This window comes from Sus scrofa, chromosome 8 (genome assembly GCF_054392235.1).
Source record: "Sus scrofa isolate SSC_HxYL_T2T_F1_AM1 chromosome 8, Sscrofa_HxYL_maternal_Yorkshire_Landrace_v2.0, whole genome shotgun sequence".
NCBI classification, from domain to species: Eukaryota; Metazoa; Chordata; class Mammalia; order Artiodactyla; family Suidae; genus Sus; species Sus scrofa.
Window position 1 is genome coordinate 40600684 of NC_139390.1, and position 62744 is coordinate 40663427.

The following is a 62744-nucleotide window of genomic DNA, read 5'->3' on the forward strand; positions in this document are numbered from 1 at the left end:
AATTATATATACAACTGAATCACTCTGCTGTACACCTGAAACATTATAAATCAGCTATACTTTAATTAGGAAAAAAAGGTGAAAAAAACGAGCTATTATAAACTGGAAGGAAAAAAAAAGAAATAGGACATGTCAGAGCCCCCTTTACCACCTGGGTGGAGGAGAAAGCAGTGCTGTATGACCCACAGGAGAGAGAGGATTCTACTCCCCACTCCCCACTCAGAGCTCTGCTTTAGCATCCAAGGTGGTAGAGGTTGGTCTAGTGACCAGGATTATGCTCCTAGTGCTTCCACACTGAGACAAAAATACTAAAGGCAAAGAAAAAAGGCAGCTTGCCCACAATCATCTAGGTGGTGCTGATGGTGATGAGAAGGAGGGGGAGGATGGTTTTACCCACTCCTGCTACTTGTATACGCCTGTACTCTCCCTACCCTTCACCCCAATCCTATGAAGCACAGGTAATTCTCTTCCTCTGATGGTTGAGGAAAATGAAGACGAGAAGCATTGGTTAATTTCTTCTCGTGGTTGAAAGGAGATTTGAACCCCTATGTACTGAATTCCAGTCGTCATGCCTCCCATTTGGACACATCCCTGTTGGATATTGTTCTTTTCTTCCCCCCATTTATTAAAATAAATGAGATGGCTAAGCCTGTCTGACTGACTGGCCAGCACCCATCCCTTCTGCCATGGAATTGTGGATTACGTGATCCCAGAGTTCCCAGTCAGTGGAGAAGCATTTTTTTTTTTTAGACGCTTTTGTTTTTGTCTCCAATGGTCATGGCAGTTACCCCGGGCTGACATAATGCAGCTCTCATTGGTTTAATTGTCAGGGAGCCTTAAAATTACCCTCTGCTCCTCTCCAAGGCCGTGTTTCATGGCCTTCAAATTGAAGACGGGGCTGCTCTTAACTCCTACTCACGTCTTTCCAGCACTGGCTGCACCATTCCTGGCTGGGGAAGGCTATGTTTTAAAACATACTTTTGCCTTCTGTCTCTGTCTTGTCCTGTCTGATCAGGCCAAGCTGTGGCCACAGTTGTGTATAATTAGTTCACTTCACTCGCTGTCTCTTGTGTTTATGGTTCCCTGCCCAATCCCAAGTGACAAATGGCCATCCAAAGCCATGGGTTTGACCCCAGATGACCCCGTATTTGATGGCCTTCATCGCACTGCACGGGTCAGCACTCAGAGACTCCCGTAGCTCTTGCTCAGCTGGTAATTGATTTCCATGTGACTTCATGGGCCAGTTGGCAGAACTGGGCCATTGGGCAGCTTGACAGCACAGGCGGGAGGCGGCTTAGGGCAGCCCCCATTTGAGAGCAGGTCACCAGAATATTCACTTCAAAGGAACCTTTACTGAAGGGACCTTGCATCACCCACCCAAGACCAGGAAGGAAAAATGTTTACTAAGTTTTCAAATCCCAAGGTTCCCAGTCTTCTCCTGAAAGCAGAAAGTCAATGAGCAATTCCCAAGTAACAGAACAGGAGCTTCCCAGTTCTCTTTTCAACCTTTTATTTGGCTTCTGTGCTCTCTGGTGCCAATCAACTGTCAACAAATGAGGAAGAGTGTCTAGGTCACACTTCTGTTTTCCATCTGTTTATTTATGCATCATTAATACCTTCACTTTAAGAGTTGTTAATGTATCAGGACAATGTTTGTTCAAGTTCAGTAAAGTGCAGTGAAGAGGGAAGAGTCCTAGATAAGAAGTTGGAGGGCCTGGATCTTAAATCCAACTCTGCTTCTCACTGGATGTGTGCCTCTGCCATCACTTCACCTCTGGCTTCAGTTTTTTCATTTGTGAAAGAAGGAGAAGGAGAAAGAGGAGGATAAAATAAAATAGAATGACAGGAGTTCCCGTCATGGCTCAGGGGTTAACAAATCCGACTAGGAACCATGAGGTTGCGGGTTCGATCCCTAGCCTCACTCGGTGGGTTAAGGATCTGGCATTGCCTTGAGCTGTGGTGTAGGTCACAGATGCGATTCGGATCCTGCAATTCTGTGGCTCTGGTGTAGGCCAGCAGCTACAGCTCCGATTAGACCCCTAGCCTGGGAATCTCTACATGCCATGGGTGCGGCCCTAGAAAAGACAGAAAGGCCAAAACAAAACAAAAAAAGGAACAAGAGATGAAGGGGATGGAAGGAAAGGAGGGAGGGAACTAGGAAGGAAGAAAAAGGAGAGAGAAAGCAGTTGTACCAAATAAATGATTTCAAAATTCCTCTCCAGCTTCCTGCTTTGTGTATTTCAAGGCTATGTAATTGGGTGAATAAACATTTTAAATTGTTATATCCTCTTGGTGAATTTAGTCCTTTATCATTATGAAGTGGCTTTATCACTGGAAATATTCTTTGCCCTAAAATCCACTACTAATTTAATGATTTCAGCTTTCTTTTGTTGTTTTTTTCCTTTTTTGTCTGCACCCACAACATATGGAAGTTCCCAGGCCAGGAATCAAACCCTTACTGCTGCAGTGACAAAGCCAGATTCTTTTTTTTTTTTTTTTTTTTTTTTTTTGTCTTTTTGTTGTTGTTGTTGTTGTTGTTGTTGCTATTTCTTGGGCCGCTCCCGCGGCATATGGAGGTTCCCAGGCTAGGGGTTGAATCGGAGCTGTAGCCACCAGCCTACGCCAGAGCCACAGCAACGCAGGATCCGAGCCGCGTCTGCAACCTACACCACAGCTCACGGCAATGCCGGATCGTTAACCCACTGAGCAAGGGCAGGGACCGAACCCGCAACCTCATGGTTCCTAGTCGGATTCGTTAACCACTGCGCCACGATGGGAACTCCAAAGCCAGATTCTTAAGTCACTGTGCCACAAGTGAATGCCAACTCCAGTTTTCTTTTGATATGTGTTAACATGGTATACATTTTTCTATTTTTTTTAATATTTTTCACCTATTCATGCTGCATATTTAAAGTACTTTTTTTTTTTTTTTTTTTTTTTGTCTTTTTGCCATTTCTTGGGCCACTCCCATGGCATATGGAGGTTCCAAGGCTAGGGGTCTAATCAGAGCTGTAGCCACTGGCCTATTCCAGAGCCACAGCAATGCAGGATCCGAGCCGCATCGGCAACCTATACCACAGCTCAGGGCAACACCGGATCCTTAACCCACTGAGCAATGCCAGGGTTCGAACCTGCAACCTCATGGTTCCTAGTCTGATTCATTAACCACTGAGCCACAACAGGAACTCCTAAAGTACATTTTTTGTAGGCGGTATATAGTTGGGTCTTTTTCCCCCTTGGCCTTCTAGTTGGGGCACTTAAACCATTTACATTTCATGTGATTATTGATATGGTTGGATTTAAATCAGCCATCCTATCTGCCCTTTGTTTCATTTTTGCTCCCGTTTTTAACTTTTTTTGGATTGATTCCATTTCATCTTTTCAGCTATAACTCTTTTTTGTGCTATTGTAATTGTTGTATTAGAGGCTATACTTACATCATCAATTTATCATCGTCTACCTTCAAGGAATATTATTCCACTTCACGTATGGTATAAAAACCTTACAATAGTAGACTTTTTTTTTTTTTTTTGCCTTTTACTAGCTGCTTCCCATGGCCTATGGAGGTTCCCAGGCTAGGGGTCTAATCCAAGCTGTAGTCACCAGCCTATGCCACAGCCACAGCAATGCCAGATTCGAGCAGTATCTGCAACCTACACCACAGCTCACAGTAATGCCAGATCCTTAACCCACTATGCAAGGCCAGGGATCGAACCCGCAACCTCATGGTTCCTAGTCGGATTCATTAACCACTGTACCACAAGGGGAACTCTGGCAATAGTATACTTTCATTTCTCCCTTCCTAACCTTTATACTCTTATTGTTATTCATGATGCTTTTACTTATGTTATAACCCCAAGTTACATTGTTATTTTTTAAGCCATCATTTTTTAAAGAGATTTAAATAAGAAAAAAAAAATCTCTCTATATTTACCTATGTAGTTACCATTACCAATTCTCTTCATTCTTTTGTGCATATCCTTTTTCTACCTGGTACCATTTTCCTTCTGCCGAAAGGACTTCCTTTAGCATTTCTTGTAGTGTCCCGTGTGCCACTTGTAAATGCCTTTTCTTTTGTACTTCTCAGAAATGCTATCTGCTATCATTCTTACATATTTGCCTTAGTACATAAAGTCTCTTTTTTCTCTGGCTTTTAAAATTTTTTTTTCTTTAACACTCATTTTGAATAATTTTATTATGATGTTATTTCATCTAGTTTTCTTCATGTTCTTGTGTTTGAGGTTAACTGGGCTTAGATCTGTGGGCTGATAGTTTTCATCAAATTTGGGAAATTTTCTGCATTATTTTTTCAAATATCTTTTCTCTTTCCCCTCTCTCTTTCGAGGGACTCCAATTACATATATATCAGGCTGCTTGAGTTTTCCAAAAGACCATTAATGCTTATTTCATTTTTAAAAATTATTTTATCTTTCAGTGTTTCATTGTATATAGTTTCTATTATGACTTCAGGTTCACAAATGTTTTCTTCTGCAACATCTAATCTGCTGTTAATCCCCCCTTAACTTAATCTTTTTTTAATTTTTATTTTTTGCTGTGCCCATGGCATACAGCAGTTCTGGGGCCAGGGATCAAACCCATGCCATGCCAGCAACCCAACCCACAGCTGTGATAATGCCAGATCCTTAACCAACTGAGACACCAGAGAACTCCTGTATTTTTATCTGGCATTGTACTTTTCATCTCTAAATGTTCTATTTGGGTCTTTTGTGCCATCCATGTCTTTACTTAACTTTCGAACATATGTTCTAATTATAATTACTATCTTAATATACTTGATTGTTTATTCTAACATCTTTGTCAGTTCTGGGTCAGTTGCAATTGACTGATTTCTTTCTCCCCATTATGGGTAGTATGTTTCTGCTTTTTGGCATGGCTAATAATTTTTGTTTGTTTGGCAGTCATTGCAAATGTTATATTGTTGGGTGCTGAATATTTTTACACTCCTATAAATGGCTTGAGCCTTTTTTCTGGAGCACAGTAAGTCAAAAGGAAAAAGTTTGACCTTTGGGGATCTTGCTTTAAAAGTTGTTAACTAGGGGCGAGGGTGTTCATTCTAGAATTAACTGTTTCCCACTGTGAAGACAAGACTCTTCTGTGTTCTAAAGAACTCACAAAGCTCAAAAGTAAGAAAACAACCCAATTTTAAAAAGAGAAAAACCTTGAACCATTGAACGGACACTTTATATATTTGGCAAAAAGACAGATAAGTGTGCCCAAATTCATTAGTTATTAGGGAAAAAGCAAATTAAAATCCAACGAGATGCCATTACACGCCTATTAAAATGGCTAAAATTTTTTTCAAGCTGATGATATCAAGTGTTGGTGAGGATGAGGCAGAATAGAGACTCTCTTGCACTGCTGGCAGGGATATAAAATGGTACAACCACTTTGCAAAACAGTTTGGCAGCCTCCTAAAATTTTAACCAAACATCTACCAAATGATCCAGCCAGTCCATTCCTAAGTTATTACTCAACAGAAATGAAGGACAGCATATGTTCCACAAAGTGAATGTTCACAGCAGTTTCACTTCTAACAGTCCCAAAAGGGAAACCACTCAATGCCCATCAACAAGTGAATAAACAACCTGTGGTTAGCTGTGCAATGAAATACTACTCAGCAATAAAAAGGGTGTACTCTACAACTTAAATGGATTTCAAAAGAGTTATGCTGAGTGATAGAAACCAGACAAAATAAGAGTCCACACTGTATGATTTCATTTATATCATATTCAAGAATATGCAAACAGCTCTACTGTAGAAGAAAAGAGGTCTATGTTTCCTTGAGAGCCTGAAGGTAGGAGTGATCTGGAGGAGAAAGGAGAAAAGGGAAGGAATTGCAAAGGAGCACAAGGAAACTTTCAGTGGGAGGTGATGGATATGTTCTTTATCTTGAGTGTAATGATGACTTTATGGGTGTATACCTACCTGGAAGTTACCAAATTGTATACTTTAAATATGTGGAGTTTACCCTATTTCAATTATATTCCAATAAAGCTGTCCAAAACACAAGAGCTAACTTAAAGTAGGCACCCACAGGCCAATTTTAGGACAATCTGTGCATGAAAAGAAAGAATAATGGCAATGGATAGAATAAGAAAAAAAGAAATCCATGGGTCCACAGTGACACCAAAAAAGAAAGAGAGAGAAAATGAGAAGTAGGAGGAAACAGACATGATAGGACTCTACTTTACAAAAGAATGCCAGCCAACGAATGTGGAGGGAATAATAAAATGAGAAAATCATATTTATCAACTCCCAGTTTAATAATGGATTCAGGTAAGGATGAACAATAGATGACAAAATATTGGGTATAGGTAGCTCTATAAATATTGGCCTTCTCATCAAGATACAAATAAAGTATACTTGACATATGCTGTTTTTAAAAGCAGAGAAGCAGAAGTTCCCATCATGGCTCAGTGGAAACAAATCTGACTAGTATCCATGAGGATGCTGTCTTCATTCATTCACTCACTCCTTAATTCATTTCAAAGGGTGTTATCCAGCTCTCACCATATACCAGTCACCCTGTTAACGTTCTGATGAGCAAATAAGGACCATGTCCTTTCTCTCTTGGTACCTACAGTCTAATTCAGCCATGAATCAAGTAATCATATTCATGAATCGATAGTGACAAACAAATGTTTGAGAGCAATTAAAACAGAGCTGTCCTTGCCTGACACGTCCCTGGGACCTGACTGATTCCGTATATCCAGATGACTTCCAGCTGTCAACATTCGTATCTCCTCCCCTGACGCCCCAGCAGTCTTTATCCCAAGATTTTCAGGGTTTGTTGGATGCACACCTATTATTAGGATTAACTGGTGGGGTCGGGGTCATTATGTCCCACATAATGATTTTTCCAGCTCCCTGCAATTGATCTCTATGTGCCCAAGGTTCATAGCTTTCTCCTTTTTAAATCACTTTACTAGAAATCTTCCTAAGGTAATGTGTACATCTCTGCTTTTATTTTATTTTATTTTATCTTATTTTATGTTATTTTATCTTATCTTATCTTATTTTATTTTATTTTATTGTCTTTTTAGGGCCACATCCATGGCATATGGAAGTTCCCAAGCTAGGGGTCAAATAAGAGCTATAGCCACTGGCCTATGCCACAGCCACAGCAATGTGGGATCTGGGGTGTGTCTGTGACCTACAGCACAGCTCATGGCAATGCCAGATCCTGGCCCACTAAGCAAAGCCAGGGATCAAACCCGCATCCTCATGAATACGAGTCAGATTCTTTTCCACGGAGCCACAACATGAACTCCCCGGATTTGTAGTTAATTCCATTTTAACTGGATGGCCCTGCGTTCAAGCTAGTTATTGGCTGCCTTCTAAGAGCCATGAGGGCGGAAAGCTGGCCTGTTCTGGTCATTGACTTAAGTCACAACCCCTAGAACATAGTCTGGCACACTATATGCCTTCAATAAACATTTGCAGAACTAACAACTTAGCATGGCTATCTCTATCGGGCTATAAATTTGTGAGGGCAAAGACAACATTTGACAAGTTCCCATCGTGGCTCAGTGGAAATGAATCTGACCAGCATCCATGAGGATGCAGATTCGATCCCAGGCCTCGCTCAGTGGGTTAAAGACCCCGCACTGCCATGAGCTGCCGTGAAGTTTGCAGATGCGGCTCAGATCCCACGGTGCTATGGCTGTGGTATAGGCCAGAGGCTACAGCTCCGATTCGACCCCTAGCCTGGGAACCTCCATATGTCACAAGAGTGGTCCAAAAAAAAAAAAAAGGACAGGAATTCCCATCATGGCTCAGTGCTTAATGAATCCAACTAGGAACCATGAAGTTGCAGGTTCGATCCCTGGCCTTGCATAGTGGGTTAAGGATCCAGCGTTTCCATGGCTGTGGTGTAGGCTGGCAGCTACAACTCCAATTAGACCCCTAGCCTGGAAACCTCCATATGCTACAGATGCAGCCCTAGAAAAAGACAAAAAAAAAAAAAGAAAGAAAGAAAGAAAGAAAAGAAAAGAAAAGAAAGGGACAATACATAAATAAAGATAACAAATAAATAAATAAGACAAGCTTTGAAATCCCTCCAGTGACAAGCACAGAGCCCTTCACATAGAAGGAGCTCAATAAACAATTATAAAAAGGAACAAACGAATGAATGACAAAAGGTGAATCCGAGCCATACTTTCTTACCAAACTGGGTGAAGACCGCCCACACCCCAAGGAGAGGCAGCTCAGAGAAGGGGGCCGTGGAAAGGGCTGTTGAGAGAAGGCACTGGCAGCAGTGTGGACAGAAGGCCCAGCTGGTAGGGGTCTGCCTACAGGCAGAGGAGTAGACCCCTGAGGGCCCTACCTGCTGGGGTCCCTTCCTCTCTGCCGCCCCTAGTGCTGGGTGCCTTCTGACTCTGCCAGGAAAGTGCCACCCACGAACTCCCATCTCCCCTCCAGAGAATGTCCATGGTCAGTGTTTCCTACTCGGCGGCCAAGTTGACTGAGTCCTTGGCCAACGGGCTCCCCGAGGAGGGCTCTGTGGAGTCCGGCAAGCAGTGGGGGTCACCTTCACTTAGCCTGTGAGCGGAAATGGTCCAGAAGAAAAAGACCACCATCCAGAAAGTCATCAACAGCCCCAGGATTCTCCATGGAGCTTTGGATCTCAAAGTGGGGGTTTCAGTAAAGCGCCAACCAAACTAAAAAAAAAATTAAACAAATAAAATAAAGCAGAGGACTCCAAGCTCACCTTTCTGCTAATAAGCTTATAATTTAAGGGAGTATTACGCTCTGAAATGGGGCCTTGTCTGAGAGAATCACAGAATTGCACTGTTTATATGCCCTGTAATTTGTTTTGGACGCAGTGTAGCCTGCCACTGCATTCCAAATCTCATTAGAGCAAATGCTGCCAGAACAAGAAACTTCTGTCTACAATCAGAGATACAGACAAAGGCTCACTCATTTAAGATACACTGGCAACAACTAAAGGCTAGTATGGTGAAAGCTCTTTTTACCTAGAGTTTATAGACTCAGCCAAGCTCTTAAGTTCAGAGCTTCCAACCAAAAGAAAAGAAAACCCACCTGCACCCCTGTGGGAGAGCCCTGACAGACCAAGAAAAACTATAGTTGGATTCAGGCTGCATCGGAGTTGATCACGAAGCCATCCAAAGAGAGCAGTGGTTACCATCCCATCAGATCATTGAAAAGGAAAAAAAAAAAAGAAGCCTTATCTCCTTGCTACCCAAAGGAAGTCTTAAACCAGCAGTAAGACCTGAGAATTTTTAGCAATGAGTATCTTTGTGACTTTGGATTAAACAATGGTTTCTTTGATATAATACCAATTAGCACAAGCTACAAAAGGAAATGTTGATTATCTCATCATCAAATTTATGCTTCGAAGGACAGTATCAAGACAGTGAAAAGATAGCCTCCAAAATGAGAGAAAATACTTGCAAATCATATCTGATAAAGATCTAATATCTGGAATATATAAAGATCACTTAAATTCAACAAGAAAAGGATAATCAATTTTTTAAATGTGCAAAGCATTTAAATAGACATTTCCCTAAAAAAGACATACAAAGGACCAACTAAGCGTGTGAAAATATACGCAACATCAGTAGTCACTAGGGAAATGCAAATCAAAGTCACAATAAAATGCCATTTTATACCCACTGGGATGGCTGTAATGAAAAAGAAAATCAGACGGTAACAAAAGCTAAAAAGGATGTGGAGAAAGTCAAATGCTCATACGTTGCTGGTGGGGATGGAAAATGGTGCAGCTACTTTATATACTAGTTTGGGAATTCCTCAGAAAGGTAAATACAGAGTTACCACAGGGCCCAGCAATTCCACTTCTGGGTATGTATATCCACCAGAATTGAAAAAATACACACACACACAAACTTGTCCACAAAGATTCACATCAGCATTATTCAAAATAGCCAGAAAGTGGAAACAATCCATTTGTCCACTCGTTGGATAAACAAAATATGGAATGCCCATGCAATGGAATCAGTCATCAAAAAGAATGAAGTACTCCGAGTACCTTTATGGCGCAGCAGGTTAAGGATCTGGTGTTGTGACTGCAGTGGCCTGGGTCGCTGCTGTAGCATGGGTTCAATCCCTGGCCTGGGAACCTCCACATGCCACATGCACGGCCAGGAAAAAAAAAAAAAAAAAAAATGAAGTACTGATACACAATAACAGTGCAAGAACCTTGAAAACATTATGTTAGTGAAAGGAGCCTAACACAAAAGGAAGCATGTTGGACTATTCAATTTGTATGAAATGCCCAAGACAGGCAAATCCATAGACAGAAAGTAGCTTAGGAGTTCCTGTCATGGCTCAGCAGTTAACAAACCTGATTAGCATCCATGAGGACATGGGTTCGATCCCTGGCTTGGCTGAGTAGGTTAAGGATCGGGCGTAGCGGTGAGCTGTGGTATAGGTCACAGATGCAGCTCGGATCATGTGTTGCTGTGGCTCTGGTGTAGGCTGGCAGCTACAGCTCTGATTCGACCTCCAGCCTGGGAACCTCTGTATGACTCAGGTGCAGCCCTAAAGAAACAAAAAAGACAAAAAAGAAAAGAAAAGAGGAGTTCCCGTCGTGGCGCAGTGGTTAACGAATCCGACTAGGAACCATGAGGTTGCGGGTTCGATCCCTGCCCTTGCTCAGTGGGTTAACGATCCGGCGTTGCCGTGAGCTGTGGTGTAGGTTGCAGACACGGCTCGGATCCTGCGTTGCTGTGGCTCTGGTGTAGGCCGGTGGCTACAGCTCCGATTCAACCCCTAGCCTGGGAACCTCCATATGCCGCGGGAGCGGCCCAAGAAATAGCAACAACAACAACAACAACAAAAAAAGACAAAAGACAAAAAAAAAAAAAAAAAAAGGAAAGAAAGAAAGAAAAGAAAGAAGAGAAAAGAAAAGGAAAGAAAAGAAAAATAAAGTAGTTTAGAGTGGCTGCCAATGGGTACAAGGTCTCTTTTTGGAGTGATTCTGGAATTAGATGGTGGTGATAGTTGCATATCTTGTGGATATACTGAAAATCACTGATTGCTACCCCCTTTTTTTTTTCTTTTTTTAGGGCCGCACCTGCAGCATATGGAAGTTTCCAGGCTAGAGGTCGAATCAGAGCTACAACTGCAGGCCTATGCCACAGCCACAATTATGGATCCAAGCTAGATCTGAGCCACATCTGCAACCTATGCCACAGCTTGTGGCAACACCAGATCCTTAACCCACTCAGGGAGGCCAGGGATTAAACCTGCATCCTCACAGAAACTATGTCAGGTTCTTAACCCACAGACCCACAGTGGGAACTCCTGAATGCTACACTTTAAATGTTGAATTACATTATTTTATGTAATTATCCCAGTGATCCTAAAAGATAGGAATTCATTCGGCAAATAGTTACGAAGCACCTGTCAACTACATACTTGACTCAGATGTGAAATTGCAGTCCAGGCGTTTTAGTCAGTTCAGGCTGCTATAATGGAATACTATAGACCAATGGTATTATAAATAGCAAATTGGAGTTCCCATTGCAGCTCAGCAGTAATGAACCTAACTAGTATCCAAGAGGAAGTGGGTTTGATCCCTGCCCTTGCTCAGTGGGTTAAGGATCCAGTGTTGCCATGAGCTGTGGTGTAGATTGCAGATGCAGCTCTGATCCCTCGTTGCTATGGCTATGGTGTAGACCAGCAGGTACAGCTTCAATTTTACCCCTAGCCTGAGAACCTCCATATGCCACAGGTTCAGCCCTAAAAAAAAAAAAAAAAAAAAAAAAAAAAAAAAGCATAAAATAACAATTTCTCACAATTTTGGAGGCTGAGAAGTCCAAGACCAAGGCACGCGTGTTTGGTGGTTGGTGAATGCCCACTTCCTGCTCCCTAGACACAGACAGCAGTCTCCTTGCTGTGCCCTCATGTGGTGGAAGGGGCGAGGGGGCTCTGTGGAGCTAAACCCTTCATGAGGGGTCCACCCTCCCAAAGGTCCCACCTCCTAATACCCTCACGTTCAGGATTAAGATTTCAAGTAGGGATTTTTGAGGGACGCAAACATTCAGTCCACAGCCCCGGGGAAGTTAAGAGACCTGCCCACACTCACAGAGCATGTGAGCAGACAAGCCCAGGGTGACTCTGGAATCTTGGCTCTGTCTGTCACCTTCTGTGGGCTCCCTTCAGAAGGATACAACCTAAGAGGAGGAGGGTTTTTTTATTTGTTTTTTCAACTGCAGAATAGGGTTTTTTTGTTTTGTTTTGTTTTGTTTTTGCTTTTTTAGGGCAGCACTCGCAGCATGTAGAAGTTCGCAGGCTAGGGGTCAAATCGGAACTGTAGCTGCCAGCCTACACCACAGCCACTCAGGATCCGAGCCATGTCTGCAACCTACACCGCAGCTCACGGCAACTGCGGATCCTTAACCCACTGAGCGAGGCCAAGGATCAAACCCTCAACCTGATGATTCCTAGTCGATTCGTTTCCACTGCGCCAGGATAGGAACTCCCTGAATAGTTTTGTTAAATTACCAAGGCTCAATTGCAAAACTGTTGTTAAATAGCAAACGAGATTATCATACAGAAAGAGCTATACAACTAGACTAAGTATATAAAGTGCTTAAGTTTCCAGAATATCACATGCGGGTCACTGTAGTTTCCACACCCCCAACTGGGTACAGGTGTGTGCAGGGAGGCGGCCTGGGGATGCCCAGCAAGGATATTTGGGGTGACCCTGTGCACCCGTGCACAGCCCTAGAGGAGGTGGGTACACAGGGGGAGGGCCAGCTGGGTGTTTGCTGTGATCACACTCCAGCTTTCAGCGCATGTAACCCCTCCAGGGACACAAAGCTGAGCCTGCAGGCTTCTCCGTGAGCCTGGCAGATGTCTGTGTTCTAGAAGTTCTGCCGTTCATGAATAGGATGGCAGCAGCTCCCATGGTCAGTGCTGGCCTCAGCTGCCAGGATGCACGGAGCTTGTTACTCAGTCTGCTCCCCCCTCAGCCTCCAAAGCAGAGCCTCGAATCCTCACCTAAGCGCCTCCCTCCGCACCCACCCCCTACCCCGGTTGGTCTGCGTCTTTTCTTGGAGACTTATGCTTTAAGGCTGCTGAATGCAGAAGCAAAAATTTAAACCGAACTCAAAATGACTGAGAACAAGTTGCTTCAATTAGCCATTGTCTCAGGTCCCCACAGAACCCCCACCCTCAACGCCAGATCCCCTCAAACGGCCAGCCGGCCAGCCAGCCATTCTCCCTGCCCGTTTCCAAAAGCCTGAAACACAAAGCCCCTCCTGGGCTCTAGTTCTTGCCATTATTCAAACACAAGCGATGTTTAAATAAGCACTGGTCGCCTATATTCAGATTTCAAAGTGGGCTTCACCCCATCCAGATGTTCTTGCTTATGTGACTGTCTTCTTTCAGAGAAACACTGCGGAGAAGCCAGCCTCTGGGGCACTTTTCTGTAACGCACCACTCGGCTGTTCTCTCTCCCAACCCCCCCCCGCCCCCAAAAGACTGTTTTTGATGTAAAACACTAGTTCATTTCAGAACTGTGGCTTTTCTCCTTGCTAACCTTTCTGCTCACGCACCCTGCCCAGCCAGAAGGCTCTGTCCTAATGGAATTGCTGGAACCACTTACTCTCCATTAAGATGCTAACCTGTTTGAGAGGGAAGGGGAGAGAGAGATAACCGAATGAGTAAATGGACTCAGCGAGAATGAGAGATTGCGAAGATGTCAGTGTGTGTGCGTGTGTGTGTGTGTGCGTGCGCACGCTGGGGAGAGTGGTAAGCAGAGAGGAGGCGGGAAGATTAGAATCGTATTTTGGGTGCATTTCACAAAACAAGGAACCACCAGTCTAGCTGCTTGATTAAATCATAGTCACATTCGGTCTAATTTAATCCTGACATTAAGAGTTTTGGGCAGGGAGTTCCCGTCGTGGTGCAGTGGAAACGAATCCAACTAGGGACCACGAGGTTAGTGGTTCGATCCCTGGCCTCACTCAGTGGGTTAAGGATCCAGCATTGCTGTGAGCTGCGGTGTAGTTTGAAGATGCTGCTTGGATTTGGCGTTGCTGTGGCTGTGGTGTGGGTCAGCAGCAACAGCTCCGATTAGACCCCTAGCCTGGGAACCTCCATATGTTGCTGGTGCATCCCTAAAAGGACAAGAGACTGAAAAAAAAAAAATGAGGAGCGGGAGTTCCCACTGTGGTGCAGTGGTAATGAACCCTACTAGCATCCATGAGTATGATGTTCAAATCCTGTCCTCGCTCAGTGGGTTAAGGGTCTGGCATTGCCATGACCTGTGGTGTAGGCTGCAGGCACAGTTTGGACCCTGCAGCTCTGCTTCGACCCCTATCCTGGGAACTTCCATATGCGGCAGATGCAGCCATAAAAAGAAAAAAAAATAGCTATGAGTTGGCACCAGGATTGGAAGCGGATGTGACATGGATCTATGTATGAATCTCTCTTTTTTTTTAAGTGTGTTATTATGATTAGATCAACTTGGGCTTTTACAGAAATGAAAATTTTCAAGTAAACACTAATCAACTTACTACCTTAAGGTAGTGACTCTTTTGATGTCCTTTGTCCTTTTCACACAGTGCTGAGAGAGCTGGATGCTCTCTCTGGTCTGATTCTAGAACACAGTCAGGCCTGGGACAGGAGATGGCGGGGGAGTTGTCAGATGGAAAACTCACTGAGTCAAACCACCTGGGCTCGTAGCCTGGCTTCATCCCAGACCAGGCTTTACCATTGGGCCAAATCACATCCCTTCTGTGGGTACAAGCTTTCTCTTCTCTAAAGGGAGTATAACACGCCTGATTTGAGGGGAGGATTAGTGGTAACATAAAAGACATGGTTATTTTTATAATCTGCAATTTCCCCTGGTTCCTGTTTAATTGAGGCATACAGATCCTGTGCTTTCTTTCCTTGTGTCACCTGGCCATGCTGTTCAATGCACGTTTGTATGTTTGAGTAGAATTCTTGCATCATAGATCCCCCAGAGCTAAAATTAATTTTCTTTTTAAAGTCATAGAAGGGGAGTTCCTGTCGTGGCGCAGTGGTTAACGAATCTGACTAGGAACCATGAGGTTGCGGGTTCAGTCCCTGCCTTTGCTCAGTGGGTTAACGATCCGGCATTGCCGTGAGCTGTGGTGTAGGTTGCAGACGCGGTTCGGATCCCGAGTTGCTGTGGCTCTGGCGTAGGCTGGTGGCTACAGCTCCGATTGGATCCCTGGCCTGGGAACCTCCATATGCCGCGGGAGCGGCCCAAGAAATAGCAAAAAAGACAAAAAATAAAAAAAAATAAAAATAAAGTCATAGAAGGCACAGTCATTGCTCTGACAGGGAGCAGCTGCATAAAAGAATAATGGAGGCAACAATGACATTGATGTTTCTTCTTTTGTGTGTGTGTGTGCCACACACTTAGCATATGGAAGTTCCCGGGCTAGGGATCGAATTGGAGCTGTAGCTGCCAGCCTACACCACAGCCACAGCAATGTGGATCCAAGCCACATCTGCAACATACACCACAGCTCACGGCAACGCCAGATCCTTAACACATGGAATGGGTCCAAGGGTCAAACCCAAAATCTCATGGGTACGAGTTGGGTTAATGACTGCTGAGCCACATTAGGAACTCCAACAATGACATTTCTTAATGCTTTGAACTAAGCAATCTTGTCACCTTAGAACAGAATTTCCCAACTACTGACACTATGGCCAGATCCTCCCTTGTCGTGGGAGAAGGATGTGGGGCTATACTCCTGGCCTCGCCCTGCTAGATGCCAGCAGCTACCACTCCACCCACTCTACTTGCGATGTGACCCAAAATATCTCCAGATGTTGCCAGATATCTGCTATGGGGTAAAATCCCCACTCCACCCCTATCGCCCCCATTGAGAACCATGAGCTTAGAGTGTTTAATATTCACAACAAGCAGGTGAGGCTGGTGTCCCCATCCTAGAAGTGAAGAGGCTGAGCATCCAAGCAGCTAAGTGGGGGAACCAGACCTCCCTGGGCCCACCCTACCTACAAGGCTGAAGAAGAGAAGCTTGGACCATCTCCAGGCTTATCTGTAGAAGCCGGGGTAGGGGGACAAGCAAGATGTGCATTCAGGAAAGGGGACAAGGGCTTCCAATGTCACTGCCTTCCCATATCCACCATGGAGGCAGACTTTTCCTGCCCAGCCTGGGGCAGCCGTGAAGCAGGAGGAACCGTGATAAGAGAGCACTTCAAGGAGAGAGTCAGTGGAGTTCCTGTCATGGCGTAGTGGTTAACAAATCTGACTAGGAACCATGAGGTTGCGGGTTCGATCCCTGGTCTTGCTCAGTGGGTTAAGGATCCAGCATTGCCGTGAGCTGTGGTATAGGTCACAGACGCGGCTTGGATCCAGTGTTGCTGTGGCTCTGGTGTAGACAGGCAGCTACAGCTCCAATTCAAACCCTAGCCTGGGAACCTCCATATGCCACGGTAAGTGACCCTAGAAAAAGGCAAAAAATAAAACAAAAAACAAAAAAAAAAAGGAGGGAGTTAGTGACTGAGTTGACTGCTGCTCATTAACTGATGTCAGGAACTTGAGCTCAGAGATCTGGCCAGTGAAGAGGTGCTGGGTGACCCTGAAAAGTCAGTCAGGTTTCTAACTATTTATATTAATATACTATGAAGACCATGCTTATGCTACTATTTTTTTTTAGATTAAAAAAATGCATAGGAAGGCCCAGTTTATCCCCATTAAAAAGCATTTCTAGTCCTAATTATGGCATAAAATAAAGCAGCCCCTGGAGTTTCTGTTGTGGCCTCAGGGGGTTAAGGACCCTGGGTAGTCATCTCTGCGAGGATGCAGGTTCGATCCCTGGCCTCACTCAATGGATTAAGGATCTCGTGTTGCCACCAGCTGCCATGTAGTTCCCAGATGCGGGTTGGATCCGGTGCTGCCATGACTGTGGCGTAGGCTCAGCTGCAACTCTGATTCAACCCCTGGCCCGGGAACTTCCATCTGCCACAGAAGTGACCATAATAATAATAATAATAATAATGTGACCATAATAATAATAATAAATATAATAATAACCATAATAAAATAGTAATAATAAAAAAGCAACAAAGCAGCATCTTATGACAAATGTTTTGCCAAAGAGGATGGTGGATTCTGGGCCCTCTTCTTTCGGAACAAGTTTGAGATCCTGGGAACAGTGACTTGGAGACAGATATTTGCCTGAGGGAACAACTGGTCTCTGCTTCCCACTCAAAAAGGAGCACAGCCACCACTCTCAAGGCGCCAGACCCAAACCAGGATGTGAAGGCCTAACATAAACCAGTGGCCCTGCGACAGCTGCCAGTACGGAGGGTTCAAAGGCACAACTGCCCTGGAAAAATCCAAGTGTGAGACGGCCGAGGCCCACTTTGCATCATTGAAAGGGGTGAACTGTGTCCTCGAGCCAGTTGCAAAACACACCATAAAGGTAAAAATGTTCGTTTTTACCTTATTAAATTGTGAGGTAACTTCCTTTCTGATTGCATGATTAAACTTGAATCGCAGCGACTTTATGAGATTTGTGCTACAAACTGTCCCTTGTAATAAACGGTGACATAAAATGAGCTTAGGGGGAAAATGGCTCCAGAAAAACCATTGACCTTGGATCCCGGCAGATACTCCCTGGAACACAGAGTCCACCCACTCAACATTTGTTACCATTACAATCAGTTCCTTCTAAGACTCCCAAATGACTCCTGGGAACAGCAGTCAACTGCCTTTGGGTGTTTTTTATGTTCTTTTTCGTTCTTTCTTTCTTTTTCTTTCTCTTCATTCCATCCTTCCTTGCTTTCTCTTCCTTCCTTCTTTTCTTTCCTTCCTCCCTCCCTCCCCCTTTCTTTCTTTTTCTCTCACCAAATTTTTTTTTTTTGGTCTTTTTTAGGGCCACACTCACGGCATATGGAGGTTCCCAGGCTAGGGGTCCATTCAGCCACAGCAACACCAGATCCAAGCCACATCTGCCACCTACACCACAGCTCACGGCCAATGCCAGATTGTTAACCCACTGAGCGAGGCCAGGGATCGAACCCACAACCTCATGGTTTCAAGTCGGATTTGTTTGCGCTGTGCCATGACGAGAACTCTAGTCACCAAATTTTTTACTCTGAAAATCCCTGTTCCCACTAACAACTGAAAAGGAGTGATCTTTCTCAGGGAAAGAAATACAATGTTCAAAAAGACTTTTCTTCTGCTGCTGTCACTTGACCAACTCTGCTTCCAGCTGCAGTAGGCAGGCAGCAGCAGATAACCCGGAGGAGCCAGCTCCCCAGAATTTCTGTTCATTTTCCGACTGTCTCTCCATCATCACCCTCCTGCCACCAAAGAACAGCCCGACTCATCCATCCCCTGGTTTGTTTCCAACACTGTCAGAGTGGTGTAGAGTTTATGGCATGCCTTGGCAAACGGGGTTTCCCACATGTCAGGAGACCTAAGCCACTTTCTTGGATGGAGGTTGCCAGCAGACTCAAAGGGAAGAGAGACCAAAAGCAAGTTATAAAAATTATGGAACCGTTAAAACATGTATACTGAGCAAATTATTACATTTAAAGGTATATCCACAAATGATATGCTGGGTAACAACTGCATCTCATTGATTGTATATGCACATAGATGTGTGTTTAATCTTTTAAAAATCTAACTTTCAGACCATTTGTGAATGTGAAGCCAAAGGGCCTCCTTGCTTCTTCATCCCATCCCATTCCTCTACCTATCCCAGCGCAGCTCACATCTATAGGACCACTGCTCTTTGCAATAAGCCTGAAGGCGGAGGAAGAAAGTATTTCCCACTTGACAAAGAAGGGCATGAAAGCCCAGAAGGTTGAGTAAGTTTCCTAAGATTGCAAAGCCGAGTGGTGAGCAAGGAATCGAACCTAGGTGTTTTGGTACCCTCAAATCAGAGTTCTTCCCATCATCTTCCAAAATGCTTTCCCCAAATAATGAGAACTCACTATGGTTCTCATCTTTAGAAAGATGCAGATAGCACCCAGTAACCCATAATTAAAGAGTAAACATATGGGAGTTCCCGTTGTGGCTCAGCAGTAACAAACCCAACTAGTATCCATGAGGACGCAGGTTCAATCCCTGGCCTCACTCAGTGGGTTAAGGATTCGGCATTGCCATGAGCTGTGGTGTAGGTTGCAGACGCAGCTCTGATCTGGCATTGCTGTGGCTGTGGAGCGGATCAACAGCTGTAGCTCCTACTGGACCCCTAGCCTGGGAACTTCCTTAGGCTGCAGGTGCAGCCCTAAAAAGAGAAAAAAAAAAAAAAAAAAAAGGAGTAAATGTATGTACACTGCAAATTCAAATGGGGGTGGAGGAGGCAGACAGACAGTCTCAGCCCCAGGATGGCAGCTCCCCCACGGCTAGAAATCTGTCCGTTCTGTACTTCATAAACTTGGTATTGTGGTGTCTCCCAGACCATGTGAGCTCAGGAAGAGTTCATTCATCCAGCCAACAGTTATAGTGTGGATCACATACTGGGTGCTGGGCAGCAGGCTGGGGACTGAGGTGACTCAGGAATTCTCTCTTGACTTCCAGGCACCCAAGCCTTATGGAAAATTCAGAAGGTACCCACAGGATACATGGAGTCATCAGGCAATGATTTAAAAAGAAATCCAACAATATAATAAGGTTAAACATTCAACGATAGAAACTATTTGAATAAGAATCATCCAGAAGATGAACTTCAATGCAAACATTTGTAGAATCGTAAGTCTTTTTTAAAAAGTTGAGACAGTGGAGAAAAGGGAACCCTTCTGTACTGTTGGTGGGAATGTAAGCTGGTGCAACCACTATAGAGAACAGTATGGAGGTACCTTAGAAAACCATACATAGAACTACCATATGACTCAGCAATCCCACTCTTGGGCATATATCCAGACAAAACTTTCCTTAAAAAAAGATACATGTACCCACATGTTCATTGTAGCACTATTCACAATAGCCAAGACATGGGAACAACTCAAATGTCCATCAACAGATGATTGGATTAGGAAGATGTGGTATATAACACACAATGGAATACTCCTCAGCCATAAAAAAGAATGACATAATGCCATTTGCAGCAACATGGATAGAACTAGAGACTCTCATCCTGAGTGAAGTAAGTCAGAAAGAGAAAGACAAATACCATATGATATCACTTATATCTGGAATCTAATATATGGCACAAATGAACCTTTCCACAGAAAAGAAAATCATGGATTTGGAGAATAGATTTGTGGTTCCCAAGGGGGAGGGAGAGGGCTGGATGGGGAGCTTGGGGTTAATAGATGCAAACTATTGCCTTTGGAATGGATTAACAGTGAGATCCTGCTGTGTAGCACTGGGAACTATGTCTAGTCACTTATGATGGAGCATGATAATGTGAGAAAATAGAATGTATCTGTGTATGTGTAACTGGGTCACCGCGATATACAGCAGAAAAAAAAATTGTATTGGGGAAATAATTTTTTAAAAATTTCTTTTAAAAGTTGAGATATAGTTGCATACAACATTATATTAGTTTCAGGTGCATAACCTAATAATTCAATATTTGTATATATTGCAAAATGATCTACACCGTAAGTCTAGTTAACATCCAACACCACACACAGTTACACATTTTTTTTCCTGTGGTGAGAATTTGTAAGATCTGCTCTCTTAGCAACTTTCAAATATACAATACAGCTTAATAACTATAGTCACCATCCTGTACAATACATCTCTAGGTCTCATATATTTTATCACTTTAAGTTTGTACCTTTTGGTCCCCTTTACCCATTGGCCCACCTTCCTCCTCCCCAACAATTGTAAGTTTTTTTTGTTGTTTGGGGTTTTTTTTTTCCTTTCTTTCTTGGGGCTGAACCCTCGTATATGGAGATTCACAGGTTAGAAGTCTAATTGGAGCTACAGCTGCCCACCTACACCTATGCCACAGCAGTGCAGGATCCAAGCAGTGTCTGCAACCTACACCACAGCTCACAGCAATGCCAGATCCTTAACCCACTGAACAAGTCCAGGGATCAAACCTGCAACCTCATGGTTCCTAATCGATTCTTATCTGCTGTGCCACAACGGGAACTCCAACAATTGTAAGCTTGTATTTAAAAGATGAGCCCAAGTATTTTTAAATGAATAACACCTGTTTAAAATGGAACATAGCCTCTGCTCTCTATCCACATCTAAAATAGAGACAACCTAAATACAGAAGGAAGTACACCACAATATCAGCAAACATTGTCTCTGTGTGGTGGGATTATACATTACTTTAACAGGCTTCTATCAAGTTCTTTGAACTTACCTGTGCTTTCCAACTGAAAAAAAAAAAAAAAAAAGTGTTCAACTCTCGTAATGAGACCCAAAAAAGATCATTTTGGCTATAGCTACAAAGAATATCACAATCACAGAGGAATGCTTATTTTGTCCAGCAAAAAAAAGAATCAGTAAGGAAATTATGTAAACAGTATGCTCTCTATTTCATACATTAAAATAAAAACAAAGGCATTCCCATTGCGATTCAAACCTAACTAGTATCCATGTGGACGTGGGTTAGATCCCTGGCCTAGTGGGTTAAGGATCCAGCATTGCCATGAGCTGTGGTGTAGATTGCAAACTCGACTCAGATCCTTCATTGCTGTGGCTGTGGTGTAGGCCAGCAACTACAGCTCTAATTCGACTTCCATTTGCTGTGGGTGAGGCCCTAAAAAATAAAATAAAATAAAATAAAACAAAACAAAACAAAATAAAATAGTAAGGGAAAAAATCTTGAAGGACTGGAAGGCAATATACTAAAATGAGACAGATGTTGTCTTTGGAGAGTAATATTTTTATTTCTATTTCTCATCCATTATTTTCAGGTTTTCTACAAGAAGCATGAATTGCTTCCATGGTGTTAGAAATGAAACAGTAGGTGATTAAGCAGAAACGACCCTGAACTACAGGACTGAGGAAAAGGTTAGTGCATATGTTTGTGTTTCCAGGAAGTGGAAGAGGCCACTCAAGAGGGGGAGTGTTTTGGACTCTGACTCCCACAGACAGTGGATTTCTTTTTTCCCCCAAAAAGAGGTTGAAATACCGTCCCTGATACCAGAGCCCACCAAAAATGCTATTTTAAAATTATCTTGGCAGAGGCCGAGTGGCCTAAGAATGCAATGATCCAGAATGAGTCAGCCACAGCAGAGAGACAGCTGAAGCAACACAGCCATCCTTAGTCAACAGCTCCAGCAAAAAGACGGCCTTTAGCAGAGCGTGGTGAGGCAAAGCATACCTTCCAAAGAAAACACTGCTTGAAACGCGGTTCTGGAAGACTGCAGTCTCAAAAATGTAAATGAAAGCCCAGGAACGTTCTACAATGAGTTTAAAACCATGACATTAGATCGAGGTATTCTATGGAAGTTCCCATCGTGGCTCAGTGGTTAACCAATCCAACTAGGAACCATGAGGTTGTGGGTTCGATCCCTGGCCTTGCTCGGTGGGTTCAGGATCCCACGTTGCTGTGGCTGTGGCGTAGGCCAGTGGCTACAGCTCCAATTAGACCCCTAGCTTGGAAACCTATATATGCTAGGGAGCGGCCCTAGAAAAGGCAAAAAGACTAAATAAATAAATAAATAAATAAATAAATAAATAAATAAATCGATCGATCGATCAAGGCATCCTGATGTTACTCTATGGCCTAAGACAAGACATGATCACAGCAACACCAGCTCCTTAGCCCACTGATGGAGGCCAGGGATCAAACCTGCATCCTCATGGATCCTAGTTATATTTGTCTCCACTGAGCCGCCAGGGGAACTCCCCAGGTTTGTCTGATTCTTGAGCCCATGTTCTTCAGAGATACTTCCACGTAACACATAGCTAGTATTATGTGGCCATGCAAGCAAAGATGTGACCCACTGACTGAGTGGGGAAAAGATTTTCTCATCCCATCATTAAATTCAATGCTTTATAGGCAGTATGTTAATGCTTCACTAATAGCCACCTATCTTTCCAAAAGCTAGTATGGGCAGAAGGCTGAACACAGGACACCGTTGTATGTGTGTGTTTCAGTAGCTTATTCAGGTCAAACAAATAAGCAATGGACTAGAATGCTGTCTCCAAATCCTGTTTCCCCCTTACTGAATTTTCTTTCAAAAAAATTCCATTTCTCTAACCATTCCATTAAAAACAATTTTTTTTGGCTTTGCATTATTGGCATCACCAGAAAGATTAAAAATTGAAGAGAAGTGAGAATAAGAAATCCCACGGTTTGCTTCATTGAAGTGAAAACACAAAGTTACCCAGGACTTCGACAGGTGTCTCAGATAGCAAGCAATTCCTCATAAAGAGAGACATCTGGAGCCAGCCGGGAACGAATGATCACTGAGAAACAGAGCCCCACCCACCCAGGAAAATCTCCTTCATCCGCCCTAAGCATCCAGGACAAATCTCAGTGGACCTCACTGTCCCTTCAGTTTCCCGGACTAAGAACTGCCATGAAAACTTCTTACAGGAGTTCCCGTTGTGGTGCAGCAGAAACGAATCCCACTAGTATCCATAAGGACGTGGGTTCGATCCCTGGCCTCTCTCGGTGGGTTAAGGATCTGGCACTGCCGTGAGCTGTGGTGTAGGTTATAGACATGGTTCGAATCCCACAGAGCTATGGCTGTGCTGTAGACCTGCAGCTGTAGCTCTGCGTTGACCCCTAGCCTGGGAATCTCCATATGCCATGGGTACAATTCTTTATATTTCTGTTATCTTGGTGATTCTATCACACGGTGACAAAATAAAATTGACCTCTGTGATGAAACAAAAAAAATTATAAAACTATATTTCAAAGCTGGAAAGACATTTATACTTTTTTTTTCTATCTTTTTTTACTTTTTAGGGCCACACCTCCAGCATATGGAGGTTCCAGGCTAGGGATCTAACTGGAACTATAGCCACCGGCCTATGCCACAGCCACAGCAAGGCCAGATCTGAGCCATGTCTGTGACCTACACCACAGCACACGGCAATGCTGGATCCTTGACCCACTGAGTGAGGCCAGGGATCGAACCCACAACCTCATGGTTCCTAGTCAGTTTCATTTCCACTGCACGATGGGAACTCCCTGGAAAGACATTTAAATGGTCATCTCAATACCGCATCACCCATATGAATATCAAAAAACTGAAACTGACAAAGATACAGGAACACACTTGCTCACAGTCTGTTGGCAGGAACTTGCATTGTTGCTCAATTTTGGAACTGAGTCTGATAGTATCTTTTAAAATTAAAAGCATACATTTTCTTTCATCCAACATTTCCAGTTCTGGAAATCCATTTGGCAGAAATAATCCTACCCAGTATAAAAGGATATATGTGTAACATTCATACTATGGAGGATTAAACATCCATGTAAAAAGACTTAGATCCACGTCTTTTTTTTCTTTTTTTCTTTTTTTTCTTTTTTTTTTTTTTTTTTTTTTTTTTTGGTCTTTTTAGGGCTGCACCATGGCATATAGAAGTTTCCAGGCTAGGACGTCGAATCAGAGCTGTAGCTTCCAGCCTACACCACAGCCACAGCAATGCAGGATCCAAGCCACAATCACGACCTACACCACAGCTCATGGCAATGCCAGATCCTTAACCCACTGAGCAAGGCCAGGGATCAAACCCACGTCCTCACAGATACTAGTCAGATTTGTTAACCACTGAGCCACAACAGGAACTCCAGATCTACATCTTTTGACCTAAAGAAATGTCTATAGGAGTTCCCTGGTGGCTCAGGGGGCTAAGGGCCTCACATTGTCACTGCTGTGGCTCTGGTTACCACTGTGGGGCAGATGGGTTCCCTGGCCCAAGAACTTCCACACACTGTGGATGCAGACAAAAAAAAGAAATGTCCACAATGCATTTATTAGATGAGAAAAACAAGAAGGGGAAAAGAGATTTAGTCTGAAGAGGGGAGGGAGAGAGAAACAAAGCGGGAAAAGACTAGGCAAAATGAAAATTTGAGAAAAATGTTACACTCTGAAGCCAGATTGTAGACTAGGTAATAGAAAATATGTCCTTAATTTCCTCACACGTCAAGGGATACAGTAATAGTACCTGTCTCAGGGGTTATTGTGAGAACTAAATGAATTAATGCATGTAAAGGCCTTAGGACAGAGCCTGGGCTTAGGACTAGCAGTAAATGAGGGGTTTTGTTATTTTAAAATTCTGTCTACAATATCATTACAAAGATGCACATATTGGAGTTCCTGCTGTGGCTTAGCGGCAACCAACCCAACCTGTATCTGTGAGGATGTGGGTTTGATCCCTGGCCCCACGCAGTGGGCTCAAGATCCAGTGCTGCCGTGAGCTGTGCTGTAGACTGGCAGCTACAGCTCCTGGGAAATTCCATATGCCGTGGGTGTGGCCCTAAAAAGACCCCACCCCCCAAAAAGATGCATATATTACATTGCATAAAAATGTACATGATAGGAGATATCATGGACACATGAAGCGTTGCTTTGATTACATGATGGGGTTGTCAGCTATCTGTGACTGGAGTTGTTTAATGTTGCTTTTGCCACAATGGTGGGGGTGGGGAGAGTGTTTTCATTTCTAAGTTTCCTTACTTGAAGGCAGAACTACACTCCTCCATTAAGGCAAAGGGGTACATTTTCCTACGTGATTTTTTTTTTTTTGTCTTTTTTTTTCAGGGCTGCACCCACAGCATATGCATGTTCCCAGGCTAGGGGTCAAATCAGAGCTGCAGCTGCCAGCCTACACCAGAGCTACAACCTATACCATAGCTCACGGCAACGCCAGATCCTTAGCCCACTGAAGGAGGCCAGGGATTGAACCCGCCTCCTCATGGATACTGGTCAGATTAGTTACCACTGAGCCACAATGGGAACCCTAAGCGATTTTTTATAACCATTTCTATTCACCAGAATCAAATAACTGCCTTCAGTGTTGTATTTCCAAAGATGAAACCATAGTAAAATGCTTGACTACAGCAACCATCAGTTTAGAATCTTACATGGAAACACTTTTTTTTTTTTCTTTTTAGGGCCATACCTGTGGCCTCTGGAAATTACGAGGCTAGGGATTTAATCAGAGCTGTAGCCACCAGCCTGCTCCACAGTCACAGCAACAGAGGATCCAAGCCTCGTCTTTGACATACACCACAGATCACGACAACGCCAGATCCTTAACCCACTGAACAAGGCCAAGGATCGAACCCACATCCTCATGGATACTAGTCGGATTCATTTCCACTGAGCCATGTTGGGAACTCCTAGAAACACTTCTTATGACAAAGGATTTTTGAAAGCTCTTGCAAAAAAGCATATGAGTTAAATCACACTTAGTTGTGCTTTTCATAAATAAATGACTTTTATTGAAAAGAATTAACTTTTATGAAATCAGAACAGTGCTGGACAGCCAAGACAAAGAATGACCATCTGTCTGTGCAAATTCTCCCTGGAGCTCACAACCTCTCGTTTCAGTGGAAACACACAGGGCTACACACTTTTCATAAATCTCAATACATTGGAGGACACCCTTCGACTTTATCTATTTTAAACGGGTGGCCACATTCCGCTGGCTATGGCCCCCATCTCTCCAGAGACCAGCCGAGAACATAAAACTTTGGAAAAGAGCCTGGCAGATGCCAAGTCTCAAGAAGGATCATTTCCTGAGGCTTGTGTGTCAGTTCCTATTAACATCAATCACTGTCTCCATTGCAGTCGGGAGTCCAAACCCTCCAATCCTCTCGCAGAGGATCCTTCAAATTTGAAAGAGCTCAAGGCACTAAAGAGTTAAGAGCATTTTCTTTGCTGGTGGAAGAATCGGCTCTAGAACCAGAAAGGTTAAATTATAAATCTTTGGCAACCCAGTTCTCCCTACGTCATTTTCCTCTGGGACCAGATGAGAAACAGCTGGAGGTTTGGAGAGAAAAACCACTGGAAAAACTCACGTTGGTTAACAACACTTTTCCCACATCTTCACAAGGCCGAGTCCTTGTCATTCTAGTCTCAGCAAATTGTCACCATCCCAGATTCTCTTCCTTCCTTCCTTCTTCCTTTCTTTCTTTCTTTCTTTCTTTCTTTCTTTCTTTCCTATCTTTTTAGGGCTGCCCCCATGGCCTATGGAGGTTCCCAGGCTAGGGGTCAAATTGGAGCTGCAGCCACCGGACACAGCCACAGCCACAGCAGATGTGAGCCACGTCTGAAACCTACACCACCGCTCACGGCAACACCGGATCCTTAACCCACTGAGTGGGGCCAGGGATCCAACCTGCGTCCTCATGGATACTAGTTGAGTTCTTAACTCGCTGAGCCATAAGGGGAACCCCCCAGAGTCTCTTTATCTGACACCCAACTCCACACTTTCCTCTTGAAGGTATCACCCTCTTTCTTTATGGCACTCCTCACTGTGGGGAATTATCGTATTTATTTGTGTACTGTCACTCTTGTTTGGCTTTTCCCTGCAGGGTCCCCGATGCCTGAAACACTGTTGGCACATAGTAGATGCTCAACATTGAACTCTTTATTGAGTGAATTGAATATGAATGAACAACTATAGTGGTTTTCTACTTCTGTTTTCCTTCTAATTTTTCTTTAATGAGCATGGATTTCGCTTATCATAATCATGACAATATTCATTTTCTTAAAGAAAACATCAGCCTATCTGAAATCCAACTCCGTTTTAAATACTTAAGAAACTGAATTAGTGTAGGTTCTGGAAGATGGGGGGTTTGTCTTACTCATTTCTGTATCCTCAGCACCCAACACAGAGCCTGGCACAGAGTGGGCATTCAATGAATAGATGACTGTGCAGGGTTATGTGCCAATGCTATGCTAGCCACTTTCCTATTCATGATCCAGCTCATCTAATTTTCACAACAGTCCCATGAAGTTGGGTTGTAATCCCCATTTTACAGATGAAAAAAAATGAGGCTTAATAACTTCCAGTTTAAAAACTTGCTAGTAGGAGGCAAAGCTAGTGATTGAATCCAGGTCTGGGAAGCCCCCTAATTGCCACACCTTCCAGTCTCCCAAATGTCCGTAATACAAAGTCACTCAGCAAAAGTTTTCTCTTGTAGGAGGGGCAGTAATGCAATGGTATTTTTTCCCCTGTAATCTACATGCTCTAATTTTAGCCAGATTGCCCTTATATTCAGGACAGGCCCAGAGCAAGGGTTCAATGAATACTCATTGATTGGTTGGTTGGTTGATTGGTTGGTTGGTTGGTGGTTGGCTGGTTGGCTGATTGGCTAGTTGATTGGCTGGTTGGGAGAGCTTCTCTGAGGACCATTAAAGAAAGTAAGGCCAACAGTCTGTGGCCTTATGGGGTGGACACCCTTGGCACTGTTGAATCAGAGACCCAGCAGCCTACCTCTGAGACATCCCAAAAGCCTTTCCCTGAAGGTGACAACAGAGCATCCTACATATTAGGACTTCTACCTAACATTAGTAATCCCCAAAGGAGCTCCAGACCTTGGATGGATTGACACCCTGACCTGCTGGGGAGAGAACAGGGAGGAAAGGGACAGAGGAACACTGGAATCTGGGGTGAAAACTCCCTCTCTCCCACCTCTATTTCCACTGTTATACTAAGGACTATACTTTCAGATCAGACTCCAAAAGTCCGTGGCCTTTGCCTGGACCCAAGATAAGATCAATGTGTGGGAGGAAGGGGATGGTTAATCAACTTCTTTCTTTGATGCCTGTGAAACCTACAGGTTTGCTCTCCTTCAAAACGGCATCTCATTTGAAGTGTGGAGACGCATCGTTCCACCACCTGTTTTCTCTGCAGGTCTGAGCTGGAAGGGATCGTAGCTATTTTACTTCATCGCTGCAGAGCCAGCTCTGCCCCAATGCCTGGGCACATGGGAGCCATGCACCATTACTTTTCATTTAAGCATTTGATACCTGCATTCATTGAATGCAGATCAACAGCCCACTATTTGCAATTCCAAACTCAAAAAAACTCTGAAAACCATAAGATTTTCTATCAGCTGACAGCAAGCTCCTTTGACAGGGGCCCTGGACCTGAACAGACAGACATGAGGCTCTTTAAAGTCTTTGTTAATCTCCCTTAACTTATGTAATAGTCATATATTCCATGCCTTTCCCTGCAGGTCAGTAAATGTGTCTGATGACACAATGCTGCCCCAGATCCTTGGGGCTGTTACAAAACCTAGTGGGACGGACCCCTGGACCTTTCTAAGATGCAAAACCTGAATTCTCAAAACACTTGGACCCCACTGGTTTCAGAGAAGGGATCTGGGATGTGCATCTGCTTAGATGTGTATCATGCATTGTCACAGGGACTAAGACTAAATACCATGGTGGGTGGAGTAAAACCAAGGTCCTTGCTCACATGCAGTTTGCTTCCCAGCTAGCCAGGCAATACCACTGAAGCCCATAGACCAGATCATTTCTGAGGAGCTACGTGTTCTGGAAAAACTCCTCAAGAGAATGGGACAGAGATGTAGCAGAGAACTGCTTACTAAGGAGACAAAAACGATGAGAAGGAAGCAGTCATAAGATCTGATCAGGCACCAATACGGATTCATTCTTAGAAGAGGGACCAAGAGGTCATGCCTGATCCTACCTCAGGACCTTTGCATTTGCTCTGTCTTCTGCCAGGATGAAGCAAGTCCCTTAACTCTCTTGAGGCTCAGTTTTCTCACCAGTGCTTTGCTCAGGTGACACCTGTCTATAAAGTGGCAAGGTGGGCACAAGAGTCAGGGCTGTATGATTGAAAGTCACATTTGCAGCTGAGAAGGAAAACACCCATCCCAAGAGGTGGAAGTTCCACCAGGTGGAAGTTCTCTGTGAACCAGAATGTACCACAATAGCTGATATGACTGCAATAGCTGATATGCCATCTCCTCTCCTGGCAGTACAGTCTCAGACCCAGGCAGCCTCTCCCTGAGCCAGGCATGTGAGCCACTCCACAGATAGCTGGACCTGGCCTATGTGTCTGCCGAGTCTCTCCATCCATCTCCTGCACTCCTTCTGCAGGGGCTTGAGTCTCCATAGATAAATGAACATGACAAGGACACCCGACCCCCAGAACCTTCAGCATTGTTCTTGCAGCCACAGTGATGGGTGATGCTGATGCAAATACTCCTTCCTGGGAACTTCCAACTCAGCCCAGACCAGTCCTCCCCAGCCAAAGGGGTTGTTGTTTGAGTGTCCACTTTTAAATTGTTTTGTCGTCATTACTGCTGGTATTGTTGCCTTTCCCCTTTGTCTTCTTGCTTTAGGGAAGGTAGGGGCTGCTCCAGGCGCCATGCTTCTGTCTGGAACGAATGCACCTTTGTTGTGGACAAGCTCTGAGTGGCGGCCTGCCGTGAGCCCAGTGATAAAAATGGGTGAAGGACAGGCAGGATGCAGAAGAGCATGACCAATCACCAAGGGGAGGTTTATGGGCTCGTCCATTTTATTGTGCCATAACCTCCTTCTTTTCAGCTTTAGATGTCAGCAGCTGCTGCCATACTGAATGGCTGATGAGTGGAAGAGACGGCCATGGATCCCACAGCCACGTTTCCCGACACCCCCAGACGGGGATGGGACACCTCCCTTGGCCAGCTTCTTGAACCCGAGTGAACAAATCAGAGAACATCGGGTGAGTCTGGACAGCAATAGCCAGGAGGAGTTGCCAGTTTCCTCTTGGCTGAGTTGGACGTTGTGTCCCCCATTTCAAAGGGCTGTTCCTCTGACTAAGGGAAGAAAGGATTTATAGACGTGAATGGGGAGTTCCCGTTGTGGCTCAGCAATAACAAACCCGACTGGTATCCATGAGGATGTGAGTTCGATCCCTGGCGCTGTTTAGTGGGTTAAGGATCTACAAGTGCCGTGTAGGTCACAGTCACGATTGCTGTGGCTGTGGCGCTGGCTGGCAGCTGCAGCTTCAATTCAATCCCTAGCCTGGGACCCTCCATATGCCACAGGTGCGGCCCTAAAAAAAAAACAAACAAACAAAAAAAAAAAAAAAACTCCTTCTTTATCTTCTGTAATTTCGCATCAGCCTCTGCCAGGGTAGAAACCATATTCTAAATTATCGCAGCATCTTCACTCTCTTTATAACACCTCTAAAAATGAACACACTTTCCTGTGCACCTAGAAAGGACCTGTCAAGGTCTCTTTCATGCTTCCATTCAGGCTTCCCTGATATTTTCAGTACTTTCACGCTGCTGAGTCTAAAAACGTCCTTTCAGGAAGAACTCTACAGTTTACATGATATTTTCATATGCATCGTCTTCTGGAAGGTTCTGAAAAATAAATTCCTAACATCCTTGTAGAGACCTTGCCGCCTTAGTTCACAAAATAGTCACGGAGTCCTCCCTTGAAATGACTGCATTTCCCACACTTTTTCTGTCTTTGTTGACTTAAGTTCAAAGTCAAGCTGGCAAATCTGTTTTGTCAGATGGGAAGCTGGCTGCTCCTGGTTCAGAAAGGCTCTGTGCATAGCTCACTGCGTTCCCCCCACTAACCAGAAGAATCTGCTGTGTTCCCCAGAAGGTAGCAGCGTCATGCTTTATTTATTTAACGCTACCATGGCTTAAGCCAGTCTGCAGAAAATGTCCTAGAACACGGGGACCTCAGGGCTAAGAGGGATTCCTGGACTAGATCTATATCAGCCCATTCCACATTCCTGTGGAAAAGCTAACTGAACAGTCGTTACACTTTATAGATGCCTGCTTGCCCTTTATTCTTTTAGACAATGTGTACATCCAGTGCCAGCACAGAGCAGTCCCTGGCAGCCCAGCCCTATGGTTTTGGTGAAATGGCGGCAGTTGCAGGGGAAATACGGTAACTCACCGGACTCCACCCGCACTTCCGGGAAGAGCCCTGGATACAACCCTTGAACGCTACCAGGCAGAGAGGCAGCCCTGTGGCATCCTCGCCCTGCTGGGGCCGCTGGTGATTGAAATGTGTTCAAACTGTGGTCAGAGAAGAAGCGTTGGGAGGAAAAGAGGAGAAGGAAGTCTTTCATCACGACGCCTGCTCTTCTCTTGATTATCTCCTGGGACAGTTTGTCCAACACCAGTCCGTTACCCAAATGAGCGGAAATAACACTCTTTAGTTTCCGTTTCCGGTTTCCTTCGTGAACTTACACTGTCACCTGGCTTTTCTCCTAATCTTCCCCCCACAGCTCACCTCTGTTGCCAAATGGTCAGAAAGTTCTCTGATGAGTAAAATGTCATGTAAATGCAAACAATTAATATTCAGTATTTCATTCATGGTCCCAATAAAGAAACTTACAAGGATATTATTTTTTTTAATCCCCTTAGCTTTTGACACAAATGTACATTTTCTTGTTGATAAATGGAGATCTCCTTCCCTCTAGTATAGCTGTATTGGACTCAAGGACTAAGGATTCCTATTTCCTAAAGAAAGCATATAAACTCAACGTGACTTTTCTCTTAGGTAGCACCCATTTCAATGATGTGCACGGGGACTCTAGAATTTTCTGTAATTTGTTCTGCTTTCCTCATTGGATAATAATTTTTCATAATGAAATCTTTTGGTGTCAGTATTTCCAAAAGATTGCAACACATTGACAGTTCCTTACCAGGCTGCTGTGGGGCTCTATGCAATTAAGTCAGTAAAGACCTGAGTTTCCGATTCCGTCTCCGTGTATCTGGATGGAAGCCCTCTTGTAGAGGAAGCATTCTGATCACCACCCAGCTGAAAAGTCCCCGCTTGTAATCTGGCTGATTCTAGACACCTGGGCATAGGCCAATGCAAATGCTTCCTCAAAGGCTTTTAGCAGAAAGAAAAACAACTAAACAGATCTGTTTCCTGACTTTGTGCTTTGATGGATATTTTCTGAGTCTTGAACATACTTTACCCCTGATAATTTAGAGATCTACTGTTGGTGAGAGGATACCATGGATTAGAAGAGTCCTGATGTTCCTTTTGTAAGGATAACACCCCTGGCTTGATGAGACAGGACTTGGCAAGAGCATCTTTGCAGGGCTTTTCAAAGAGTTATGGGATTAGGGAAGGTTCCCTGAGACCCATTCCCTACTGCTCCATTCGTGCTGATAATGACTTGATCTCATCATGTTTTCCAAATGACCTGACACAGCACAAGTTCCCTTCAGAGCAGAATGGAGCTGAAGGTCTGTCCCCAGAACTGTCCTGGGAAAGGAAGGACCCAAAGCTGCAGGAACTAGGGCTAAAATTTAAGAACAGAGTGATTCAGTTTGCAGACCACAAACTTGATTTCCTAGAATTTGAAGCCCCAATGAAATCTCCCCTTTCCCATCAGAACACATCTTTCCTAGGCGCCTTGATGCCTGATTGCATACACAGCAGGTGCACGGACACAGAAGATGATTAATTGATGCACAGAAGCCTCAACAATATGACGTTTAAAGCTTTCAAACCAAATGAAGTGAATTTTTTTTTTCTTTTTAGGGCTGCAAGTGTGGCATATGGAAGTTCCCAGGCTAGGGGTCTAATTGGAGCTGCAGCTGTGGCCTTTGCTACAGCCACAGCCACAGCCACAGCAATGCCAGATCCAAGCCTCATCTGTGACCTACACCACAGCTCATGGCAACACCAGATCCTTAACTCACTGAGCGAGGCCAGGGATTGAACCCACACCCTCATGGATACCAGTCAGGTTCTTAACTCACTGAAACACCAGAACTCCCCAAATGAAGTAATTTGCATTCAGGCACAGAGCCAAGAGGGCTCTAACCTGTCCTCATAAGCTCAGGGCCCCCCAGCACCTCTTCTTCCCTCCCCCCGATCTGTGTACCCCGAAGCCCCTCCAAACATAGGCTCACAAGAAAGAAGTCACTACAAATCGTGATTCAGGTCAACCACTCAAAGAGGGCATATAAATTTTTAATTTCCACATAGGCCTTTTAAAAATGATAAGTCATTCCAAAAACAGAAAGGCCCTTCCCTGCCAGCACTGCTTTGGTCAGTTCAAGTGCTCTGGCAATTTATTCCGTCCACAAAGTCTCTTCCTTCCTATCTCCCAAGACAGTTACAAGAGCTTCATAACCGAATTATTTGAGAAGTTCTCAAGCTACTCAGACGAAACCATCTCTCCCAAGCAAAGGGTTACCCAGTGGGTAGGGAACCTTGGTCCGTTCCTGCTGACACATTGCTTTCTGCCCGGGTTTTATCTTTTGCTTCCTAGTAATCCAAACGGAGCAGAGAAACTGCCAACAACAGATCCTCTTTTCTGCCTTACACCCGCATTTGAGGGGCAGCACGGAACAACCATCATTAAATGGTTTGGGGTGCAAAGCGGTGGCCCTGGGTAAGCTAAACTGTTTGGGACACCAAAATAAAGATGTCCCAGGTTGCTAAAACAGGGTCACACAGGGAACAATTAAAACGGAATTACACACCAAGGTTGACTGAGCCTTACGCACATTCATCCGGAAGAAGCGGCACAAACCCTGGGCGGACGAAAGAGGGCAGTGTTCGCTGCGTCTTTCATTCCAGCTCTTGGCTCTTATCGAAATGCAACTGAGCCAAGAGAAAACTATGCCCAGCATTTCATAACACAGGAAGTGGGGAAGTAGATTAGATATTAGGCTCTGCAGTCACCACAAAATAAGCAGTGCGTTTGTAAAAGTCACTCTTTTCCCCGCGCTGTGAAAGCCTGACCCATGGAGAAATTAGGGGTTCTTTTTTTTTTTTCCTTTTAAATTAAGATGGACTAAACCTCTCAAAGAAAATAAAGGAAGGTGTCATCTTTTTCAAACTCTAACGACGCACAAAGGCTCATTGAGTTCACACCCTTCCTCGTGCAGATGGAGACCAGGTCTGTAGGTTTATCAGTTGCTTCTCTTTGTGCTCAGATTGTATTATCAGCATATGGGGAAAGGGACTCAGATTTTCCTCTCAGGCCAGACTTAGAGAATTTTCAGTCATTTCAAAATAAGATCCACATGCGCCCTGCACATTCAAAAATTAGGTCCTGGCAAGGTTATCCTGTCTCCTGCCTGGGATGTCACCATATTGGGTGGGGCTAGATGCACATTTAGGAGAGGAGTTTCCATGAACGTGTCATTTTACCCAATAAAGGATTACAACCTGAGCATTCAAAAATGCACATCTGGGGAGTTCCCGTTGTGGCTCAGCGGGTTACAAGCCCAACTAGTATCTATGAGGACACAGGTTCCATCCCTGGCTTCACTGAGCGGGTTAAGGATCCGGCGTTGCCTCGAGATGCAGGGTAGGTTGCAGGTGTGGCTTGGATCCCGTGTTGCTGTGGCTGTGGTGTAGGCCGGCTGCTGCAGCTTCGATTCACCCACTAACCTGGGAGCTTCCATAGGCTGCAGGTGCAGCCATAAAAAGCAAACAACAAACAAAGAAACAAAGCACATTTTCCCAACATATCAAGCTATTTTTAACTATATATATATTTTTAACTATATATATAGGTATGTCTGTATGTATATACACATACATATACTGTCTTCTTTTGACAGGGGAGTATTTGTTAATTCCAGATTGATCCCCACATTTTGTTCATATTTTTGAGCTCCTGACATGTGTAAGGTTGTGTGTTGGACACACAAAGGTGAAAAGGACACTCTTCTAGCTTTTCAAAGACTAAGCATCCAGTAAGAAGAAGCAGACAAGGCCGTAAGTAACCATGATACAAGGCAGAATTGAATTCACCAGGAAGAAAAATACAAACAAATGGCAAAAGGAGAGGGTGTATTCATTTGGAGCAGAGGGCCAAAGGGAAACATCATAAAAGAAAAAGCCTTTGCACTGAGCCCTGAAGAGCAGGCAGGTTTCCAAAGGCAGATGGATGGTGGATGCTCAGACAAGAGGATGCCAGGCATCCTCTGAGCTAAGGCAAGGATGCAGAAGAGAGTGGGGTCCTTCCTGAGCAGCCAATGGCCTCATTGCTTATAATTGGAGGAGGAGGAGATAAAAGAGGCTGGAGGAGTTCCCATCATGGCTCAGTGGTTAACGAATCCGACTAGGAACCATGAGGTTGCGGGTTCGATCCCTGGACCCGCTCAGCGGGTTAAGGATCCAGCAGTGCTGTGAGCTGTGGGGTAGGTCGCAGATGAGGCTTGGGTCTGGTGTTGCTATGGCTGTGGTGTAGCTCCAATTGGACCTCTAGCCTGGGAACCTCCACATACCATGGGTGCAGCCCTAAAAAGAAAAAAAGAGAGAGACTGGAAAATGCTAGCTAAAGCCACACTCTGGAGAAATCCAGCATCAGGCCAGTGCACTCGATGCCAAAAGGCAATAATAGGAAACCATTGGAGGTTTGATCATGACTGGAGCTAATTTTAGAAAAATTAGTTTGACATGGAGAAGTGGAGCAGATTCAAAGGGGTAGCAGAAAGTGAGCAGACCAGTATTTTGCACTAGTATTGCAAAAACAGATGGGATGAAATGCTGCGGCGGCCAGCGCAAACGGAGAGAAGGGGACAGTGGTGGTGTTAGTGGCATTGCAGCCAAGTACGTGTTGAAAGGGAAAGGCAGGGACAGAATGAGTTTGGGGCAAAAGTATCATTAATAGACGCACAAGGGGAGGGTGAAGAAACTGATTTGAGGAAGAAGATCAGGGTTTGGGAGTTCCTGTTGTGGCTCAGCGGGAACAAACCTGACTAGTATCCATGAGGATGCGGGTTCAGTCCCTGGCCTCGCTCATGGGTTAAGGATCCAGCGTTGCCCCTCTCTGTGGTATAAGTCGCAAATGTGGCTCAGATCTGGCATGGCTATGTCTGTGGCATAGACTGGCAGCTGCAGCTCCAATTCAATTCCTAGCCCAGGAACTTTCCTGCCTTCACTCAGTGGGTTAAGGATCTGGCATTGCCGTGAGCTATGGTGTAGGTCATAGAGGCGGCTCAGATCTGGTGTGGCTGGATCTGTGAATGTGGTTGTGGCTGTGGCTGTGGCTGTGGCCGGCAGCTGCAGCTTTGATTCGACCCCTAGCCTGGGAAGCTCCATACACCACAGGTGCAGCCCTAAAAAAAAAAAAAAGAAGAAGAAGATCAGGGTTTGGGCTTGAGTGTGTTGACCTGAGGACTCCTGCAAAATATCAATATTGATATGTCCAAGGGATGGCTGAAAACCAAGATGGGTGCTCAGAGACACGTCAAAAGAAAGGCACATTCCAATTGAAGCAAACCTAGGTGATGCCTGAAGAAGGCTATTCTAGAAGAATCCACCATCTTGACACCCCAAACCATAGTCTTACAGTCCTTTCTCAGGGAATGTTGTGTTTCTGGATCTCTTTTGGTTTCTGTTTGTCTTGACATTGGTATACAGTATCTTAAGAAACCCTTTATAAAAGAGTTAATGGGAGTTCCTGTCATGGCTCAGTGGTTAACAAATCCAACCAGGAACCATGAGGTTGCTGGTTCGATCCCTGGCCTCACTCAGTGGGTTAGGGATCCAGCATTGCCGTGAGCTGTGGTGTAGGTCGCAGACACAGCTTGGATGCTGAGTGGCTGTGGCTGTGGCATAGGCCGGCGGCTACAGCTCTGATTAGACCCCTAGCCTGGGAACCTCTATATGCCACGGGTGCAGCCCTAGAAAAGACAAAAAAAAAAAAAGAGAGAAAGAGAGAGAAAGAGTTAATGCAACATCACATAAATTAGTTCTGGAAAAAGGGAAGGATATTCTTATTTGCTCTATTTACAAAATGGTTATTCATATAGCAAATGCTTTATCATTGAATCCCCTTAAAGGGCTTTGAAGACATTTTTAAAATATAATCTGGCTTATATATAATCCAGGCAAAGCTTCATTTAAAACCAAGGTTTTTTTTATTTTATGTGAACATGGGATTTTATTTTATTTTTTAGGTGCATCTATGCAGAGATTCTAGGGCCAAGGATCACACTCAAGGCACAGCAATGACCAATGCCAAAGAAGTGACAATGCCAGACCCTTACTGCTGGGCCAACAGGAAACTCTGGAAGATATGTTCCAATACTTCAGACATCCTTGCTGCTTCATTGCTGAGGCAAATTAAATGAAGATGGGGCATTGGGAGGCAGTATGGTATAATGGAAAGATCTGGAATCAGGTTTAGATCTGGCTTTGCCCCTTTCTAGTCTTGTGAGCACAAACCCAGGAAAATAGAATGTTGTGCCCAAAGCAATGGTGGCTATTATACAAGGCAATTCACATGCAATTGGTTTGCACAGTTCCTGGCCCAGAGTAGCCACTTAATGAAGAGCTAAGGCTTTCCTGCATAGTCCAGTTGGAAACATCTCTTGTCCCCAAACAAGTGTCTCCCCACTGCCTCCTTCCCTTTGCTGCTATCCCATCCTTGTGGAATGACACAGGACATGCCATTTCCCCCAGGCCATGATTCTGTTTTCAGAGCTTTGCTCTCTTGTAGGTACTTTTGGTTTTCAGGTTTGTTTGTTTGTTTGTTTGTTTTTGCTTTTTAGGGCCATACCCGCGGCATATGGAAGTTCCCAGGCTAGGGGTCCAATCGGAGCTACAGCTGCTGGCCTACGCCACAGCCACAGCAAAGGGGGGATCCGAGCCTTGTCTGTGATCTAAACCACAGCTCACAGCAGCGCTGGATCCTTAACCTGCTGAGTGAGGCCAGGGATTGAACCTGCATCCTCATGGATATCAGTTGGGTTCGTAACCTGCTGAGCCACAATGGGAACTCTCAGGTTTTTAGTTTTTTACCAATAACATGGGAACACAGGTCCTGCCCTTAACTAGACCTGAAGCAGAGGCATTACCTCTAGGAGTTCAAAACTCCAAATGGCACCAGACCCTTCTCCCCGAATCCCACGACCAGATGAAGGGGGCTGTCCTGGATCCTTATTCTCTTGGCCTCCATGAAAGAGTCAGATACTCCTCAAAATCATGACCTCAAAATCATTACCAACCTGCACTGTACTATTCTGGGTCCCGTTACATGTGTTTTCATGCACTGTATATTTTTTTTTTTTACTTTTTAGGGCCACACCCACGGCATATGGATGTTACCAGGCTAGGGGTCAAACCAGAGCTACAGCTGTCGGCCACAGCCACAGCAATGCCAGATCTGAGCCACGTCTGCAACCTACACCACAGCTCACAGCAACGCCAGCTCCTTAACACACTGAGCGAAGCCAGGGATCGAACATGCATCTTCATGGATGCTAATCAGATTCATTTCCGCTAAGCCATGACAGGAACTCCATGAACTGCATTTTCATTGACCCCCTTAACCCCCGCAATGGTTGTGAGAAATTAATAAGGCACAGACTAAGGGGATTCATGCTCCACTTTGCTGCTCACTAGCTGTGTGGCCTGGGACTGTCACTTACCCTCTCTGTGCCTCAGCGCCACCTCTGCAAAGGAGAGCTAACGGAAGTATTTGCTGTACATCCATTATCATGGAGCTTAAGGAATATACCTGTGAACACAGCAAGTACATGCTCTAGAAGCGCAGTTACCCACTCTCCCAGGGAGAAAAACGAGGCTCAAAAAGATCAGACACCAGCTCCATATTACATGCCTTCAATGACAAAGCAGGAGCTTAAGCCCAGATTTCTGGAAAAACACAACCACACGTAATTTGATAGAGAGAAAGCAAAATAAAGGGTGCTTTCTTGGGTCTCTTTTATTGAGAATTTCTCTGTTGGAGCTTCACTCATTCCTCTCCTTCCCTTCCTGCACCCGTCAAAGAGATAAAGGTCAGGTGTTGCAGAAAAGTTGTGTGTATTGGGATCTGACTAAGGTTTACCGCTCTCACACCCCTGAGCCAGTCGGTTCTGCAGGGGTTCACTCAACTTCAATCAAATCCTCTGATAACCATTTGCATGCATCTGTTTAGCAAATACTAATTGAGTCAGCATCCCATTAGGCACTAGATGAAAAAGACACAGCCCCATCCCATTGGGGGATGGCCAGGAGCATCACTGTTTACCAGAAGCAGCTGAGTTATCAAAGGATATTATGGAATGTTCTCCTCTTTAAAAATAGGATGGTTTCTTAAGCAGCTGCCTGTCTGGCTGACTTATCTGGAAGGCAAGGGAGCAAAGACCTACGAGAGATTCCTATCAAGCTGGGGGAGGCCCATGCGTTGCAATTTGACCAAGGGCTCAGAGCAGAGCTGAGCAGCCCCCTCCCCCTTCCCTGCGATGCCTCCTGGGAAGACAACACATAACAAGGGGGCAGGGAGGGGTGTGCCTGCCTACACAATCCAAGCTTCCTTATACTGTGCTTCCAAAGGGGGCCACAATCTGCTATGAGAGAGTTCCAGAAAAGTCTCAGCCAGGTTTGTGACTGCTCAGGGGTGGACCAGGCTGTCAGCCCCCAGACGGGTACCTGGAGGCTAATGCTATCAAGAGGCCATGTCCTCATCCTTTACAAAAGCCTCTATCTAGTGTCCCTGCTTCCATCTTTGCCCCCTACTGTCTAGTCTTTGTTTTTTTCTTTTATGATGCAACCACATTACTATGAGAACTGATAGGGTACTCAATATTTTTATACTCACAATTTATTCATTTACTCTTTTAAAGTTCTTGACATGATCAGAGCTGCCTGCTAAACACAGTCATTTATCTAGGGTATTATAGACTTATAGGAGCTAAATGATCAGGATATGCAATGTGTGCATAGTCAGCAGTATTAGATAATGGTTTATGGCTTTATTATCCAACTTTAAAATTTTTTGCCAGTCTGATGGGTGAGAACTAACCACTCATCATGGTTTTCTTTTGTATGTCTAGGATTAATAATGAGGTCAGATATCTTTTTATGTTTATTTTTTTAAGAATTCTTTTTTTTCTTTTTGGTCTTTTTTGTCTTTTTAGGGCCACCCCCAGAGGCATACAGAGGTTCCCAGGCTAGGGGTCCAATGGGAGCCATAGCCTCCAGCCTACGCCACAGAACATGGGATCCGAGCCGTGTTTTCCACCTCCACCACAGCTCAGGGCAACACCGGATCCTAAACCCACTGAGCGAGGCCAGGGATCGAACCTACGTCCTCATGGATGCTAGTCGGGTTCGCTAACCACTGAGCCACAACGGGAACTCCATATTTTTTTTAAGAATTCTAACTCAGCCATGCATGTATGTATTTTCGGACTGCAGGATCGATTCCTCTTATTTATTAAACTTGCTGCCTTATCGCTCTGCTTTCAAACTCCCTGGGGAATCCACATTTGCAGATGTACTCAGCACCCAGCACATGCCAGACCTGACGGTGTCTCTACCAAGTCCTTGACCTCACTGCTTCTGCGCTACAAGACTCGCATTGCTCAAATGGAAGTTGGTTGTTTCCAAGGTATTTCACTGAAAGGTTTGCTTTCTAGGGCTTTTTCCTTTATTTGCCTTCTCACTGATATTTTGCCGCCTTTTCCCCTTTCTATTCCTTCTCCGCTTCCCACTTAGCCATTGCCTCCTGACAAATCTGGCTCAAGAGTGAAACATACTCATGTGGGTAGGATGTTTAGGCTGTGGCACACAGGCAAAGCGGGGCACTAAGACAACTATCTTTTTTTTTTTTTTTTTTTTTTTTTACCTTTTCATTCCCTTCCTTCATTTCCCCCACCCCCAACCCATGGTATATGGCAACTGGCGATCTATTCTGTATCTATGAGCTTGGTTTTATATATATAGTAGATTCCACATAGAAGAGAAATCATACAAATCATACAGGTTTTGTCCTTCCCTGATTTAGTTCACGTAGCATAATGCGTTGTTTCTGGATTTTTTTTTTTTTTTTTTTTTTTTTTTTTTTTTAGGGCCACACTCATGGCATATGGAGGTTCCCAGGCTAGGGGTCAAATCGGAGCTATAGCCACCGGCCTACGCCACAGCCACAGCAACATGGGATCTGAGCCACGTCTGCAACCTACACCACAGCTCACGGCAACACCGGATCCTTAACCCACTGAGCAAGGCCAGTATCGAACCTGCAACCTCATGGTTCCTAGTCAGATTCATTTCTGCTGTACCACAACAGGAACTCCGCCTTTTCAATTTTTTAAAGTTGTATTAAAGAAGAGTTGATTTCCAGTGTTGTGATCATTTCTGCTGTACAACATAGTGATTCAGTTATACATATACCCATGTCGATTCTTTTTCAAATTCTTTTCTCATATAGATTATCACAGAATATTGGGTAGAGTTCCCTGTGCTCCACAGCAGGTCCCCCACTGGCCAGTCATTCCATATACCACAATGTGCATAGGCCAATACCAAAGTCCTGGTCCATCCTTCTCCCTACCACCTGTCCCCTTTGGTAACCATAAGTTTGTATTCAAAGCCTGTGTGTCTGTTTCTGTTCTGCAAATAAGGTTGTTGGTATTCTTTTTTTTTTTTTAGATTCCACATGTAAGTGATATCATATGATGTTTGTTTTTCACTGCCTAACTTCACTTAATATGATAATCTCTAGGTCCAACCATGTTGCTGCAAATGGCAATACTTCCTTCTTTTTTATGGCTGAGTAATGTTCCATTTATATATGTACCATATCTTCTTTATCCATTCCTCTGTCAATGGACATTTAGGTGCTTCCATGTCTTGCCTACTGTAAATAGCACTGCAATGAAAATTGGGATGCTTGCTATCTTTCTGAATTATGGTTTTCTCCAGATAGATGCCCAGGAGTGGGATTGCTGAGTCATATGGTAGTTCTATTTTTTCACTTGTTGAGGAAGATCCATATGATTTTCCATAATGTTTGTACCAATTTACATTCCCACCAACAGTGTAAGAGAGTTCTTCTTTCTCCACGCCCTCTCCAGCATTTATTGTTGGTAAGACTTTTTGATCATGGCCATTCTGGCTGGTGTCAGGTGGTACCTCATAGTAGTTTTGATTTGCATTTCTCTAATGATTTGCAATGCTGAGCATCTTTCATGTGTGTTTTAATTTCACTTAGCATAATGCCTTTGATGTTCATCCATGTTGTTGCAAAGGGCAAGATTTCATTCTTTTTCATAGCTGAGTAATATTCCATTATATATACACACCTATATATATGTATATATATAATATCCAGTATATTATATTACAACTTCTTTATCCATTCATCAATGGACACTTATGTTGTTTCTATATCTTGGCTATTGTGAATAATGCTACAATAAACATAGAATGCATATATCTCTTCAGGTTAGTGTTCTCTTTTTCTTTGGATAAATATCCCAAAGTGGAATTGTTGAATCATATGGAAGTTCTATTTTTAATTTTTTGAGGAATCTCCACACTGTTCTCCGTAGTAGCTGCACCAATTTACATTCCTACCAACAGTGCATAAGTGTTCCCTTTTCTCCATATCCTCACCAACACTTATTTTTATTTCCTGTCTTTTTGACAGCCATTCTGATAGGAGTGAGGTAATATCTTACTGTGGTTTTGAATTGCATTTCTCTGATGATTAATGATGTTGACCATCTTTGCATATACCAACTGGCCATCTGTGTGTCTTCTTTGGAAAAGTATTTATTTAGATATTCTGCCCATTTTAAAAATCATATTGTTTATGGTTTTGCAGTTTAATCTGGTCTTATCACAGTCTCCAAAGAACAAGTCAGATTATGTCATTCCTCTGCCTCAAATCACCTAATCTTTTGTGGAACAAGCCATAGTAATTAAAAAGATTGTTACTAGCTTACCACTCATTCCTTCCTCCAGGCAGACACAAGAGTCTTGCATTAGGGCACAAGCTTATAGAGTTCAGAGAACCTTGTGCAGTGAACAACCTGTACAGCAGTACCATGCAGTGCTGCTTACAGTCCACTTGGCTACATGACCTCTCACTTCATCTCTTCATCCCCTCACCCTCTCTGGTCCAAGTGTACCTAAAGTTCTTTGAATACCTTAAGTATACTTCTGCCTCAGGACCTTTGCTCTTACTGTCCCCACTGTCTGGGATTCTCATCTCCTAGATATTCTTTACCTTGCTCCCTCACTTTGTTCCAGGCTCTGCTCTAATGTCAGCTTTCAGTGGGGTCTTCACCCACCTCTGTATGTATGTATGTATATATGTATGTATGTATGTATTTATTATTGTCTTTTTAGGGCTGCACCCGCAGCATATGGAAGGTCCAAGGCTAGGGGTCGAATCAGAGCTACAGCTGCCAGCCTACACCACAGCCACAGCAAAGTCCAGTCCAAGCTGTGTCTGCAACCTACACCACAGCTCACAGCAACACCGGATCCTTAACCCACTGAGCCAGGCCAGGGATCGAACCTGCATCCTCATGGATACCAATCAGGTTCATTAGCCACAATGTGTACTCCCACCCACCTCTGTACTTAAGCTGGGATATGACTTTCCCCAGCACCCCATATTCCTCACCCCTGTTTTATATTCTCCATAGCACATCACTATCTAGCATATTCTATCACAGTATTATTTATTTATTTTACTGTCTGCTTCTCCACACTGGAATACAAGTTGCCTTACAGCCAGGAATTTCTACTGTTGTTCATAGCTCTATCCCCAGCACCTGGTAGGATCTCCTACTGTCATCCTGAAGATGAGCCCAACAACCAAGAAAACCTCACTCCTGACTCCTGCCCAGCAGTGCCATCTTTTTCTTTGAGTACCAAACACAACTGTGTGAATGCTGCTTGGCCAGAGGAGGGATGGAATCTGCTGCTCGTCCAAGGGGCAGGCTTGGGGCCGAGGCTGGCATTTCCCCAGTGAGGTTCTGGGCCCAGAAAAGCTGTATATCTGGCCAGGAGTCCACCAGGAAGCCTGGCATGGACTAGGTGCTCAGTGGAATAATTCAGTGGCCACATGCTCCTGTTGCTGAACTGAGCTGTTGACCACACAACCAATAAAAGGGTTCTCTCTGCAGCCTGGCATCAGAAGGCCTGGTTTCAAGTTCCCAGTCTGCGTCTCACTCATTGGTTTTTGTTGGTTGGTTGGTTGGTTGGTTTGTTTTGTTGCTTTTTAGGGCTACATCCAAAGCATATGGAAGTTTGCTTTGACCCAAGCTAAGGGTCAAATCGGAGCTACAGTGACTGGCCTACACCACAACCACAGAAATGCCAGATCCAAGCTGCATCTGCAACCTACACTGATGCTTAGGGCAATGCCAGATCCTTAACCCACTGAGCAAGGCCAGGGACTGAAACCACATCCTCATGGGTACTAGTCAGATTCATTATAGCTGAGCCACAAGGGGAACTCCCTCACTCATTGCTTTTTGCCATTCACTTAACCTAAGTATCCGTTCTCCCATCAGTATAATGGAAGTCATAGTGCATAACTGCTGGCACAATAAGATTGCTGTGAGGCTCAAATGAAGTAATGGATATGTGAACAGAAATGCTGGCTCCTCCCTCAATAGCCAATCTCCACTTCTTCCACCAAAATATACTTATGAGCTGGGTGCAGCCTTCTTCCTCATAAAAGACTACACTTCCCAGCCTCCCTAGCAGCTAGAAGGGGTCATGTGACTTAATCATGGCCAATGGGATATGAGCAGAAGTAATAATGGCAATGTCAAGGTCCTCCCCTTAGAGGGATGTGACCTCTTGCTCTTTCCCTTTCCTGAGCATTGGAAGCAGAAAAGGTGATGAACCATCTCAGACCATGCAAAGGAAGGCACAAACTGGGCTCTTGAACTGGCTGGTATACTCCAAGCCAGTATACCAGTTTCGACTTGTGCATGAGAGGGAAATAATTTTTAAATCACTTATTTTGGATATATCATCACTCCCAAATGATACAAAGAGCATTTATTGAGTATCTATTGTGTGCCAGGCAAATATTAGGTACTGAGATAGATGCAAAAAAAAAGAGTTCCTTCCTCTAGAGAACCAGAGGGGAAGAGGTGGCACATGCAAGTCTTTACAATGTAAGGTAGTGTGAGTTCTAATGAGGGACAGGTGGGGTGCTAGGGGACCCCAGAGGAAAGGGCAGATGCTGCGTAAGCTCTCCCACTCACTCTACTTTCATTTATCCATGTGTTTATTAAACATCTATTATGGGCTAGTCACTGCTCTAGATTTTGGAAGCACAATAGTGGACAGACAAGGTCCCAGCTCTCGAGTAGTTTACATGCCTTATAAACAAATCCTTTTGGGGGGACAAGGGATAAATGAGCAGGTTGGGATTAACATATACACACTACTGTGTATAAAATAGAAACTAACAAGGACCAACTGTATAGCACAGGGAAACCTATTTAAGATTCTATAATGATCTATATGGGAAAAGAATCTGAAAAAGAATGGAGATATATAGATAGATATATAGATATATATACACACACACACTAACATATATATGTATACATATAACTGAATTGCTTTTCTGTACACCTGAAATTAACACATTATAAATCAACTCTACTCCAATAACATTTTCAAAAAGATGAAAAATAAAACAATAAATAAATCCTTTTAAAACCTAAAAAATAAGGCGTTCACATCGTGGCTCAGAGGAAATTAATCTAATATCCATGAGGACGCAGGTTTGATCCCTGGCCTCACTCAGTAGGTTAAGGATCCGGCGTTGCCGTGAGCTGTGGTATAGGTCGAAGATGTGGCTTGGATCCCGAGTTGCTGTAGCTGTGGTGTAGGCTGGCAGCTACAGCTCTGATTTGACCCCTAGCCTGGGAACCTCCATATGCTGTGGGTGTGGCCCTAAAAAGCAAAAAAAAAAAAAAAAAACCTAAAAAATAAGATAACTTTTAAGAGAGTTAGGTGCTGTAGAAACCATAAAACAGGATATTTAATAGGGTGTAACAGACTTGTTGAGGAAAGGTGTCTACTTTCGATTGGGTGGTTTTGGAAAACCTAGTGACATTTAAGCTGGACCCAGAAACTGGGAGCAGAGCACTTGGGGCAGAGGACAAAGGCAAGCACAGATGCAACTGCCGAGCATGAAGGTCAGCGTGGCTGGAGTGACTGAGTGGGCAGGCAGACGTCTGCCTGGCCAGACACGGACCTGTCAGCCACAGTAATGAGCTTGAACTTTCCCTGAGGTCAGAAGCCATGATAGGTCTTTAAGAAGGGGGAGTGGCACAATCAATTCGTGTTTTAAACTGACCCTTCTGGCTGCTCTGTGGGGACACCACAGCAGCATGCCAGGTCGGAGAGCTGGTGACTTAGATGAGGCTGGCAGCAGTGGGGCAGAGAAGCGACCACAGATTCAGGATCTGTTTGGGAAGCAGGGTTGGCAAAACCTGCTGATAGAAGGGACAAAACTGTGTGAGAATGAGAATAAGGAGTTCCCGTGACAGCACAGTGGTTAACGAATCCGACTAGGAACCACAAGTTTGCGGGTTCGATCCCTGGTCCACTCAGCAGGTTAAGGATCCGGCATTGCCGTGAACTGTGGTGTAGGTTGCAGATGCGTCTCAGATTTGGTGTTGCTGTGGCTGTGGCGTAGGCTGGAAGCTGCGGCTCTGATTCAACCCTTTGCCTGGGAATTTCCATATGCCATGGGTGCAGCCCTAAAAAGACCAATAAATTTAAAAAACAGTGAGTTCCCATCCTGGCTCAGTGGTTAACGAACCCAACTAGCATCCATGAGGATTCAGATTAGATCCCTGGCCTCACTCAGTGGGTTAAGGATCCTGCGTTGCTGTGAGCTGTGGTGTAGGTCTCAGATGTGGCTCAGATCCCATGTTGCTGTGGCTGAGGTGTAGGCCAGCAGCTGCAGCTCCAATTTGACCCCCAGCCTGGGAACCTAATATGCCATGAGTACAGCCCTAAAAAGACAAACGACAATAATAATAACAATAATAAATTTTTTAAAAAATACTAGTTTCTTATCAGATGATTGATTTGCAAAGATTTTCTCCCATTCCATGGGTTATCATTTCACCTTCTCAATAGTGTCCCTTGTGTTAACAAAGTTTTTAATTTTGATGAAGTCCAGTTAATCTGTATTTACCTTACTTTTCATTATTTTTATGATTATTAAAGTATAGTTGATTTACAATCTTTCGTCAACTTCGGTTGTACAGCAAAATGACCCAGACACACACATTTCCCTGTGCTGTACAGTAGGATCCCATGGCCCATCCATCTCAAATATAACAGTTTGCATCCCCAAAACCCCCAAAATGTCCATCCATTCCACACCCTCCTGTTTCCCCCCTCGGAACGCCAAGTCTGCTTTCCTTGGCCATGATCTGTTTCTGGTTTTTCAGATAGGATCATCTGTTCCATATTTTGGATTCCACAAATAAGTGATATCATATGGTATTTGTCTTTCTCTTTCTGACTTACTTCACTTAGTATGAGTCTCTAGTTCCATCGATGTTGCTGCAAATGGCATTAGTCTTTTTATGGCTGAGTAATATTCCATTGTGTATATGTACCACATCTTCTTAATCCAGGCATCTGTTGGTGGACATTTAGCTTGTTTCCATGTCTTGGCTACTGTGAAGAGTGCTGCAATGAACATAGGGGTGCACATATCTTTTTCAAGGGAAGTTTTGTCCAGATATATGCCCAGCTGTGGGATTGCTAGATCATATGGTATTTTCTGAGGTACTTCTGTACTGTTTTCCATAGTGGTTGTACCAATTTACAGCAACAGTGGTATATGAACTTTGCCGAGGGGGCAAAAAGAGGGACACAAACTAAATTAGTGACTGCCAAGAGATAGTGGAGAGTAGGGGAAGTAGAATATATGTGCTTTCTTTAGGTGGGTGATGAAAATAGTCTGGAATTGGATAGTGGTGATGATTGTATAACACTGTGAATGTACTGAGAATCACTGCATTGTATGCTTTAAAAAGATCTTATTTTTAAAAAAGATTAAATTGGTGAATTTATGTTATGTGAGTTTTGAATCAGTTAGATTTTTTTAAAAGTGGAGTTCCCATCATGTCCAGCAGGAACGAACCCAACTGGTATCCATGAGGATGTGGGTTCGATCCCTGGGCTTGCTCAGTGGTTTAAGGGTCACACCATTGCCATGAGCTGTGGTGAGGTTGCAGATGCAGCTCGGATCCCATGTTGCTGTGGCTCTGGCGTAGGCCAGCAGCTACAGATCCAATTCAACCCCTAGCCTGGGAACCTCCATATGCCGTGGGTGCGGCCCTAAAAAGACAAAAAAAAAAAAAAAAAAAATCAATAAAAAAAAGGACTGGCTTGCCTCCAAAGGAGCTGGAGAGCCTCTGAAGGGCTTGGCCTCTCCTCACCCCAAGCTCTGCCATCCATCGGCATCCAACAGCAAGGTCCTTATCACGTGACCCTACACCCTCCTGCTCCCATTGCCTCTCAGACTTCCCCCAGCGGGGCTCCTACTAGCTCACTGGTGGCCACCCTGCCCTTGCTTGACATTTCCAGCCCTGCCCCTGCCTGAGGACCTGTGTCACTGCCATCCTCGCAGCACAACCTGCTTGTCCCCTAGACACTCACCTACCTCTCCTCCTGCACCTCCTTCAAATCTTTGGCCAGAAGTCACCTTCTCAAGGAAATCAATGCTGGCCACATCACTCTTTTGAAAATTGTACATCTTGGAGTTCCCTTTGTGGTGCAATAGAAATGAATCTGACTAGGAACCATGAGGTTTCAGGTTCGATCCCTGGCCTCGCCCAGTTACCTCTGAGCCACGATGGGAACTCCCCAGACTGACATCTTTTGCATTTATTTACATATTCCCCATTCCCTCCCACTTGAATATAAGCTTCCTGAGGACAAGGGGTTTGCCTGCTTTGATCACTGCTCTATCCCCAGAGATTAGAATGATGCCTGGCACACAGTAGGGACTCAAAAAAATATATGCCAAGTCAATTAAAGAACACTATATTTTTTTATAAGGGAATTATTGTTTCACCATAGATGTGTTTTTCTTGGAAAGTCAGGAAGAGGAAATGTCCAGGTCCTATCCTGGATTAATGACTAGTTGCCCAGGTAAACCAGGTCAATGGGTCATTTCTACTACCAACCACCCCATTTTATAGTTGAGAAGCCCCTCCAAATGCAGTGGGTGCAGCATTTTGGTTCAATTCCTGGCCTCGCTCAGTGGGTTGAGGATCTGGCGTTGCCGTGAACTGTGGTGTAGGTCACAGATGTGGCTTGGATCCCGTGTTGCTGTGGCTCTAGCAGAGGCCAGCAGCTACAGCTCTGATTCAACCCCTAGCATGGGAACCTCCACATGCCGTGGGTATGGCCCTAAAAAGACAAAAAAAAAAAAAAAAAAAAAAATTAAGTAAATTAAAAAAAAAAAAAAAAAAAGGACTGGCTTGCTTCCAAAGGATTGAAGGGATTGAAGACAAAAAAAAAAAAAAAAAAAAAAAAGTGTAATGCATAAAGGCAATGGAATATCATTCAGCCATAAAGCAGAATGAAATCATGATACTGTTACAACATGGACAAACCTCCAAAACAAGCTGAAAGAAGCCAGACACGCAAGGTCACATAGCGTATGATTCCATGGGTAGGAAATGCCCCTAAGCCCACAGAGACAGAAAGCAAATTGGATGGAGGTGGCCAAGGGCTGGGAAGTCTGACTTTAATGAGTAGCTTTCCAGGTAAACCAGACAATGGGTCATTTCGACACCCCCCCCCATTGTACAGCTGAGAAGACTGAGGCTTAGTGAGATTCTCATTTTTCCAGTCCCTTAAAAATACTAGGCATTCCTAGTATTGGTAGCACTTCATTTTGGGTGAGGAAAGTGTTTCTGAAATAGATCGAGCTGGTGGTTATACAGCATTATAAACGCACTAAATGGTTACTTTTAAGCTACCTGAATTTCACTGCCATTTTTTTTTTTTTTTTGTAAGAAAGCTCATGCATAAATTTGTTCATGTCGTCACAAAAACCCTACCAATTAGGAGTTCCCATTGTGGCTCATCGGAAACGAATCCGACTAGTATCCATGAGGACACAGGTTCAATCCCTGGCCTTGCTCAGCGGGATAAAGATCTGGAGTGGCTGTGAGCCGTGATGTAGGTCATAGATGCAGCTTGGATCCCGAGTTGCTGTGGCTGTGGTGTAGGCCAGCAGCTACAGCTCCAATTCGACCTCTATCTAGCCTGGGAACTTCCATATGCCGAGGGTGCAACCCTAAAAAGACAACAACAAAAAAAACATACAAAAAAAAACCCTACCATTTGGGTACTAATGCTATTATTTCCATGAGAAAATTGAATCTCGAGAGGGAAGGGGGTCTGGTTAAGGTCACACAGATGTTAGACTTGAAGCCAGGGTCTGGGTGAGTCTAAAGCCTTGGCTCAGAGTCAGGTGTGGACCCTGGGAGAGCCGAGTGCTGGCCGGGATAGTGGCAGAGGCAGGGTGAAAGCAGAAGGGCCCTGGAGGGGGGCATCTGTTTAGGGTCCCAACTAGCACCAGCTAAATTCTGGGTCTTGAACCTCTTGGTTCCTGCTGATTCTGCCCCGTGGTCTGCCAGTGCTGGCCGGATTCTCTGTGTTCCTTTGAACTCCCTGCATTAGGGAACAGCTGCTAAGGGTTGGGGTGGAGGGATGGGCTGGGGTCAAATGAGGATTTAGAGGACTATCACAGAATGCTAGACCAAAGGCCCTAATCTCCGTCTCTCTCCTTTCCTTAAAATGTCTTCAGGAGTTCCTGTCGTGCTGCAGCAGAAACAAATCCGACTGGCCTCGATCCCTGGCCTCACTCAGTGGGTTAAGGATCTGGCATTGCCATGAGCTGTGGTGTAGGTCACAGATTCGGCTCGGATCCTGCATTGGTGTGGTTGTGGTGTAGGCTGGCAGCCACAGCTCCAATTCGACCTCTAGGCTGGAAACCTCCATATTCTGCAAGTGCAGCCCTGAAAAAAAAGACCAAAAAAAGGCAAAAAAAAAAAAAAAGTCTTCTGTCATAGCGTTTGAATGATATGAACATCAACATATCTTGAAAGAAGGGCATATTTTAGGGAGTTCTGTCTCAGAAGATTTGAATAGGGTGTAATTCAGCTGGTGGGGAGGAGCGGAGGTGGCTGGTGGGCAGGGAGAGACGAGGGATGGAAGAAAGGGGAACAGAAAGGGGAACAGAATGACACAGGAACGGGGCTAATGAGTCCAACCTTGAAAAGGCTCACAGCTTAGTGAGCACCAGAGACCAGCTCCAGGGGGGAAGCTCCTAAAACAGCCCCTTTGACAGTTCCCGCACTTTTTTTTTTTTTTTTTTTTTTTTTTTTTTGTCTTTTCTGAGCAAGGCCAGGGATCAAACCCACAACCTCATGGTTCCTAGTCGGATTCATTAACCACTGAGCCACTACGGGAACTCGAGTTCTTGCACTTTTTGAGCTTCTTCTGTTTGTTTCCCCTTCAAAGCTTGTTAGCACCTCCATATGGGGGGACTTCAGCCACCTTAGGAGAGTGACCAGGCCTTGCTCCAGGGGGCCAACCCTCAGCCTGGCTTCTCTTTTTATAGCCATGGGGGTGAGTAGGGCAGAGAATGTAGAAGAAGATCCCCATAGATGATTTTGCTTTTTTAGAGTTGCACGTGGCACATGGAAAGTTCTCAGGCTGGGGGTTGAGTCCGAGCTGCAGCTACTGGACTACGGCCACAGCCACAGCAACTCAGGATCTGAGCTGCATCTGTTAAGAGGCCTTGCAGGAGGCAAAGAGTCTCCATTTACATTCCAAGCAGCCCAAGGCATCAATGTCCCCAAATGGTATTGATCTCCTTCTGGACTCCAGGGCAGCCAGGATGGACTCTCAGTCAAGAGCCACCACTTTTTTTTTTTTTTTTTTTTTTTTTCTTTTTAGGGCCGAACCTGCTGCATATGGAGGTTCCCAGGCTAGGGGTCGAATTGGAGCTGTAGTTGCTGTCCTACACCACAGCCACAGCAACACAGAATCTGAGGTGTGTCTGCAGCCTACACCACAGCTCACATCAACACCGGATCCTTAACCCACTGAGGGAGGCCAGGGATCGAACCTGCCTCCTCATGGATACTGGTCAGATTCATTACTGCTGAGCCACAACAGGAACTCCAAGAGCTGCCATTCTGGTGCCAACCCTGGTGCCCCCATGTTTGCACCAGGAAAGGACCAACACGATATTTCTGGCTGAGTCAGCTGGGTCACTCCCCGGAACACACTCATTCACACCAAGGAAGAGGAGGCTGGGAGATTTGAATATGCAAATTTGTCCGGTCCCCAATCAGCTTAATTAAGAGGTTGTGGGCAAAGAGCTGACAGGCCAGAGGGACTGTCTGCAAATTCATCAGCTGCCCGGGTCCTCTTGGCTAGCTCAGGCCATGGTGGTGTTTCTATTGGTTTTGAAACACTAAGAATTAATTTAATAAGTTCCTAGAGTCACATCTGGGGGGAAATTATATTCAGCTGTATGAGATAAAGACTATTGCATCGGCATTTGCTTCAGACAGCCCCTGTGCTTTTTCTTTTGAAGGGTTTCTCTGGTGCCTGATGTTTTAAATATAGTATTAAAATACAAGAGTGACATAGTTCTGGGGGGAAAAAAAAGATGAAAAGAATTGAAATTAAATGGAATGCCAACAGATGTGCACGGAAGAAAATAAAACGGGGAACGTGGACAAGTAGATAATAAATGAGGAAATGGTCCTTGAGATGCTGTTAATATCTGCAGGAAGTTTTCCCTTCAAGTTTCAAGTGACCTATGCATGCACTGTAGTTAGTGGTTAAAGGTTCAGGCTTTGCAGGCGGAACATCTGGATGCAAAGCTTTACTCTGCCACTGAGGAGCTGTGTGACTTAGGGAAGTAGCTGACCTCTCTGTGTCTCAGTGTTCTCCCTAGTGGGTGGGGTACACAGCCAACAGAGGGCTGCATTGCCTTTCCATTGCTTGCAAAACATAAAAAATAATAATAATAGCCAAGGAAGTCTTTCTATACAGAAAGGTGGTTTTTCCCCTTGAAAAGCCTCAAGTACCTACCTCGGGGTGTCTTTTCAGCTGTTCAATATAGACGGAGCACTCGCTGCCAGGAGCTTCAAACACATTTGGGCTAAAATACATCTATCCAAGGAGTTGTTCTAATCTCTTCAGAGAGTTTACATGGTGGTTGCTTTCTAGAGAGTTGCACTTTTTTTTTTTTTTTTTTTTTTTTTTGTCTTTTGTCTTTTGTCCTTTTAGGGCTGCACCTGCCGCATATGAAGGTTCCCAGGCTAGGGGTCTAATCAGAGCTGTAGCTGCCAGCCTACACCACAGCTCACAGCAACGCCAGATCCTTAACCCACTGAGCAAGGTCAGGGATCGAACCTGCAACCTCACGGTTCCCAGTCGGATTCGTTTCCACTGCGACGCGACGGGAACTCCAAGACAGGTGCACTTTTCATTCCCAAAACTGCCCCAGAAAAGTCTGCAGAGAGTTTCAGGGAAGATGATAGCCTTAAGAAGGCTTCAGGTGGCCTGCTGTTAGTTAGCCAGCCCCAGCGGGAAGGCGCCAGCCTAAAGCCTAATAGTAATAACAGTAGCTGTGACTCCTACTCTTTTTGAGGGCTCTACTTCAGGCCATCGTGCTGGGTATCTTCTCCACAAACCTCTTATCTTATCAGCTCCAGGAGGCAGATGCTATTAGCCCCATCTGACAGACGAGGAAATGGGCCTGGCATTGCTGACTGTCGCTGCGTGCCTGAACCTGGTTCGAGCCAGACCCATCTGGCTCCAGAGCCAGCATTCCTGGCAGTCCCTGGGGTGTCCAACCAGCTCTTGGCCCCTTTCCCCCTCATGCCGGAGACCGAAAGCAATCATTTCAGGAACTCGTCATCTGCCAGAAACTTCTTTCTAAGATGTACTATAAATCTCAATGACTATAATTTCTCTCTCTCCCTGCCTGTTGGACAATCCCCGCCCCCACGGTGAGATCATAGGTGTTGATGTCAACCCAGAGGCTCTCAACCAGGGGAGTTTTGCCCCTGCCCCGGGGATACTGACAGCATCTGGAGATGTTTGGGGAGACACAACTGAGGGAGGAGGGGGCACCCAGGGGACAGGGACCAGAGAGGCTGTGAGGCTTCCTCCAACACAGAGCACAGCCCCCCACAACCAAGAACTACCTGGCACAAACAGTGCCAAGGCTGAGAAACCCTGAAAATGGAACTTTTCCTTTTTTTTTTTTTTTTTTTTTTTTTTTTGGCTTTTTAGGGCCTCACCCAGGGCATACAGAGGTTTCCAGGCTAGACATCAAATCCAAGCTATAGCTGCTGGTCTACAGCCCAAACAGTCAGAGCAATGCCAGATTCAAGCCACATCTGCGAACTACATCACGGCTCACAGCAACACCAGGTCTTTAACCCACTAAGCGAGGTCAGGGATCAAACCTGCAACCTCATGGTTCCTAGTCAGATTTGTTTCTGCTGCGCCACAATGGGAACTCCTCCTAAAAATGGAACTCTTGATTTCTCTGCCCCAAACCCACTCCGCCTCTCTGTAAAAGGCACCATCCCTCACAAGCCTCTCAGACCCCAAACCAAAGCGTTTGCCTTCATCTGTCTCCTTTTCTCATTCCTTTTATCACAGAAATTTTAGCCGTCACTGTTAGGAAAGGAGTTAATTCCCTGAAGTTCAACTCCTATTTCAACCTTCATGATTGTTCCATTAATTTATTAAAATACCTGTTCATTTAATTACCAAATGATTATGGGGAGACCATCGAGTGCCCAACCACCAGGTCAGCTCTCCCTGAAGCTTGTAAAGTCTCCTATCTGTAAACTTGCACACAAATAGTTCAGCCCTGATGGGCAACGCACTTCAAGGTGTTTAAGAGATTTTACAAAAACACCAAACAAAGAAAAGTTTAAAGACAAAAGTCTAATGGTATGATGTGAAAAGAAAGCCAGTCAAAGAGAATTAGAGACGGATCAATGCCAGATTTTTTTTTTTTTTTTTTTTTTTTTAGGGCTGTAGGTGTGGCATATGGAGGTTCCAAGGCTAGGGGTCAAATAGGAGCTGTAGCCACCAGCCTACACCACAGCCACAGCAACACCAGATCTGAGCCGCATCTGCAACCTACACCACAGCTCAGGGCAATGTCAGATCCTTAACCCACTGAGCGGGGCCAGGGATCGAACCTGCGTCCTCACAGATACTAGTCGGGTTGGTTTCTGCTGAGCCACAACAGGAACTCCCAATACCAGCTATTTATTGTGAGTCTGTGTCCACTCAGGCAGTGAGGGGTGTTGGAGCCTGCCTCCATCCTTGTCTTTGGGTTAATTACCGTATATACATAACAGAATGTGCAGGGTGGAAGAGAGATTTTATTTAAACAAAACTTCCAGAAATTAAGTCCTAGGGAGGGCAGCCTGCCCCTGACCTCTCAGAAGGACTTCACCTCTCCCAAAGATGCCCCCACTGTTCAAATCTGCAGAGAAGCCCCCATCTGGCACAAAGGTCATGTCATTGAAAGGAAGCCTTGGGAGTTAGAGATGCAGCTTCTTTTTCTGAGGAAGGCATGGAGCCGTCTCATCCTGCACCTCACCTACTGAGCTTTGCTGCTCCCAGAAACCCACTGGGATTTTAAGCTCCTTTAAGCGGCCACCCCAAAAAGGAAACACATATAGGCTTGGGGCCACTTGACAGGTCATCCCAGGAAATGAGTCAGGCAGAGTTCCTCTTTCCAGCCCCAGAGGATTGGTGCCCATGGTGCCAAGATGGCTACAGCAAGCGAGTCCCCATCCATCCCCAGATCTGAAGATGCTGAGCAGGCTGTCCCCAGGCCAGCATCAAACCAGGCTTTGCAGACCCCTGTGATCCCACCCCAGGGGTGAGCTTGGTCTAGGACAGGCTAAAGGTTTTCCTTCCACAGTGTAGATACAGAGTCATAGATTCAAATTCCAGGTTATGTCACCTTGGGCAAGTCACACAACCTCATGAGCTTCATTTTCCTCACAGTAAAATGTGGAATGTGGATTTTAATACCTACCTTGAAGTTCTTTTTTTTTTTTTTTTTTTGCGCCACACTCACAGCATATGGAACTTCCCAGGCTAGGGGTCAAACCAGAGCTGCAGCTGCCAGCCTACATCACAGCCACAGTAATGCCAGATCCAAGCTGAATCTGAGTACTACATCACAGCTCATGGCAACGCTGGGTCCTCACCCCATTAAGCAGCGCCAGGGATCGAACCTGCAACCTCATGGATACTAGTCGGATTCATTACCGCTGAGCCACAATGGGAGCACCTACTTTGGAGTTCTCGTCAGGATTAAATGGATTAATTACCTACAAGTAAAGCACTTACAGTGGAACCTTCTATGAGTATTGTGTATCATTTCATTATCATTATTATTATTATAGCTTTTAGCACAGAGCCCAGCACATAACAATCAATATTAACCATGACAACTTAGGCTTAGGGTAGACCTGAACATCTCAGGCCATCTTGTAAAACCCTGAGATGCTGGGATTCATCCACAGTTTGCATACAGTCAAGAAAGAAAGAAACACGGGGAAAAAAACAAAAACCCCTATTTCGCAGGGAGTAATAAACATTTATTCGGCACCGCCTACTGGCCAGGTACCATTTGAGGCACTGAAGACAAAGGTGAATTAAAGAAAGTTCCTGCATGGAGTTCCCCTCATGGTGCAGTGGTTAATGAATCCGACTAGGAACCAGGAGGTTGCCGGTTCGATCCCTGGCCCCCTCAGTAGGTTAGGGACCCAGCATTGCTGTGACCTGTGGTGTAGGCCGCCAGCGCGGCTCAGATCCAGCATTGCTGTGGCTCGGGCACAGGCTGGCAGCTGTAGCTCTGATTAGACCCCTAGCCTGGGAACCTCCACATGCCCTGGGTACAGCCCTAGAAAAGACCAAAAAAAAAAGGAAAAAAGAAAGCTCCTGCTTTCCTAGTGGTTTTCAGGATTTGCAGGGTCACTCACAGCCTCCGAAAATTTAACTAATTGCATCGACGCTTTAATGATGAGACAAAGTCCTCCTGGTTCTTGGTAGTATCTTCCTCTGACTCTGGTTACATCATCAAATAGCTCAATCACCATGATACCCAGGCGGTCAACCAAGCGTGAATTGTGAACTTCATCTGGCTTGACCCCCCCCAACACGCACCTTCCCCGGGGGTGGGTGGTTATCTAGTCCCAAGCCCAGGCTTTGATAAAGACGGGGAGCGCGCTAGACCTGCAGAGGATCACAGTTAGATTTCGACAGGATGAGTAGAAAGATAAGAGCTCTGCTCTGTGCTCCTTGTTTGTTTTTTGAAGAGACGTGCCCAAGATAGCTGGAGAGAGACACGTGACAGGGGATCTCTAACTTCTTTTTTATTATAAAATTCAGTTTTTATCTCGCCAACTCCAAACATGCCCCCTGCGACCGTCATCTCTGGAATTTAACCCCTTCCTGCCTGTGGACCTCGCTCAGCATCACTTTTCCAACCACCTCTGGCAGCACCAGGCTGAGAGAAGACAGGCATCCCCTTGGCCACTTGTGCTGAACCAGCTTGTTCAAGTTGAAGATGGAACACAAGCTGGCAGACATGCTCTGTTTTTTTTTGTTTGTTTGTTTGTTTGTTTTTATAAACAGCCGCACTTGCGCAAATGGAAGTTCCCAGGCTAGGGATCGAGTCAGAGCTACAGCTGCCAGCCTACACCATAGCCACAGCAACACCAGATCCGAGCTGTATCTGAGATCTTGGCCACAGCTCACGGCGATGCCGGATCCTTAACCCACTGAGCAAGGCCAGGGATTGTAATCGCATCCTCGTGGATACCAGCTGGATTCATTCCCACTGGCCAACTCCTGGCCAGCATGCTCTGAACCGTCTCGCCTGACCCTCCAGGCCCGTCACAACCTGCTGCCACCCTAGTCTGTCTCCAAGCCCATGCCACCCTCCCCTTACCCACCCTAGGCCTTCATCCCTCCTCACCTTTGTTCCCTCTACTGGAAAAGCCCTGCCCCTTTCTTCAACCTTTAGTATCTGCTGATCTTTCCAGACCAAACTGGATCCTTATCCTTTTCTTTCTTTTTTTTTTTTTTTTAGGGCTGCACTCACGGCATATGGAGGTCCCCAGGCTAGGGGTCGAATCAGAGCTAAAGCTGCCAGCCTACATCATAGCCACAGCAACCTGGGATCTGAGCTGTGTCTGTGACCTACACCACAGCTCACAGCAATGCCAAATCCTTAATCCACCGAGCGAGGCCAGGGATCAAAACCGCAACCTCATGGATCCTAGTCGGGTTCGTTAACCACTGAACCACGAAGGGAATTCCTACTCGTCCTTTTCTTGAGGCACTCCATTCAACGTCTATACTTCCCTCTCCCCAGGGGCCCAGGGCACAGTCCCCCCAGTCTGTTCCTCCCTGAAGTTCCTGGAGGGCTGGAGATGGGCTTGATTTTTGAATGTTCTAGTACCTGGGAGGCTCTGATAAATGTGGAATGAATGGGCAACTGACTGAATAAATAAATGACACCATTCTCAATTTGCTAACAAAAGTGACTCTTCTATAGAGTCACAGAAAGACATTAAGGATCATTTTTCCCAGCCGAGTCCTACTTCTTACTAGCTGTGTGGCCTTGGGTAAGTGACTTAACCTCTCTGTGTCTCAGTGTCTTCATCTGTGAAAACCCAACAGAATGATAGGATGACCATGAGCATCAAATGCTAGTGTAGATAAGATACTTCAAGCCGTGCCTGGCACAGAGCCCGTGTTCAGTGAAGGTCAGAGTTTATCACTGTCACTGCAGTGACACCATGGACGCCTGGCCCAGAGGTCCACCCATCCTGTCCCACCCCCACTCCGTCTCCACTGCAGCAAGGTTGGCTGTAAACAGCCTCACCCGCCCCCCTTCTTTAGAGGTTTGCCCTCAGAGGGTGCCCCTCTGGCTCCCCGGCGCCCCCGTGCGGCGGACAGTCATCGCCTGGCTGACGTGGGCTACAAAGGCCGGCCTTGTCCCCATGGTAGGACAGCCTGTGCTCCCAAGTTCCGTGGGAGCAGGCTGAGCTGGAAGCCATCTGCGCATGCTCATCTCCTCACCCCCTTCTCTGAGGCCACTCCCCCCGCCGCCCGCCCCGAACTCCCTTAAACAAGGATCTCCATCCCAGGCTCTGATTCTAGGGACCCAGAGCCTCACGATTCGTCACCACCATTGCCCCCAAAGAGGTGGCGACAGACGCCGAGTGGTGGCCTGACAGGTCCACCGCCCAGGTTAGGAACAGAACCAGTCGGAATGACTGTCGCGCAATGACCGAGAATTAGACACTTTAGAGGAGCCCAGGCTTCTGAACCTCCAAGGAGTCTGTTAAGAAACAACTGAATGAATGAACTAACAATCAGCTAGAAAAACAAGAAAAAGCCTGCGGTACCTGAGGTCGATGCGGAAAGTCTCGGGCTGTGGGGCGGTGAGGAAGGACAGACCGCCTCGGGTGAAGCCAGGGATCCTGGGATGAGAGCTCAGGGGTCCAGGCCCATAGGAGCCCTTTCCGGCCGGCACAGCAGGTAGGGGTGGAAACTGGGGGCCAGTCCACAGCCCTGCATTGGCCTTGTCCTTACTGCCCATCCCACCTCTGCAGACGTGCTTCCCCACCACCGCTCTCTGGAGCTCATGAGCCCTCGCCGAGCACGTGCCCCTGCGTGCCCAGCCCAGCTGGAAATCATCTCTGCTTAAGGATCCCCGTGGCAGCTACCCAACCTATCACACTTGACCTTGAGGTCGTGGAGGGCAGGACTGAGGCCGTGGATCTTTGGCCTACCCCACAGGGGAACTGAAATCACAGGCACTGGCTGTGGGGCAGCTGTGACGGGGGGATCATTACTGTGCTTTTCTTGTGCATAAAGGCAGGAAGCAAGCCTGGACCGTCCTGTCACAGCTGCTGTAACTGATGCAGCTAAAAATCAAATCCAAGTCCAAGCTGAAATACACTAGGGAAAGGAAAATAGCCTCCAGGTGAGGCATTTCAAGTCATTTGATGTAATTCAGTGATGATAGAAATAGGGGCTGATGGGAAAGCTCAGCAAGGCCTGGTGTAGTTCTTTTTTAGGGCCACATCCAAGGCATATGGAAGTTCCCAGGCTAGGGATTTAAAATCTGACCTACAGGTGCTGTTTACACTACCGCCACAGCAACACAGGATCCAAGCCGCATCTGCGATCTATACCACAGCTCATGGCAACGCCAGATTCTCAACCCACTGATCAAGGCCAGGGATCAAATCCATGTCCTCATGGATACTAACTGGGTTCGTTCCAGCTGAGCCATGACAGGAACTCCTAAAATTACTTTTATAATTGGTATTTTTCATGTGTTTAATAACCACCCGAATTTCTGATTTGGTGAACTGACTGTTATATAACATTCTTTTAGAAAAATGAGCTTCTCAGAGTTCCCATTGTGGCTCAGTGGGTTAAGAACCCAACTAGTATCCATGGGATGTGGGTTCAATCCCTGGCGTTGCTCATTGGGTTAAGGATCTGGTGTTGCTACAAGCTGCACAGTAGTTCACAGATGCAGCTTGGATGTAGCATTGCCATGGCCGTGGTATAGGACAGTGGCTGGGGCTCCAATTCGACCCCTAGCCCAGGAATTTCCATATGCCACAGGTGCAGCCCTAAAAAGAAAAAAGAAAAATCAGCTTCTCATTGATTTCTTGGAGTTCTATATACATAATGGACCTTAAATCCTTTGTCATGTATGTTGCAAATATTCTTCCTCAATTGGATTATTTTGCAACTTTCTTTATGGGTAGTTTTTCTTGAACAGAAATTTAAATTTTTATGTTATCAAATTTCATCTATCTTTGGTGGGGTTTGGTTTTATATCATGCTACAAACATTTCTTATTCATATATCAATAGGTCAGTCCAGAGTTTTGATTTACAGGGAATGATTCTAGACTATGTGGAGCATTATACTGCATTTGGTGTGGGGGAACATATAAATACTGCTGTGAGCCAAGTTGTTTTTAAACTCTTGTAATTACAATTTAATACAGGACCAAATAATAAAAAATATTACATAGAAACGAGAATGCCAAAGAACTACGTTAAATTAAAAGCTATCTGGGGTTCCCGTTGTGGCTCAGGAGAAATGAATCTGACTAGCATCCATGAGAACGCAGGTTCGAACCCTGGCCTCACTCAGTGGGTCAAGGATCTGGCATTGCTGTGGCTGGAGCGTCGGCTGGCAGCTGATAGCTCGGATTTGACCCCTAGCCTGGGAGATTGTATATGCCACAGGTGTAGCCCTAAAAAAAAAAAAAAAAAAAAAAAAAAAAAAGATTAAAAAAAATTAAAAGCTATCTAATGAATTGTGTCAAAACAGGTATTGTTCTAATTACAGAAGAAATATATGTTTATTATAATTAGAGGAAGGAACTCCCCAATAACACAAGGAACAAAAGCTTCCCACAAAATTGCATTCCCCCAAATAACCACAGTTTACATTTCACTATTTTGCTTTTTTTTTTTTTTTCCTAAAAGCCTTGTGCACTTAGAAATTTTTTTAAACACAACTGGGTTCATAGTCTTCTGGTACAAGCTTTTGTTACTCAATATCGGATTGTGAATTTTCGAGGGCTGAGAAACTATTCTGTACTCCCTTACACAGCCCGTGATGGATTAATCCAGGAGTATTTGATTCCTAAGGAGAGCCTTTTAAGATAATAAAGATATACACACCCACCCAAACAATCTGTCCTGGCCCAATCTCTTCATCCCTTAATCTTTTATTATCTCATCCTTTTTTCTTTTCTTTCCTTTCCTTTTTTTTTTTTTTTTTCCCCAGCTCCTCTTGTACGTAATTGTGGAGCTGTGTAATACTGGGAAAATACATTCTTTTTTTCCCTGTTTCCCCAGGCTGTCGTTAAGGACCACGCACGTAAGCCACACTTCTGGGTGCTGTTGCAATGGAATGCAGCGGCAAGCGCTTACTTGTGCTCCTCCGAGCTTTGTGTAAACCCTGTTTTCTCCTGGACATCATCTCCGTGCATTTCAGAGAGGGTCTTCTGTTTC

The 62744-nt window shown here is 44.9% G+C and overlaps 1 long non-coding RNA gene across 1 annotated transcript; it reads right to left on the bottom strand.

Annotated features, from left to right (window-relative positions):
• Positions 1-27006: 27006 nt before the first annotated feature.
• Positions 27007-60625, bottom strand: LOC146400439 (uncharacterized). Its single transcript, XR_014812458.1, has 2 exons — positions 60102-60625; positions 27007-30671 (listed from the first exon to the last, which is right to left on the bottom strand). It is a non-coding gene; the product is annotated as an uncharacterized LOC146400439 (long non-coding RNA).
• Positions 60626-62744: the final 2119 nt, after the last annotated feature.